Here is a 57,500-nt window from a genome sequence, read left to right as displayed (position 1 = left end):
AACGAGGACGATGTCCAAGGCAAAGAAAAGATCATGTGGGAACAAGTCTCTTGGGCTTGGGTTGGAGCAGTCAACGAAAACACGACTATTGCGCAAATAAGTACTCTAGAACATGGCGGATCACCACATCTGACCCACCTCGAGTTTTACCTGCCTCAGGTACCTGGTAAGAGCCCCGCACTTTGTGTGTGTATTTCCCTAGTTGTCTCTTACGGGAAGGGGAGCTATGCTCGTGATGTCACGTCTTTGTATCTCACAGTGTCTAGTTTGCTCTTAAATTCGTGTATGGTTTTTGCACACACTATTGTTTCGTCCAGTTTGTGTGTGTGTGTGTGTGTGTGTGTGTGTGTGTGTGTGTGTGTGTGTGTGTGTGTGTGTGTGTGTGTTTGTGCATGTGTGTGTGTGTGTGTGTGTGTGTGTGTGTGTACAGTATACGTTTCATATAATTGATTTGTAAATGGTTTTGGAGAATTTTGCAAGATGAAGAAAGTCACGTTTCATTTAGATGCGTTCTTTGTTCTCTCTAATTGTTTAATTCCCGAACTCAAAGTATACAAATCCTGTCCGCATTTTTTAAATGTCCTCAGAATCTACATGACGGCACGTAGCCCTCAAAATATGTCATCTATATGGACCACAGGTAATTACAGTGTTCGTGTGAAGTGGACATCGTTGGTTGGCTGCTTTAAGCCAATAGAATAGCTTGGAGCGAGGTTACCTCTGAATGTTTAAACCTCTCCCAGCAAAAACCATTGGCTTTCTCACCATCAGTCGTCTAACAGACGGCAAAACTTGCCGGGTAGTTTCGAAATGTCGACAACAATCAGAAAGTTATTAGCCAAATTCAACGAACAACATAAGAAAATAATGCACGATATAGAGAATACTCGTGATGAAATAAGCAAGATTTAATTTCACTTTGCATTCAGCTTCGTTTGTCTTGCAACCAGTCCCTGAATACTCGCATCATCTCTTCTATTATTTTCTTCACTTCATCATACCACCACTCACTACCCTCCCTTCTATTCTCTCCTATCCTTCTTATTCCACATACTATCTTTGTACACCTTGTTAATCCCTCCTTGAAATACCTCCATACCTCTTCCACTTCTACCTCTACTCTGTCCTTTACCACCTTGTACTCCTGCTCTCTATAATAAAAAACTGAGAAGGGAGTGCTTCAACCTCAATCCCAGGGGCTGAGGGAACAATGTTTTAATTTATCTATTCATTCATCTCTGTTAATTTATTTATCTATTCATTTATTTTTTATTCATTAATTTGTCTAATTATATATTTAGGATGAAGTGAAGGCAGCAGTTAAGATGATGAAAGCAGGTAAGGCACCTGGTCTGGATGGATTCCATGCAGAATGTCTTAAAAAAGGAGGTATAGTGATGGTGGACTGGTTGGTGAGGTTATTTAATGTTTGCTGGAGAGAAGGTAGAGTGCCAGAGGACTGGAGGAGTGCGTGTATAGTTCCACTTTACAAGGGAAAGGGGGACAAGTGTGAATGTAGTAGTTTCAGAGGGATTAGCTTGTTAAGTGTAGTTGGGAAGGCTTATGGGAGGATCTTGATTGAGAGGATTAGGAGAGGAACAGAGGGAGTAATTGGTGAGGAACAGTGTGGGTTTAGGACAGGTAGAGGTTGTGTAGATCAGATTTTTGTGGTAAGACAGATATGTGAGAAAGCTATAGGTAAGGGGAAGGATGTTTTCTGGGCCTTTATGGATCTGGAAAAGGCTTACGACAGGGTAGACAGAAAGGCATTGTGGGAGGTTATGCGGATATACGGGATAGGAGGAAAGCTTCTGGGAGCTGTCAAGAGTTTTTATGAGAGTAGTAGAGCTTGTGTCAGGATTAGAAATGGAGAGAGTGAGTGGTTTGAGGTAAAGGTGGGACTTCGTCAGGGATGCGTTATGTCACCCTGGCTGTTCAACTTATACATGGATGGGGTGGTGCGAGAGGTGAATGCAAGGGTAGTGGGTCAGGGATTGGAGATGGTTAAGGAAAATGGAGAAAAGTGGGAGGTGAGCCAGCTGTTGTTTGCGGACGACACTGCGCTTGTGGCAGGATCGGAGGAGGGATTGAGGAAGCTGGTGACAGAGTTTGGGAGAGTGTGTGATAGAAGAAAGCTGAAGATAAATGTGGGTAAAAGTAAGGTGATGAGATGTACAAGGGGTGAAAGTGGCAGTAATCTGGAAGGGAGCATTAAGGGAGAGCAACTGGAGGAAGTGGATAGTTTTAGATATTTGGTTGCAAATGTGGCAGGAAAGGGTGGAGTGAAGGTGGAGGTAGAATGTAGATTGAGAGAAGCGAGTAAATGCCTTGGTGGTTTAAAAAGTGTAATGAGGAATAGGAATCTGGGAATGGATGCTAAGAGGAGACTGTATGAAGGAGTGATTGTGCCAACAGCACTGTATGGAGCAGAAACATGGAACATGAGAGAGGAAGAGAGAAGGAACTTGAATGTGTTTGAGATGAAGTGTCTGAGAAGTATGATGGGAGTTACTAGGCTAGATAGAGTGAGAAATGAGGAAGTGAGGAGGAGAACAGGGGTGGAAAGGGAGCTGGGAGATAGGGTGGATGAAAGAGTATTAGGATGGTTTGGACACATGGAAAGAATGAGTGAAGAAAGACTAGTAAAGGAGATATGGAAGGCAGATGTGGAGGGAGTGAACATGAGGGGAAGTCCTAGGATGAGATGGATGGATGGGGTGAAGGGGGCTTTGAGGAAGAAGAGAATGTCTGTTGAGGGAGGACCGGGGAGGACAGAAGACAGGGGTGAATGGAGAATGGTTGTATATGGAAAATGTTGTGATGCATGAGGTGGATTGGACGGGGGAATGGGGGTGAGGTAGTGTGTGTGAGCAATTTCTTTTTGACGCAGCCCGAAGGGATTTCTCCCCGTCCTCTCCTTTAAATGGGGGGACGGAGAGGGGGGGTCGCCGATTTAATGAAGCGGCCTTGCTGTGGATGTGCTGTGTCCTGCGACACTGCTTCTGACCCAGGGCAGTGGACAGGGTGCAGGGATGACCCGTCATCTAGGAGGTGCTAAGATGGGAGGGAGGGTGGAGGGGTGTGGAGTGTTTTCGGGGATGAAATGGGTGGGAATGTTTTTGTGCCTTGTCCTTTTTGGCTACCCCCCTGGTAAGGGAAAAAAAAAGCCTTGGTATATGTATGTATGTATGTATGTATTTATATTTAGTTATCTTTTTATTTACTTATCTATTTATTTATTTACTTATTTTTGCTGAAAACTTGTTCAAATAGCTTCTCGAAGTTGCTTTTTCTCTAATAGCCAAGACGACATGACGTCACTTGTAAGCTCCGCCCCCTTGCGAGTGGAGCGGATTTGGTGAACTTGATTTCGCTTCATTTGTGTTTATTTTTAACCCTTATAAAGATGAGGTCTGGTGTCTCGGCTCCACCAGACTGGCAACGGATACAGAAGTTCAATGGAAGGCGAGAACTGAATTGTGTACAACCTCTGATGGCTACGGAAGTTTGTGTGACTGCGAAAACCCAACCCAAGTGTCGTTCACACCACCGGCAAGTGATGACCACTTTTCCCTTCTATTTCTCCTCCTTTTTTTAGATTCGGTAGACAGAGTACCTGCACACGGGCCTTAATCCATTCACAGGCCCGTAAGTGCTCTTATTCAGTAAGCAGACTTCTTACAAGTATCCTTCAGTAGGTAGACTTATCGGTGTGGGAAAACCTTTTTATGCCCTCGGTAATGTTGGACACTGAGTGGACTCCTGTCTTCTTCTTCTTCTTCTTCATCTTCTTCTTCTTCTTCTTCTTCCTCTGTTATATTTTCATTCGCATGGCTACTCTTCTGCAGTGCAGCAAGACACAGCGCTTCCAAACTTGCCGGGCCCTGCTGTGGAAGTGCTGTGCCTTGCTGCATTGTCTTTCACCCGAGCAGAGTGGCGGAAACGAGGATGGCCCTTGTTCCACGAAGTGCTAAAATGGAAGTGACGTTTTCTTTAAAGCCCTGTTCACACTAGCGGTTTCGACCGCTGTTGTTCGGTTACAAAAGAAAGTCAATGGAGGTGTTCACACACAACCGCGCAGTTTTCCCTTGACTATGCTTCACCGCGATTCTAACCGCTAGTTTGGAATAGATCTAGAAAGGGTTTATGTTTTGATTCAGCAACCCCTCCTCCTTATGAGGGAAAAGGCTTTTTGTCATACTTATCTGTTCTGAGGTCCTTAACTCGTTTCTGGTATAATTGATAACATTTTTCGTGAATCCCTTGAAACCGTGACGTCATATCGTCGTTTATTCTTCTCCAGGTGTTTATATGCATTTTGATTATGTGTCATAATTCTTGCGAAAATAATAGAAGAAGAATTCTATTCCATTGCCGCATACTCAATCTAGTGGTTTTCTAAACAGAAATGTCTGTTGCAAGCAATAACAAAATCTATTATACGAGTTACACTTCAGAAAGGGTCGAGACGACATTTTGTCGTCTTATTCTCCAGGTTTTAAATTAGAGTGCACACATACATATCCAAAAGTTATTTTCATAATCTATTTTCGCGTTATAATTTTCACGAAATTGAAAACAGTATGTCCATATCTTTGTTGTTGGAAAATGGGATCTTATGATAAAAATATATATGTATTCTTCGGTGTTGTGTGTAAATTAAGGTGCACGTATTTGTTTAAAACATAATTCGATTTTGTACCAAAACACTTGTGAAATAAAAATTCATATCAATATCATTCTATGTATATATACTAAATAGCTAAATAAACAATTCAAATAAAGTGTAACAAAAAACGGTTGAACGAATTTCCATGAAAGTTTACATACATTTTAAAAATATCGAAAGTAGAAACTGGGATCAACCCGGCATAAAAAATAATAAATAATTTAAATCTAATTTCTAAATAGTGCACGTTCAACAACGGCAATAGAAAGTAACTTACCGCACAATACCAGACGAATGATTACACTTGATTGATCACGGCCATGAAATTCCCATCGGCGGGTTTGCTAGTTACTATTATTTTGGCAGAAGAGTAGTAAATAGCGTTGTTCTGGAAAGAAAAATGAGAGAAAGATTACCATAAGCCTTGGAAAAATCCGAAATATCATTTCACTTCGAAATAAACAAATGAATGAATAGATAAATAAATAAATAAATGAATTTAAAAATAAATGCATAAACAGATGAGTAAATAAACACAAAAATAGATAAATGAATAAACAGATAGATTAGTTAAATAAACTAGTAAGTGAATAAACAAATAAATATGTACACAATTAAGCAAAACAATAAAAAGATAAATAAAATAAAATTAAAATAACTAAATGACATGCGAGTTACGCCACCGAGCCAAAACAAACATCAAAATTGATCGCTACCCTTTTGACGCCTTGTTTTGAAAAAACAACACGACTTATGCTCCGTCGTATGTATGCCATCATATCGTTCGTTCGTTTCCTTTCCAAAGTAAAAAGTAAATACATTGAATTGATAAACAAATAGGTAAAAAGACAACCAAACAAATACGTAAATAATAGAATATATAGATCGGAGGTTCTCAACCTTTTTCCCGTTACGTGCCCCTGTAACATACATGTTCAAAACTTCACAATATCTACCGCCTTTTGCCAGAAAGTCAAGAGGGATTCAAATAAAATAAAAATATGGCGCCACACTGGTCTTCATTTATGACGACAAGACATTCCAAAGATGATAAATAATTATCCTCTTTCCCCAGATCCAAATCAATGCACAAACATAATCATATTAAAAAAATATAGCAGACTATTATAATGATAATGGTAACATTAATCAAATCTAGCTAATTCAAGACAAGTAAATATAGAAATGGCGGGAAGCAGACGACAGGCCATCTAGCATGGCGACTTAAGGGCGATAGTCGTATTTTTAACAAAACGTGTATGTTACTTGGGCAAGGTGACGTAGGGAAAGAGTGATGCGCAGTTTCGCTGTATACTTTATTCTAGTGCAGATACGTGTGTCAGAGGCAGACGTGGCGTGATCCCCGTGTCGGGGACCGACCCGCGAGGGCCTATTGACGCGTAAGAAGTCTAATACAGTGAAGAACTGACTGATTGATCGGCCTGCCCACTCGGTGCAGGCAGTAAGGATTACAAAGGTGGAGCATGCCGACAGGAGACCTTTTGGTCCATATCTAGGTCGGATGCGAAAAAAAATCATAATAATAATAAATCAATAAATAAAAACTATAATAATGTAAATAACAAATAAAATACATAAAAAAATGCATAGGTATAGTTAAATAATAAACAAACAGGTAAATAGTAAATAATAATAAATTGACATAACTAATAATAAATGAAAATCAAACAGACAAATGATAACAGGACAAAAACAAATAATATAAATGATTCTTAAAGCTTCGAACTGAACTACATTACACTACCTGTGCAGGAAGTTTATTCCATTCATTAACTACACGGTTGGCAAAGTTATTTCTACCTACTTCCAAATTGAATCTATTTCCGGACAGTTTGGGACCATTGTTTCTTGTCTGATTCTCATTGAATGTGAACAATTTGTCACTTTTGATGTTGTCAATTCCCTTTAAAATCTTAAAGACCTGTATCAAGTCACCTCTGAGTCTACGCTTTTTTAGGGAAAACAGATTCATATGTTTTAGTCGATTTTCGTATGATTTATTTTTGATATTTGGAATCAGTTTTGTGGCTCGCCGTTGTACTTTTTCCAGTCTGTCAATGTCTTTAATGAGATTCGGTGACCATACGGAAACAGCATATTCCAAATGTGGACAAACTAACGATTTATATAGCTTGTTGAGTGATGGACTTTTGAAATCAAAAGATCGCGCAATGAGTCCTAGAATGTTATTTGCTTTCTCAGAGGCTAAAAAACACTGCTTGGATGATTTGAGATCGTTACTGATAATTAGGCCGAGATCTTTTTCATTATCCACTTTTGTTAACGAATTTCTAAATAACTTGTAATCGTACTTACTGTTCCTTTTACCTATGTGCATTACCTTGCATTTACTTGTGTTAAATTTCATTAGCCACTTTTCAGACCATTGCTGTAATTTATCTAAATCTTCTTGAATATCTAATCGGTTTAAGTGATCATTTGCCATTCCGCACAGTTTTGTATCATCAGCAAATTTGGAAACAGTAGATTTTAGTCCATGGTCTATATCATTTATATATACTATGAATAGAAGTGGCCCAAGAACGGAACCCTGAGGAACTCCACTTGTAACATTTTTCCATCTAGAAGTTTTTCCATTTAAAACAACTCTCTGTTTTCGATCATTCAACCAAATTACTAGTCCAACTTACTAGGCTACCTCTTATTCCGTGCGAAGCTAATTTAGTAAGTAGTCTTTCGTGTGGGACGGTATCAAAAGCTTTTGCAAAGTCTAGATATATTAAATCTATATTGTCTCTTTTGTCATAATTCGAGATAACTGTGTTGTAGAATTCGAGTTAGTCACGCAAGAACGTTTTCGTCTGAAACCATGCTGGCTATCATTTATCAAACGGTTACTTTCTAAATGATGTTCGATAGCATCTCTGATGATAGTTTCCATTATTTTTCCTACGATTGAAGTCAAACTTATAGGCCTATAGTTTTTTGGTTTCTTTTTGTCACCTTTTTTTAATATGGGAGTAACGTTAGCTAGCTTCCATTCTCTTGGGACATCTTCGGATATGATGGATTTCTTGAAAATAATTTCCAATGGAACAACAATCTCATGTTTCATTTCCTTTAAGATTCTTGGATGCCAACCGTCAGGCTCTGGTGTTTTATTAACTTTGAGTTTATCTATACACCTTTTGATTTTTTCTTTTGTTATATCTACCGTGGTGAGTAAGTTTAACCTAGACTTTTCACAGGTTTCAGTTTGGAGTTCACTTTGAGGTGATTCGTTTACGAATACCGAACTAAAATAATTATTTAAAATATCACACATTCCTTCATTTGAATATTCAAGTTGACCGTCAGCAGATAATAGTGGACCAATGTGATTCCTAACAACCTTTTTATCTCTAATGTAACTATAGAATTCTTTGGGATTCTCTTTGGATTTATCAGCGATGTTCATTTCGTATTGTCGTTGTCTTTTTCTTATTGTCTTTTTTAAATCTCACTGTATTGATATATAAGTTTCATAGTCATTAGATGCACCCGAGCACTTATATTTCTTATAAGCCTGTCTCTTTTTAGCAATACTTTTTCAGTTTCTTTGTATATATATATATATATGTATATATATATATATATATATATATATATATATATACACACACATATATATATATATACATATATATACATATATATATATATATATATATATATATATATATATTCAAATGTTTAAATCATCTTTCACTAGTTATCTAAGTACCCATGTACTGTACATCTCCCTGCAAACCCTAGGTTTAGAACCCCTGATATAGATAGATAAATACACGAATAAATAGATAAATAGATAAATGAATTAATAAATAGATAAGGAAACCAACAACCAAACAAATAAGTAAATAAACAAAACAATAATAAAGTAAATGAATAAATCATATATGTGAGAAACATTCCCGGTACTTACGGAAATCTGGTCTCCAGGTTCTTGGCATAACTAAAAGAAGCCCGCTTTTGGTCACCGTCATCATTTCCCATCGCCCAACAAGTCTTCACAGGTCAGTCAAAGAATTTAACTCTTTCGATGCACGAGGGATTTTAGTTTGCTGAATAAAATCACCTGACAGCCAGAACCAAGTATGAACGGCTATTGCAATGAAAATATTAAAAGAGTTCCCCTTGGCTAAAAAAAAAAAAAAATGGAAGTCGTCAATGGCAATGAGTGTTAATTTTTATAGCCCATATAGCTGGAAAAGTCGTTTTCAAATCCTGTGAACTTAGTGTGTCCTTCATTTCAGACTGCTGCAAACGCTGTTGTACCAGCCTGGCGCTAATGTCTCCAATACTCTCATTGTCACTGACTTTGTCACCGAGGAAATGCAACTCGTAAGTAGAAGAGCAGATGCAAAGTTCAAATTAAGATAAAAAAAGAACAGTTAATTTCAATTCGGAAAGAAAACAAACGACACGACGTCATGAAAAGGTGCAACTGTCGGATTTGTATTTTGTTTACATAACCACTTTGTTTCAGTGCCGTTAATCAAAACAGCTTGGATGATCTTATTTTCCTTCTCCTAGTGTTGCCATGTCAATTTCTTTCTGACGGAAAACGACCTGTGGTTACTCACACTTTTGTCCAGTGCTCTTCAAGAGAAAAATACTGAGACGCTGAGATGAAACAGGTGGTTGAATGAGCCTTCTCTATTTATGATGTGGGTGAATGTGTAATGTTCTAGTACGAGTATAAAGGACAACCAGGAAGGAAATCAAAGCAGTATCTTATTCTCTTTATTCGCCGAATCTGGTGAGCCTGAGATCTGGAGCTGGAAGTCCTCGATCCGGTGTTAGGAGAGAAAGAAGGTCTTGGAACTTGTACTGTAGATCCTCGATCCGATGCTAGTCGAAATGTTGCTGTTGCTCGTGAAGAGGCTGTTCTGCCCTCCGTTGGCAAGAGGCCGTTTTTTTTTTTTTAATCCTGGTAGCGGTTCAGTCAGGTCCCGGTTTCTGACTAGTCTTGTGATCGGCCTCCTTCCCTTTGTCTATGGACCAATTGCGAGCCGTGGTGGGTGCGCGCGCTTCAGCTCGCGTTGATGACGTCATCAGTCCCGGCTCGGTCTGCATGGGAGACTGTTGTCTCGGACGCGGTCGGTGTTGGCGGATGGAGTACCGCTACTACAAATGGTTTGACTCTGTCCCCTCCTTAGAACAAGGAAATGACTTTGATTAGATAGCTATGTATTATATGAGGACATTCAAGTTGCATAGAACTGTGGCGATTATCTTCTATGGGGAAAACTTTCGTTTCTAACTGAAGACATCTTTAAATAGAGTTGTTTTAGTGGTTTCTTATTATACCCAATATTTTTTTGTACTTTCGGTGAGTTTCCTTTATATCCTTGACCATAGGGGACCAAGCTGTAGATGCGGAGCTTTGAGTAGTTCTTATAAGCTGTTGATATAATGCGACGAGTCTTAGCTGTTTGAACCTTATGCATGCTACATTTCTAGGTACATTCATTTTCTTGATTGCTTTTCAAATGAGATTTCTTGCATTGGTATTGAAGGTCGTGTGCGTATGAATATGTGTATGAATATTGTGAGTTATTTGTTTGAAAGAAGGGGCTGGCCCTTCAGTGAGACTTCTGGGTGTTTTTTCAAATCGTGACTGGCAGGGATGAGCAATATTTGCATGGTTTTTACGAGGGTGCTGAGACCCTGTTTATTTGTTTATTTATCTATTTTAGCTCTTTGGGGGTATTTTTAGGTATCCATACCGATTATTTTAGTTTATAGTGTTTTGCAATTACCATTGAGTCACCTGTAAATGTTGGAGTTTTACTTATTTATTTATTTATATATTATTTTTTCCGGATTTGGTGAAGAGAGGTCATTTGTGAAGAGGCTGAACAATACCAACATCAAGTGGAAGCAAAAGCTGGGAGGCGATGCCTTTCATTCACACACTGGCACCAATCCCCATAATTTCTTTAAGAAAAAAAAAAAAAAAAAAAAAAAAAAAAAAAAAAATGCAGCCACCTTTCCCATGCCAAACAGCTCCAGACAGAAACAACCAACTTGGCCTGTTTATGAGTTCAGTGGGCATCCCTTTCAACTTCTCCATTATCGGTTGTCTCTTATTGAGATAACCTCATGAGTGGGAACAACATCAGCGAACGGTGTCACGTGCCCATATAGCCGGAATTGAAATTTATGAATTATGGCCGTGTCTCCTGTAGCGACCATTGGTTTTATACAGTCATTCTGGCAATATCCCCATGATCTTCTGAAAGCATTTTGTAGTAAAGACTTTGAGATGCCGCTTCAGTGCTCATATTTCACAACCGCACAGCAAAACAGGGACCACAAGCAATGTGAAATTTTGGATCTTAGACCTCTGCATGAATATTGACAATGCTATATACTCTGGTTGAGCAAGTTCATAACACCATGGGCAATGCCAATCCTTCGAACATCTTCCTGGTAAGACCCACCATTGTTATGCACTATATGACCAAGGTATGTAAAGCTTTTCAAGACTTCAATGTCCTCACCATATTCGTACATGAACAAACTGAACGGAGTCATCCAGCAAACACTCAAATGCTGGGACCTTGGTCTTGGTCCAAGAAACCTGGATCCATGTGGTCTCGCTTCCCTGTGTAGTGACTCAACAACTGCAACCAGGAACTCTAATGAATCTGCAAGAAGGACAGCATCATCAGCAAAGACAATGTCTGTGACCTTAGTGTTGTCAATATATGTTCCGTAACAACAATGATCAATAACTCTGTCCAATACCCAGGCCAAGTAGATGTTGAAAAGTGTTGGGGTGAGGATGCACCCTTGCCTCACTCTTGATTTAACAGGAAAAAAAAGCTGAACACACTTCCTCCATACTTTACAGTAATCTTTGTCCTAGGCAGCAAGTCAATAATCCTCAGAGGAATCCCACAAATCGGCAGAAGATCCAAGAGCACTCCACAATGCATGGACTCAAAAGCTTTCTTAAGATTGATATGGACTGTAAGAAAACCTTGTTGAAACTCATCGGGGTTACACAAGAACAGAACATCCTAGGGTCCGATTAGCTGTTGACTTGCCAAACATGAACCCAGACTGCTCAGGCATCCGAAACTGCAGCAGATGGGAACAAGTACCCTAGCCGGCACACAGTAATGTGATGCTGTACTACAGTAATTTATGCATTTTTATTCATACCCTTCCCTTTTCCAGAGGGGGCTGACCAGCTGAACAATGTTGATGATATTGCTCCTTGAGGGACACTTTCATACAAACTTTTGGACTTCGATTGTATTTGGTTCCAAAATACTTTACACTGTCACTGAAAACATTTGTCACTTGTTCTTGTTGTGCGTGTCTATGATCTTTCTTGATAGTATGTGCTTTGGAGCTGCGTAAAAAATTTGTTTGTCAACGTGGATTATTACTGTTCTGTCCAGTTGCACGTTTATCAAAACTATTTTATATTTTTTGTATGACATGTGTGAGCAGTATGGTAGTGGAATGGGTGAGAAGGCGCATATCTGGATATGGTAGACCTGTAATGAGGAGAAAGAAGGTCCATTCCAAGCATCATCAACCTGATGGGATACCTTCCAACACCTTGATGTGTAAAACGCACCAAACCCTTCCATCCACCTAGAGGTGTGGACGCAAGAGGCCAATATCTTGCCCATGTAATAAAAATGTAAGATCTTAGTACACTCACAGTGTCTTATATATTGACAGCTGTGTAAGCTCTACGGGGTTCAGCTGGTGCCCAGTGAGAGGTCCTCAGACTGTCTCGGACTTCATATCTCCTATCAGTACCGAGCAGCTATGAATGCTGGTTACATGCTCTACCCGAAGGCCGAGTTTTTCGTTTTTCTCGAAGATGATATGGAAATGTACAACCATTTCTACAGGTAGGAATTAATTAGGTTATGATGTTTTAGGTGATATACTGCTGGTAGAGGTACAGATTAGACAAAATCTACATTGGTCTGTGGAGTCTATCACCTGGCAAAAGGGAACACCTTCACAGGGGTTATATATATATATATATATTTATATATATATTTATATATATACATATATATATATATATATATATATATATATATATATATATATATATATATATATATATATATGCATGCGTTGTTAAAGTCAACAGCTGAGATAGCATTATTCTGTTTATAGAATATCTTTTCTATGTTACGCACTAATGTGCGGTCGTCTGGATGCAGATTTCCGAGTAGGATACTGAAGTCCATTGTGTTTTCCTCAATGGACTTCAGTATCCTACTCGGAAATCTGCATCCAGACGACCGCACATTAGTGCGTAACATAGAAAAGATATTCTATAAACAGAATAATGCTATCTCAGCTGTTGACTTTAACAACGCATGCATTATTAACGGCCTACTTCCAAAATATATATATATATATATATATATAATATATACATACATATATATATATATATATACATATATACTATATATACATGTGTGTGTGTATATATACATTTATGTATATATATATATATTTATATATATAATGTGTGTGTGTATTTACCTATTTATATTTACCTAGTTGTATTTTACGGGAAGGGGAGCTATGCTCGTGGTGTCCCATCTTCATATCTCATTTTATCTAAACTGTTTTTAAATTCATGTATTGTTTTGCACACACTACTTTCTCATCTAACTTGTTCCAAATGTCTATTACTCTGTGGGGAAAGCTGTTCTTTTTTAGATTTTTTCTATAACTGTCTTTCTTGATTTTCTTTCCGTGTCCTCTTGTATTTCTATCATACCATTTTATTATATCCTCTCTATCAATATTTTCTATGCCTTTCATGATTCTATAAATAATTATCAAATCTCCTCTCTCTCTTCTTTACTCTAATGTCTGTAGCTCAAGTTTTGCTAGTCTCTCTTCATATGATAGTTTTGAGAGTGTTGGTGCCAATTTTGTAATTGCTCTTTGTATTCTTTCAAGTTTTGTTATACATTTTTTGTACTTGGTGACCACATTGTTGCTGCATATTCCAATCTTGGTCTTATCAAAGTGATTAATATTTTCTTCACCATTTCTTCATCCAGGTATGTAAATGCCTTTTTGATTCTTATTAAATTATAAGTTTCTCCAAAAATCTTGTTTATATGTTTCTCAGGTGACATATTATTCATAATAATGACTCCCAGGTCCTTCTCACTTTCTACTTTTTTTATTCCTTCTTCTCCCAATTTATATGATCTTACTAATATTTTTTTTTCTTCCAAATTCCATTGTGCTACACTTCTTAATATTGAACTCCATCTCCCACTTCCTGGTCCATTCCCATACTTTATTGAGATCACTCTGTAGTGACTCACAATCTTCTTCAGTGTTCACTTTTTTCAACAGTTTTGCATCATCTGCAAAGAAGATCATATAACTTTCAATTCCTTCATCCATATCATTAATATATATAGCAAACATTATTGGGGCCAGAACTGTTCCTTGTGGAACACCATTTATCACTTCATCCCAATTAGAGTGTTTGTCTCTTATCACCACTCTCATTTTTCTTTCTTGCAAAAAGTCTTCCATCCATTTCAGCAGTTTGCCCTGTATTCCTCCTGTAGTTTCTAATTTCTTAAGCAACTTCTTGTGTGGCACCTTGTCAAAAGCTTTTTTCAGGTCTAGAAATGCACAATCAGCCCATCCATCTCTTTCTTGTATTATATCTATTAGCCTTGAATAGAAACATATTAAGTTTGTGACGCATGATCGTCCTTGTCTGAATCCAAATTGCCTTGGATTTAGTACGTTTTTTTTCTAAATGCCTTACCTATCTACTTTTGATAATTCTTTCACAAATTTTTGCTACTGTGTTTGTTAGAGACACTGGTCTATAGTTTGTAGGGTCTTCTTTGTTTCCCCCTTTATATATAGATACTATATTTACTCTTTTCCAATCTCCTGGAACTTTTCCTTCTTTCAACGAACTGTTTATTAGGCTATGTATTTTGTCTGCCAGTTCATTCCTGCATTCTCTCAAAATCCAGTTTGCTATTTCATCTGGTCCATGCGATTTTCTGACATCAAGATTACTCAAGCGTTTCATTATTTCATTCTTTACTTTTTTTTCTTTCATAGGGGGGACTTTCTCCCATTCGATATCACTAGGCTGTATGTTCTCCCTTGTAAACACTGATTTAAAATGCTTGTTCATAATTTCTGCCATTTTTATTTCCTCTGTGTATTCAACTCCTTGTCGTAGTTTCTCTAAATCTTGTTTGTTTTTCACTTTGTTATTTACAAATCTGTAAAATAGTTTTGGTTGGTCTTTACATTTTTCTATGACATCTTTTTCGTATTTTCTTTTTTCTTCTCTGCACACTTGTACATATTCATTTCTATAACTAGTATATATTTTCCATTTTTCAGGTCTTTTGTCTTTTTTTCATTTTGTCCAAGCTTTATCTCTTTTGTCTTTTAACTCCCTACAACTTTTGTTGTACCAGCACTTTACATATTCTTTTTCTTGCTTTTGTCTTGGGACATACTTTTCCACTCCTTTATAAATTCTTGTCAAAATATTCCATTTCTCTTCCACTGTTGTTTCCTCTTTGTATATTCTTTCCCAGTCTTCTTTTTGAAAGAATTATCTTATTTGATAAAAATTTGCTTTTTTCATACATCAATCTTCCTTTTCTATATTGTTCATTTTTTTATGTATTTTTCCTCATTTAGTTCCATTTCAACCAATATGTGGTCACTTTTACTTATTGGTGTCTTATATTCAATCTTTTCCACTATTTCAGGTTCTGATGTGATTATTAGGTCCAGTCTCGATGGTTCTTCTTCATTTCTATACCTAGTGTTCTCTTGAATCCATTGCGTCATTGTATGGTCAATAATCATATCAAGTAGTACATTTCCCCATGAGTTGTCTCCACCCTTTACTGTCATCTCTTCCCAGCAGACTTCTTTACAATTAAAGTCACCCATTATAACTATTCTTCCTCCATCTTCCATTATCTTATTTAATGTTATCCTTGTGTCTTCTAACATACTTTTATGTTCTCTCTCTTCCCACGAGGCTGTTTTAGGAGGCACATAATTTATTACAATCTTTCTGCTCTTCCTATCTTTGTCTTCCATTTCCATCATAATCATTTCTACTCTATTCTTTCCATATGTGATATTCCTCACGTTTATATCCTTCTTAGTCAGGAACATAACTCCACCCCTTTGTTTTGCCTCTCTGTTTCTAATCCAATAATCATATGCACCATGTCCTACACTGTTGGGTGGTAGTGGATCTTTCAATTTTGTCTCTACAATTCCCATTATGTCCGGTTCTTTTTCCTTCAGATAACAATTAATTTCATTCAATCCTGTTATTAAGCCATCTATATTTGTGTAAGACACTTTTAATTTTCTGCTACTTCCATTGTATTTTCTGTTTCCCTTTTGTTTTTCTCTGTTATGTGCCATTTCCTCACTTTCATATTCACTACTCTCTAATAGAATTCCTCTTTTTCTGACTGTTATCATCTCGTTTTTTCCCTTTAGCTTCTTGTCTTTTTGTTTTCTCATCCTCTCTATTCATTTCTCTTTTTATCCATACCTATTTATATTGTTCACTGTCTGCTAGTTTCCCTGTTTTTGCTAAGATATTCTCTGCAGTCGTTTGTGACCTGAATTTAATCTTAATTGGTCTCATCTTATCTGTACTATATTTCCCAACCCTAACATTTCTTCAATTTGTTTCCGTATTTCAGGTTCATCTTCCTGAACTAATTCTAAAATATTAATTACATTTTCTTTTTCCTCCTTAATTCTTGTAGTCCTATTTAGATTATACGTCTCTTCCACCCAATATAATTATACATTTCTTTTTATCTGCTAAGTCTCTTACTATATTCTCCTTTTGTCTCATCACCTTAATAACTGTGTCTTCAGTTTGTTCTTCCATCTGCTGTTTCACTATATCAGTAAATGTTATTTTGTTTTTCTATTGAATTTTTTCCCAACCCTGTGCTTCTTTTGCTATGGACTCTTTATTATTCCTCTTTCTCATCTTTTAACTGTCTTTTTAATACTTTTATTTCTTTAGTTAGCTTTTAGTTCACCTTCTCTAGTTCAAATTTTTCTCTCTGCATGATCTGTGTAAGTTGACTGAACCTATCCTCCCAAAGTTTGACAATTTTCTCATTTTTTTTTCTTTTAGGCTTGCTAATCAGGGGGGGGGGTGTTGGCTTCCCCCCCTCATTAAATCCATGGAAATTATTATCTTCACCTTCCATTGTGCTGCTCTTACCCATATTTATAATCTTTACATTTTTGTTAATACCTTCTTCATCTCCAAAATCCTCCAGGCTGCATTTGTCGACATGGCATCTGCCTGCCTGGACCAAGTCCTCCCCTTCTCCTTTTTCATCACCTTCCCACTACACCACGAGCTTTCCCCTCCCCTATAAATACAAAAAGGTACTTCCTCGACATTGAGATCCACGAAAATTTCCCTTCTTTTTTGGAGCTCCAATCTTTGCTGTGAATCCGTCTATGAGTGTGTGTGTATATATATATATATATATAAACAGTGGAACCTTGGATAATGAATTCATTCTGAGACTGTTCTCCAAAACATTTGCTAACCGAAATAATTACGGTAAACATGCCAAAATACTACTGAGCCAGTGGGTTTGTATTTACCTAGTTGTATCTTATGGGAAGGGGAGCTATGCTCATGGTAACCTGTCTTTGTATCTTGCAGTGTCTAGTTTGCTCTTATATTCGTGTATGGTTTTTGCACACACTATTGTTTTGTCCAGGTTGTTCCAGATGTCTACTACTCCGTGTAGAAAACTATTTTTTTTTTCAGGTCACTTCTATAACTATCCTTTTTGATTTTGTTGTGTCCTCTTAAGTTTCTCTTGTCCCAATTTAGTACCCTCCATTAACAGAGACAAAAACTGTTCACAAAACTCATTTGTTAACCAAATCGCTCATTATATATAAGGCTTTCGTTATCTGAAGTTCATTACCTCTACTTCATTAGCAGTACTATGGTTTTATTTATTAAGTGAATATTTTTGTATATAATTGTGTTGGTGGTAACATCCAGCTATAGCACGGCCTCTATAAAGAAGGCTATGGCCATATCCATTGCTTCCCATTCAAACACTCCATAGTTTTTAGTGGTGGGGGGTAAGAAGCAAGGAAAATGGACATAATCTAGTGAACTAGATCTTTTAATTCACTTCATGGAGTCTAAATGATATTAAAAGTGAAAAATAAGTTTCTATGGTTTCTAACCTTTTTTCACAGCCACCCTAATAATAAACTAAGCGATATGGTCTTCTGTTGGGGGTGATACCATTCATGTTACTAAATTTCATTCACACAAAAATAGGCTCATATTGTTCTGACGGGGGAATAAAAAGGCCCCCAATTTCAAGACTGTCACTATAGTGACCACAAAAAGCTATAGATACTTCCTCTTTCTCACTACAGACGGTTGCTTAATGCATGGGAGAAAACAAAAAATCCAAGAACGACTTGCATCAATACCGCCCACAAGGAATCAACATGGACCCCACCCCGCACTGGCTGGGGCACTATACGCCAAAATCTGAAAGAAATAATTTACAGATGGCCCAATGCAGTAGGTTCTGTTTTTATTGTTTCACTTCTTAAATGTGGGATATCCATCCAGTATGGGCAAGTCTGGCTACATGCACAATGAATGCATGCAGTAGGTTCTGTCTTCCTGTTTGATATTCATTTGTCTGGACATTGGCATGACATCCAAATTTCTAACACTACTTTGTATCAGTGATAACAGGGTATCTAAATAGGGAAAACGGTGCATCCAAATGTAATATAACACAATTCAAATAGTAATATGCCTAGTTTTGAAATTTTCAAGTTGCTGAAGATTGGGAATGGATGCTAAGAGGAGATTGTATGGAATGATTATGCTGACAGCACTGTATGGGGCAGAAACAAACATGGAACATAAGAGAGGAAGAGAGGAAGGGTTTGAATGTGTTTGAGATGAGGTGCCTGAGAAGTAGGATAGGAGTTACAAGGCTAGATAAAGTGAGAAATGAGGTGAGGAGGAGAACAGGGTGGAAATGGACTTGGGTAAGGTTGATGAAAGAGTATTGGGATGGTCTGGACACATGGAAAGAATGAATGAAGAAAGATTAGTAAGAGGTGTAGAAGGCAGAGGTGAAAGGAGTGAACATGAGGGGCCAACCAAGGATGAGATGGATGTATGGGGTAAAAGGGGCATTGGGAAAGAGGGGAATGTCTGTTGAGGAAGGATGGGAGAGGACAGAAGATAGGGGTGAATGGAGAATGGTTGTGTATGGATAATACTGTGATGCATGAAAGGGAGTGGGTGGGGGATGAGGGAGTGTGTGTGAAAAATAATTTGATGTAGCCTGAAGGTTTTTTTTTTCATCTCTTTTTCTGCATGAGGGGATGGAGAAGAGGGGGGTCGCTGATTAAATGAAGCGGCCTTGCTGTGTCTTGTGACACTGCTTCTGACCCAGGGCAGTGACCAAGATGCAGGGATGACCTATCATCCAGGAGCCAAGATAATAGGGAAGGAGGGGGTTGAATGGGAGTGGAGTTTGTGGGAATGGATTATATGCCTTTGTTTTTTTATCTTCCTTGTAAAGTGGAAAAGTCTTTGGTATATGTATATATATATATGTACTGAGCATTGACCGAGTCTCTATGGTCATTTGACCCACAACCTTATACTAATTTTCACAAGACCAGTGGAAATTTAAGATACCTGTACTTGGTACCAGTAATCTCTGATGGTGTTTAAAGATTCCACCTTCTCTCAGATCCCTTTCTCCTTTTGTCTTACAGAGCCCTCCATTAGATTAAATTTTTATCCTAAACATCTATCAAACATAGAGTACTGTAGCCTACACAGAGCCAATATCAGTTCAGTTCACTGATACAGTGAAATTCATTTTTATTTGGTTTCAGGAAATTAAAAATGGTTTATTTTCTTTCAGGCAACAGAATTTGACTGGGAAGAAATGATGGAGACCATTTGGGGTGGCGAATGCTTTAATACAATATTAGGGGTGCATTCCGCAGCCAACTTCCATGGACATAAATTTGGTCTTGCCCCTGTCCAGCATACTTCTGAGTACTAAATGAATAAGACTACAAAGTCAATGAGGCTGAGGAGTAAAGTAAAATAATAACCTGTAGAAGCACGTTATGAAATGGAAGATAAAAATATTTTTCAACTGTGAAATAAAGATGTGTTCCTGTTTCTTGTAGGTATGTACATATGTACTGAAGACCTTTTGCCTTTGCAAGAGGAGTAGGGGAGCCAAAACCAGCACTTAGAAAAATTATATTTAAGTAAACAAATACTTAAATAAGTTAATAACAAAAGTAGCCTCCCATCTCAGTAAAATATATTGTACCATTAATTCTTAGATAATTTTATTCAATTGTGATTGTATTCTACCCAAAACAATCAACCAATTTGTTGCCTAGCTGCCAGGAAACTGCCCACAGCCATCAGTTCAACAGAGATTTTGTGAATATGGAGTAAGTGTATGGCAATGTAGTATTATGTATTTTGTGTCTTCTGAGTTGCTACAGTGTCTAACTGTTAAGCAGATAACCCAAGCATCAAGACGGCAAGAAGGATGGTAAATACTGAAGGACTGCTGCAGATGTCAAATGGACACAAAAGTCCCCACCTCCACAACAATGTGAAGCACCAAGGGTCAGGCACCTAATTTCTGAAGTGGGCCAGTCAGTCTTTACACTCTCTTGCACAACTCCCAACTGTCTTCCTTTCCTATAATCTTTTTTTATGTGTTTTTGTATATATATATATAAACACAAAAAAAGGTCAGTACATCAGCTCCTGCCCTCCCATTTTTCCTATTAGTCAGCAACATAGAATCCAACCCAGACCCAAATGCATTCAATAATACACGCACATCCATCAAAAGCAACACAACCCACTATTGGTTCCACTTAACATGTACAACACTTACAAATACAAACCAATACACAAAAAACTGTAACTGTAACAAACACATGACAACACTCACACCCGCAAACACATCATCACATAAACACATCCTAAACATACTAGACATAAACTGACTCACTAACAAACATTCAGAGCTGCTACACATCTTACACAAACACAACATACATATAGCACTTATACAAGAAACAAAATGACACCACAAATAACATTACCCTCATTCACTGATTACACAATAGACACAGTATCTCTGTATCTTTATTAAAAACTCTTAATGACACTAACCAGAAAACTGTGAATCCACAAGTATTATAACATCTAAACAAAAGCCCTGGACTGCAAGGAAAATCCAAGGAGTACAAAACAGTGAATAACAACAGACATGTCTGTGTAACATGATTATGACATCTAAAGCTTACTTGTTCCTACTTTCTCTTTATTCCAAATATAACCTACCCTTTTTATCATTCCATCCTCTTGCATTTTGTAGCTACACATGGGCTGGAGTTAAGGCCACTAGAATACCACACATGTAATCCCCATGTCACAAAAGGCAACTTAAAAGGACAAAGAGCATGAAGCTAGTAACCTTACTCTGCTAAAGGGAATTTCCTAAAGAAAAAGCATGGATAATAAAAAACAAAGGCAAAAAAACGGAGTTTAATTTAAAATTTACAATACAAAATAGTCACATTAAGTTTGCCCTTTACCAATATTAGTATAACCAACACCTACACAAGTTAGAAGCAATTTGCCTGCTCCGGTTCTGGATTGTTCTTCCTCATCTAAAACTCCTTTCTCCACATACTCATCAATCTTGAAGGTAACATTGAAGAAATCGCGAATATGTTGCAAGAAATGCATTCTGCAAAAGAGATAGAATATTGGCTTTGTATTAGAACAGACTTTAACTTTAAATTGTTATTCTAAAATCATGTATACATTTTGGAAAGGAACAGAAACCAATCATTCAATCGGTTGTCCCAATTCTCTCTTGCAGAAGATAGGGGTGAATGGAGAATGGTTGTGTATGGAGGGGTGAATGGAGAATGGTTGTATATGGATGATGCTGTGATGCATGAGGGGGAGTGGGTGGGGGATGGGGGGTGAGGAAATATGAGAAATAAATTGACACAGCGCGAAGGGATTTCTTCCCGTCTTCTCCTTTTCTGCATGAGGGGATGGAGTGGGTGGGTGGTCGCCGATTTAATGAAACAGACTTGCTGTGTCTTACGACACTGATTCTGAACCAGGGCAGTGGACAAGATGCAGGGATGACCCATCATCCAGGAGGTGCCAAGATAAGAGGGGGGGGGGGTATGTAGAGGATGGAATGGGTAGGACTGGTTTCTATGCCTTTATTTTTTGGCTACCTCCCGTGTATGGGTGAAACAGCCTTTGGTATATGTATGTATTTATGTAGCTGAGTGACCCCCATATTCTGTGAACTGGCCTGATCATATTTCCTGTGGTTATCAATATTCAGAGTGAAAGAGAACAAGTAATACAGCTGTAACTTTATATTCAGTAATGTGAGTATTGTGATGCATCATTGTAAATCAGGCAGCTGATGCAGCCTGAGAGAACTTGACTTGTATTGAAGAGGTTTAAGCTACCTATAACAGTCACTCCTGGATGACGGGTCATCCCTGCACCATATCCACTGCCCTGGGTCTGAGGCAGTGTCGCAAGGCACAGCACATCCACAGCAAGGCCGCTTCATTAAGAGGGAGGGTGGAGGGGAGTGGAGTGTATTTAGGGATGGAATGGGTGGGAATGATTTTATGCCTTTCTCTTTTTGGCTACCTCCCTTGTAAGGCAGAAAAAGCCTTGGTGTATGTATGTATGTATATATGTAACAGTCACTTGATGTGTACCTTATGATTGAGTCAACTGTTACAGCTATGTATACTTTAGTAGTGTTAACTGTATCACATACGTGTATGGAGTTAGCGGGCCAAAGACAACTTTGGAAACATCTTTGGGGGCTAAGACCATGAAGAGAAGAACCAGGCACTGTGAAAGAGCATCAACACATCCTCCTCGATAAATCTCTTCTAGCAGGTGCCAAGCTGCTTCACGACCAACATCTTCAGGAAGTTTTGGGGTCTTCTCCTCTTCTTCCTTACACTCGAGACTCTCTCCAGTATAATGACTGCCTTTATTGGTTTCAGCTGTCATACAAATACCGAAACCTGGGAAATAAAGATAATCTACATCAGTAAATTGTGCAGCCCTAAACCTATACATACATACATATACCAAAGGCTTTTTCCCCCTTACACAGGGCGTAGCCAAAATAAAAATGCACAACTATACTATATATACAATGTACACACATATATACAAAGGGTATTTCCCCTTTACAGGAGGGTTGCCTTGTCAAAGCATACACAGATCCCACACCCATTCATTGCCCCTTTCATAACACCCATTCCCCTGCCACATTGCTTAGATCAAATGCAAATTGCAAGATACAATGCCTCCACAGCAGGGCCCGACAGCCAAAGCTGGTTTACTTCCATCACTTAAATATTATAATTACTGACACCCCCTCCCCATCTCATCCACTACAGAATTTTCACAGAACAGACAAAAATATTCCTTTGAGTTGATTCATTCCTTAATCCATCCACATTCTTTCCATTCACTCGTATCTTTTGCATGAACTTTTTCTTACTCAACAATTAATCTACTACCCTGGCCCCCTCTTGCAGAGGACCCACAACCCCTAGGTAAATGGTAATAGCTACCAGATTAGTCCATGGGTCACTTAAGGAAGAAATATGATGTCTGGATATGGATAGGATGGGGCAGGGTAAGATACATACCTAGATATACCAAAGGCTTTCTTCCCCCTTAACCCCTTCAATACGGGCCAAAATCTCGCGGGCAGCATGAGCTGCCAGATGTGCGATGTTGCATCATAATACTCGAAATATAAAAAATAAAGTTACCGCTGTATTGCTCGTTCTCTTTCACCCGTGAATTTTGATAACCATAGAAAATATGATGAAGCCAGTTTAAAGAGTATGGGGGTCACGCAGGTACAACTACAATATATATATAATCAAGACGCCGACACTGGCATCCTCGCATACCCCTTGCTCCTCATGACGCCTACGTAGGCGTCATTGTATCGAAGGGGTTAAAAGGGAAGTAGCCAAAAGACAAAGACATAGAAACCATTCCCATCCATTCCATTCCCTCTACCCTCCCTCTTATCTTAGCACCTCCTGGATGATGGGTCATCTTGTCCACTGTTCTGGGTCAGAAGCAGTGTTGCATGACACACCACATCCACAGCAAGGCTGCTTCATTAATTCGGCGACCCCCCTCTCTGTCCCCTCAAGATAAGGTAGGCATTCCAAGTCTTCTGTGTGAAAGTTGCATCTGGTGCAATTTATTTCTGTGGCCAGGCCTGAATGTGTTGGTAATACTTTACTATTAGATGGTGACCTGTAGTCAAACAAGTATGGTTCCTGGTTCTTTTGGGATTTTTTTTTTTTCTGTGAGGCTAATATCTGAAGAAGTTTAATTGACTAGGGAATTTGGTGGTCTATCTTCAGGTGTTTGTTTAGTGATGAGTGTGTGAATGTGCATTTGTAGAGATATTTTGTATGATACAAATGGTAGGTTGTTGTAGATGTTTGAGTGCATGTTGCTGGTATGTTTTTATTGCATTCAGTTGGTTGCACTTGTATAATGTAATGGGATTGGTGATTTAAATGTGAGGATTTTTGTATATAACTGTGTACTATGTTTTTCATGTCAGAAGCAATACTGCAAGACACTACATCCATAGCAAGGCCTTTTCACTTACACAGTGACCCCTACTCCTCATCTCCTCATATGGAAAATAGAGAAGATGGGGAGAAATCCCTTCTGGCTTCATTGTATTAAAAAAAAAAAAAAAAAAAAAAAAAAAAATATATATATATATATACTGTATATATATATATATAAATAAATAAATAAAATGGATGGAACATGAGGAATTGGGATCCCCTCTTTTTACATTTCTCTCCTTCACAGAGCCTGGGCAGAAACTACAATTTACTTTAGTCACTCCCTCCTTATTCATAAGGGTGATTAATACCTATGATACGTATGACACACCTGAATAATATTCATCCTCACTGAACACAGTTTACATATTAATGAACAGATACTTGCTCTGGGGGACTGATTGCATAGTTAAATGCAGTCAATACGACTTTGATGGCAAATCCTACAGATCAGTTACACAGCATTTTCATGTTCAGCAACAAATCTTCACTTTTAGAGAAATACTAAGCCACTCCTTAATTTTCAATTTTCCTCATTTCTCCTGTCCTTAAATCTCTTATTTACTATGCCTAGGGCTCCATTTTTTTCATACTCCAGTAGTGGGTATAAGTATTCTGTCACTAGCTACTAGGAGCTTTCAAGAGTTTTATGAGAGTAGTGGAGCATGTGTCAGGATTAGAAATGGAGAGAGTGAGTGGTTTGAGGTAAAGGTGGGACTTTGTCAGGGATGTGTTATGTCACCCTGGCTGTTCAACTTATACATGAATGGGATGGTGTGAGAGGTAAATGCAAGGGTGGTGGGTCAGGGATTGGAGACGTTTAAAAAAAATGGAGAAAAGTGGGAGGTGAACCAGCTGTTGTTTGCGGACGACACTGTGCTTGTAGCAGGATCAGAGGAGGGATTGAGGAAGTTGGTGACAGAGTTTGGGAGAGTGTGTGAAAGAAGAAAGTTGAAGATAAATGTGGGCAAAAGTAAGGTGATGAGATGTACAAGGGATGAAAGTGGCAGCAGACTGGAAGTGAGTATTAAGTGAGAGCGACTGGAGGAAGTGGATAGTTTTAGATACTTGGGTGCAAATGGGGCAGGAAAGAGTGGAGTGGAGGTGGAGGTAGAATGTAAATTGAGAGAAGCGAGTAAATGCCTTGGTGGATAAAAAAGTGTAACGAGGAATAGACATTTGGGAATGGATACTAAGAGGAGATTGTATGAAGGAGTGATTATGCCAACAGCACTGTATGGGGCAAAAACATGGAATATAAGAGAAGAAGAGAGAAGGAGTTTGAATGTGTTTGAGATGAGGTGTCTGAGAAGCATGATGGGGGTTACTAGGCTAGATAGAGTGAGAAATGAGGAGGTGAGGAGGAGAACAGGGGTGGTAAGGGAGTTGGGAGATAGGGTGGATGAAAGAGTATTGGGAGATAGGGTGGATAAAAGAGTATTGGGATGGTTTGGACACATGGATAGAATGAGTGAAGAAAGACTAGTAAAAGAGGCATGGAAGACAGATGTGGAGAAGGTGAACATGAGGGGGTGACCTAGGATGAAATGGATGGATGGGGTGAAAGGGGCTCCTTTTCTGCATGAGGGGATGGAGAGGGGGGGGGGGTCGCTGATTTAATGAAGCGGTCTTTCTATGGGTGTGCTGTTTCTTGCGACACTGCCTCTGACCCAGAGCAGTGGAGAAGATGCAGGGATGTCCTGTCATCCAGGAGATGCCAAGATAAGAGGGAGGGTGGAGGGGAGTGGAGTGTATTAGGGATGGAATGGGTGGGAATGGTTTTTATGCCTTTTTCTTTTTGGCTACCTCCCTTGTAAGGGGGAAAGAGCCTTTGGTATATGTATGTATGTATTTTCTTGCACATGTAAAATGACCAAATGGAGAGGAGCTAGGGGAACGAAGACCCCAATTTCTATATTCTTCTCCTGCAAGTAGTCAAAGCATGATCTGGTTTACCCCCTTCCACCCAGCCCCACCATACAAGGAAGAAATGGTCATAAGTGTATACAAACATTTATATTATTAGTTGCTTACCTGGTGATGATCCTTTGCCATTGTCACAAGTAATGTACACATCTGTGAGGAATTTCAAAAATTCTCCTTTAGCGGCATCTAACATGCGATTTGCCACCGTAGGCGCTATCCGACTTGTAAATGCTGTTCCACGAATTCTCTTTATTTTGCCACACTCTAACCACTGCCAACAGAAGGGTGAACCATTCAATGGATATAAAAACCTGACAATATCATACTCAGAATCAAAAGTTCTTGTAAACCAGCTGGGTCACTGGGGAACACAAAATCTTTTACAAATGCCCATTAATGTCTCAATTCAAGTCAACACCTCAAAATATGCATTAATGGAACAAATAAAATATTTTTTTCATATATTCATTCATTATTAGTAATAAGCACAAACACTTAATCACAAGTACAACCATCCTTAACAAATGTCTAAGAAATAATCTGCCAAAAATATAAATTGTAACAATCCATAATAACGAATTGTGAAATATCCATGACACAGACCAAGACTGCTGAAATTTTAAAGCAGTGGACCCCTGCCTCTTTTCACAATCCCCGAACAGGATCGAGATTTTTACAGGTTTTATAGACTAAAGTGGGAAAACATTAAATATACATATCTCCTGTTGTTGAGACATTGTGACAGGTTTGAGGAAGGTGGAAGAGAAAGACATGGGTCTAGGGCTGAGTTTATTCCTGACCGGTTTCGCTTGTTGCTTCTTCAGAGGAATGATGCTCCTGGATAACGCTGATGGTATACATAGTAGCCCTACACCACAATCCTACCAACCAGGCAAGGGACGCATCTCTGCCCACCCACCCACGTCTCTTGCCCAGTTGGTGGGGTTGTTGTGTAGGGCTACTATGTATACCATCAGCGTTATCCAGGAGCATCATTCCTCTGAAGAAGCTGTAAGTGAAACCGGTCGGGAATAAACTCGGCCCTAGACCCGTGTCTTTCTCTTCCACAAATACATATCTAAAAAACCTATATAAAACCATTTATGAAAAATATCAGGCATGTGCTTTCTTACAATAGTTACATATAGGCAAACTTCTGCATATGGCATTTTATAAATGTATGTGGAGTTGATCTATCCGAGACAAAGTTCATGATAACCTTGTGGTATCTATGGGTTCTGTCAGTGGGACCTCAGGATATTTGAGAAACACTGGATTGGATATAGTAATTCCTATCCAGACCAATTACCAATTTTTGTAACCCCACCATCTTCCTTTAAACACTTATTTTCAAACCATTAATCACTCACCTGGAATGCTTTAAGAGATCTCCTCACTGGACATGAAAACTTGATTATCCCACCTCCATTAGGTGGTAATCCCCTTTTCACCATAGTCAGACTCAGGCCTTCATCCACCACAAGGAACTTCTTAAGGACTGGCAACAGAGAGTATTTGATCATATCGAAAGTTGGGTCTACCTGAAAATAATCCATTAATTATAGATACATGCATACATCACAATGTCCTTTTCCCCCTCATAAGGGAGGTGGCCATCCATGGCATACATCAACCCTTTACCCATTTGTTTACCTTTTTATCTTAGCTCCTTGTGAAGGAAGGGTCATTCCTATTCCCTGCCAACTGCCTGGGTCAGAAGCAATGCAACAAGACACAACACCTTCACAGCAGAGCCTGATGCCCAAATATACTTTCCCTTTCATTACATGGTGACCCTCCCCATTTTGTCCATTCAGCAAAATACAGAGCGGACAAGAAGAAATCCCTTTAGTCTTTATCAATTTATCATTTATTCACAACCACTTCCCACTTGCACCTAATTCTTGGCCTCTCCCTACTTTGCTCAACATTCCCCTTGTAAACAAAGCCCTCATTTCATTCCATTCTCAGTCTTCCCCTTAAATTCACGCTATGCACATCTGCCTTCCACACTTTTTTGTGATGTTAAACCATAAATAAACATGATGACATTTGGTAACCCAAAACAAATGTTACAACAAGTTTCACTTGCAGTAGCTGGCAACAATCCTTAAGTCCTGCAAGAGATGTTTCAGGGGAAAACTTTGGACTATTGTTTAAGGTATATTAGTGTGGAGCAATTTATGTCACAGGCTTCCAGAAGTGGAGAAAGAGAGGCAGTCACTGGTTGTCAACTCCTCTGTGAACAAGAGGAGGAAATAATTGAAAGTTGGAGGTGCCAAGATAAGAGGGAGGGTAGAGGGTGGAGGGGAGTGGAGTGTATTAGGTATGGAATGGGTGGGAATGGTTTTTATACCTTTGTTTTTTTGGGCTACCTCCCTTGTAAGGGGTGAAAAGCCTTTGGTATATGTATGTATATGTATGAAAGAAATCTTGAGCCTTGAACATATAGATGTGAAAAGCACTTACTTTATTATTTGTCACTCCTTTCAATGTAATGTCCAAGGATTTTTTACAAAATGGTGCCAACATGAACAGTGGTTCTAGAAAGTACCTGAAACAAGACAAAAATCATAAAAGTTCCCTCAGGTAGAATTTAATCACCGTGTTAACAATCAAAACATACAAATTGCAATCACAATAAAAAAAAAAAATGTATTCAAAATGGGTCTTAACCTTCAATTGGGGTTTCTCTTACCCCATTTCAAGATAACATATTCATGAATAAGTAATTTCACCACAAGCCATTCAAAATCTTTCATTTGTAGACAAAAATTTCCTACAAAAAACATTATTCTGCTCTCTAGTAAATTATCAGGTGGACTCCTTATATAATTCAGTTCACCCCTTCAACACAGTAGCATACATTATTATTTTTTTTTCTTGATATCTTGCAATTTCATTCAATAAAAGAAAACAGAGCTGAAGGCTGGTCCCCTTCCATAATGAGTCAGGATTTCAAATACATTAAATACACAGCTCTCCCTATTAGGAATCTCTAAAGCTCTGAAATAAAAAAAATAATGAAAAGACCTTTTGGAAATTTATCAGAATATCTATGGGAGCTTTTGGTACCTGGATTTTTCTAATTTCAGGTCTTTTATTCAAAATAATGGAGATTTCTCAATTTTGGGAATTCTGAACAGATAGAGCATCTGTAATCTGACATCAGAGAACAGAGAACAACATGAAGTCTGGAGGAAAAAAGAAGAAAGAGGCATCTGAAGGATATCAAGAAACTGCTTTCTATATGGATGCATTACCTTATGGAGGTTTAATTTGAAGAAATTGTCTTATTGAATACATTGAATCAAAGACAAGTTTAATAGACAAGGAAATTAGACCCTTTGATATTTTTCTAGTGTACAATAGACGAAATACACACAAAATAGGTCACTGCAATGATGGGGTACCGGTATAAGTCAGGTTTGAATAAAAACCTATCTTAACAAACATATACACCCTAAAACAATAATAAATAAATAAATGAATAAACAAAATAATTAATCTATTTCACAAGCTCTATGACTTAGGTGATATAGCCTAAGCTTAATCAATAAATTTCAAATCTAAATATGATAACTGGAAATCAAAGAAATATATCAAGTCGGAACTGTACATGAATTTGAGTCTATGTATGTTGGAAAATTAAAAGAATCGGAGATGAGACCCAACAAGCATTGCTCCTCCCCTGTATGCTACAATTAGGTAAATACATACAGAAGCCATGGATACTCACCCAATACCCCTCTGCGCTGGACATGAGTGTTCCACCCTTCCACCCATCAAAACACCTGGCCTGTACATGAGTACAGTGCCAGTATCATTGATCTCTATCCTGCTTCCATTGCTGATCTGATCCAGTAGTCGAATAAAACTAGCTTCATGCTCTGCAAAATATATAAACATGGATGAGTAAGCATTCATTAATACAAACATGGTATAACAGATAAAGTGTGACTGAGTATCAAGCAATTTATATATCAGGTTATTGGTATTATCTTAGTTGTGCACATCTACAAGATATAGCATTAGAAAATTAAATATTAATTTTATAAATTTTAATACATGAATGTAATATGCAATTTTCTTGGCGGACATAACAAAAAACCTTGCTACAAGCGAATCTACTAAAGAACAAAGCCGCTAGGATACAGTCCAAACACCATGTTGTCATCTGTCCAGTCCAGTCACTGTCAGTTAGACAATGGCTTTCACGTTGTGTACTGGGTGTTCTACAACTCCAGGTGATGTTAATAACTGCTGTTACAAAGATAATAGGGTTTCCTTGGACTTTTTGAGAGAACACGGGATTCTGCCATCGTCTGTTAATAATCTGAGGTACAATAATAGTCAGGCCATCAGCATCCGTGATGATGATGACAACCCAGATGATCTTTAGAATTTGAGGTACTGAATTACTAAATATAGGTTATGTAGGTTAGGTTAGAATAGACAAATTTATCCTTTGATTTCTTCGACCTCGGCATCTATCAAAACAAACATGTTGTATCATTCAACCGTCGAGACTTTGTTCGTTAATAAATCAGTTTTAGCAACTTTTTTGTTATTAATTTCCACCAAGTAAATCTTCACCACCACATAGCCGAAACTGTGAGAAGAGAGAGAGGGATGGCAGGCTGGGTACTCAGAACCTTATACCAGAGAACCCAAAATAATGTTGATCCTTAGGAACACCATGATTCAGCCACTCTTAGACTACAGTAGCCAGCTGTGGTCCCCTCACAAAAGAGGGGAAATTCAGCAATTAGAGGCTGTCCAATGCTCTTACACCAGGCAAATCAGAGGAATGAGGGAATTAACCCGCTAAGACCGACAGGCCTTAAATAGGGCTGCATCGCAAACGTCCGACAGGCCTTAAATGGGGCAGCTACTTTCAGCGCTAATAAAAACCGCGCTAAAATTGGTAGCACTGCTATATTTGGCCATGACGTAGTCCTATGGTAGTACTGTAGGCTAGCAGGAAGTAAACTGCTCTCGCCAGCCAGTGTGCCGCAAACTTTTGTGAGAAGCGTGCGCATCGTGTCACGGCGAGAATTTTTACGTATTTACGTATTTACTTATTTACGAAACTATTATTTACAACTATGGACCATAAACGTGCCAAAAACGGCATCAACAACCCCTGTTGTTAGTGCACGAGGTCGGGCAAAGCGGGATTCTGTGAAGCCAAGCGTGTCCACCCAGCACTGCGTGCCACCGCCAGAGAGGCGGAGAGTTGCCGCTACCACAATCTTCTCCAACTCTCGGTAATTATTCCGAGACAACTATGGTGAGTAGAGCAATAAAAACTTGTAGGATGATGCATTGTCATGTCTACTAACAGCAGATTTTTTTCCAGAGTAATTCATAAGAGTTGATTTTTTTATGATAATTGCGGTACTGGGAGATTGCTAAATTTTCGGCCGTCGGTCTTAGCGGGTTAAGCTACTGGGGATGTCTCAAAAAGTGGGTCTCACTAATTGCCGAACAAACCGAATAGAACCGAGAAAAGCCGAACAAAACAACAAAACCCAAACAAGGACGGGTTTTGCTCAAATGCACACTTCTATATATGTATGGTTGCATTATTTGAACTATTTTGTTTAAGATGTGTGATTTCCATGTAATATGATCAGAGAGAACTTACGTTCTTATCCTCTGCAATTTTACCGACCCCAGCTACGACTCGTCCAGCCCGCCGTCTATGATCACTGGTGGTATGGATCAAACTACTCTTTTAAGTTTCTTACTGTTGTGTTATTAGTGTAATAGACTGCATATAGTTGAATTAGTCTATTACACTAATAACACAACAGTAAGAAACTTAAAAGAGTGTAGTTTGATCCATACCACCAGTGATCATAGACGGCGGGCTGGACGAGTCGTAGCTGGGGTCGGTAAAATTGCAGAGGATAAGAATGTAAGTTCTCTTTGATCATATTACATGGAAATCACACATTTTAAAGAAAATAGTTCAAATAATGCAACCATATATATATAGAAGTGTGCATTTGAGCAAAACCCGTCCTTGTTTGGGTTTTGTTGTTTTGTTCGGCTTTTCTCGGTTCTATTCGGTTTGTTCGGCAATTAGTGAGACCGCAAAAAGTTGGGGCTATACTCTCAACAACGAAGAAGAGAAAGGTATCGTGCAATCTATGTATGGATAATAATTGAAGGAAAGGTACCTAACCCTGCACCCCATTCACTGCAGCCTTATAGCACTGAACATACAGGGAGGAAAATAACAAGAAAAACAATACCGACCAAAGCTCCGGAAAGGATCAAGGCCCTGCTAATGAATAGCCTGAGCCACAAGGGTTCAAAGATCTTTAATGCCCTCCCGAGAGATATAAGAGATATCACCAGCTGTACAGTGGATAGACTGAAGGCTGGACTACATAATTTCCTGTCATCAGTACCAGACGAACCACCTGTACCAGGCTACACTGCTGGATGCCGGTCGACAAACACCATACCAGACCAGGTGACCTTAAAGAAATTGGACACCAGGAATGGTAACAGTGGCGGATCACCGTGGCTGTGAAGAGGTCTTCTAGACACATCCAAGTAAATCCAAGTATACTTACTTTATTTACGTTAATGTATTATAATTTACAAACTAATTAATTTTCTATTGCTTAAGTAAGTAAATGCGATATACTTAGTTTACTAAGTAAACTAAGTATATAGTGTTGCCGTAGGGGTGTACTTCTAAAAATCTACCGAAGTTTCGTGTCAAATATCCGTGTTTCTGGAATTTTACCACCATTTGTTAGTGATTTTTCATTTTATATTCAACACGGGTCCTACACCTAGTACTGACTTCGAAATAAAAGTGAACCTTGTAATATAAATATCGTGGAAAACTAGATTAACAATAAAAATTCCCTCTACATGACTGAAAGAATATATTATATATGATTATGAGAGAGAGAAGATAGTAGGACCAATTGGAACGTGCGGAAGCAGACTTCAGCCGTGTCATTAACAGACAAAATTACCGAAAGTAAAGTATTGCTCTTACCTCTCAGACCGGGATCAACATCTTTTTCACGTATATTTATGATTCGGACTGGTCGTCCAGTCAGTGATGAAAGCACCAATCTTTGACGGAGAAAATTGCATCCTTCATATGTGGAAATTTGCTGTTTTTCTTCCATTATAATAATATTTGAACTGGCAAAGTTGGATAAAGTTTTTCATTAACTGTCCAGTTTACATGGTATATTCATAAAACAAGCTCTACCGGAGATCTATCGCACGTGAGTTTGTTTACACACAATTCTTGGAGACACGGATTGAAACTGAGTTTCGATGGGTCAAACAGTTGTGAGTTGAATAACTTCAACCCTTTGCATTTAATTGGCATGGTTACAAAATTGCCCCTGAAATGAAAAGTTCGTTACGTTTTATGACATGTGTAATTATTCTTGTCACCTAAGAAAGCTAGGTGAGCAGGAAATAGTGTTTAGAAGTTATATATATAGAGAGAAATGTTTTATATTTTAGTATCATTGGACATTAAAAATTTCTCAGAACATAACGAGACCTAAAACTGGATACCTAAAGAATGTAGAGGACAATTGGCAGACAAGATTCACAGTCTTACTGTATGTTTACTAAAAGAAGGAATAGTGCCGTATGAATGGAAAAGAGCTAATGAGATACGAGGTCAAATGTAGAAAAAATATGTCACTATAATGTAGGCCGGTACCATTGATGAGCATAATAATTAGTTTGTAAAATAATTGTGAAAAAATTATATCTCTCGAATAATTTGAGAGACAATCAGTTTGTCTATAGGTATGGAATATCATGTATCATGTGATCAATGTGATACATGAGAGGGAAGGCTGGGTGGAGTAAAGTACCTCACAGTCGACTTATGTAAAAGCTGGGCATACTTATGTAGCAAGTAGAATTAAACTATGATATAGGGTAACATCATAAACAAATTAAAGGCAAAATTTGATAAGTGGAGGTAAGGAGACGGGACACGATGTCTAGTTCCAACCCCGTATGATACAACTCGGTAAATACATGCATAAATGTATATGAAATTATATTAATGTTCCTAAATGTGTACAAAAATAAATTACGTATACATTTATTAAATTTGAATTAAGAATGAGTCACTGAAGAATCAATAGATCACAATAATACTTTACTAGTTGGTACTATATCTACGAGAGGGTAAGTTTAAGATGAACAACAAATAAACATACTGAGTCTGAGACTAAGAGGCAGCAGGTAAAAAGAAGGTCCTGGAAGCCAGTCATTGGGTAATTTAGTTATTTTTTCAGCCCTGGGACTCTCTCCTTGAACCAAAAACACACCAAATACCAAGAAACATAATTCAAAGGTTTAAGGAACAAGAATGGAGAACATTCCCAAAGATCTAAGGAATCTCAGAGCATGTCTTGTTTGCTCCCAAATTAAGGTAATTGTCAGATGGTTTTATGTTGAATTTTCATGCATGCAGAGAATAGAAAATTAGATTTATAGTAATTTCCTGTAAATTTTATATATTTGTATTGTGAAGCCTAGATTTACTCTATCAAAGTTCAAGCAGAATTATCATTATGGGTAAATCTTTAGAAGTGCACACCTATGTTAGCTAGGTCAACATGAAAATGGAATTCATGATATTTGAGCTGAAGTAGTTCTCATGGGATGCAAAAAGTCGCTATGAGTATAATGCAATTTGAATTATCCATCTAGCTGTCCTTGTTCTCGAGATATTGCATTTTGAATGGAATTAAATCGGGCCTATTTTCTCCCCGGAAATCGGGCCGAAACGTGCGGTCTGACGAATCGCCGATCGAACGTAAACAATGACGGTTTTTGCTGACAGGCACAATTTTATATAAAAATTTAGCATATGGTTGCATTATTTGACATATTTTCTTTAAGATGTGTGATTTCCATGTAACTTGATCATAGAATTACGTTTTTATCCTCTGCAAAATTACCCACCACAGCTACGAATACCTTCAAATTACATGAAAATCACACATTTTAAAGAAAATAGTTTGAATAATTCAACTATATGCAAGCTATTACACTAATAACACAATAGTAACAAACTTAATAGTGTAGTTTGATCCATACCACCAGTGATCATAGATAGCGGGCAGGACGAATCGTAGCTGTGGTCCGTAATATTACGGAGGATAAAAACGTAACTTCTCTTTGATCAAATTACATGAAAATCACACATTTTAAAGAAAATAGTTCAAATAATTCAACTATAAGTCTATTACGCTAATAATATAATAGTAAGAAACTTAATAGAGTGAAGTTTGATAAGATGGCGGGATGGATGTTGATGTTGTTATCCGATAATCCGACCCGATAGAAAAAAAAACTAATTAATACCTGCGATTTCTCAGCTCTACCGTAACACGCTGCCTTTATTTTGGTATTAGAATAATCCGCGATACTAGTAGTTTTTCTTTATTATGGTCAGTTGCCACAACCGTAAATATGTTAGCTCATCTTTTACGTTGAAACATATGCCAATTTTCGATTTACTGCTGAATGCAGGCCGCCATGTTTATCTTATGTTTTTATTGACCGACATGTAACTGATGATGTGAATGTTTGAAATTTACTACGATCGTAGTAAATACACTCACACAACATTTTTATTAATTAACTTTCCCGCGGTATATAAATTTGGCCGTTTGAATGGCGTGCGCATAAAATGACGCGCTATTGTGCTCGTCATCGACGATGGCGCCTCTGGTGGTGTTTGACCTACCTACCTATGTGATGCATCATATAGCAATAGAAAATTAAAGACAATTTGTAGTTTCACCCAACCAACGATTTTCTTTTGTGGCTTACGTGTTTCTGGGCTATATGGTGTGTATTGATTGATGGTGTACATCATTTCCATCGCAGATGCATAGTTTTCAAGTAATGAATATTTAAACTTATGCCTACATCTCCCCAATAATCTTGTGGGACCTGTGGGAAATCGGGATTTTTGGGTGGGGAACATTAAATTGGGTGTTAAATCTTTAGTTTCGACCGTGGGAGGAATATAGCAATAGAAAATTAAATATTAATTTTGTAAATTAAAATGTATCAACATAATATGCAATTTTGTGTGCGGAAATGAAAAACAAAAAAGGTGCTAAAACAGATTTTTTTAGTAACGAAGTTGTGTACGACGAATGGTACGCCATGTTTGTTATGGTAGATGCCGATGCCGAAGAAATGAAAGGATGATAAATTCATCTAAGGTGAACTAAACTAACCTAACCTAACCCAACCTAACTTAACCTAACCTGTGTTTAATAAATCATTACCTGCAAATTAGATGTCATCCAGCTTGTCCTTGTTGTCGTTGGCATGAGAGACATTGGCGGGCTTTTCAACCACTCTCTCAGCTTGCGGAGTATACAAATTAATATTTAATTTTCTATTGCTATATTCCTCCCATGGTCGAAACTAAAGATTTACAGGTTAGGTTAGGTTAGTTTACCTTAGATGAATTTATCATCCTTTCATTTCTTCGATGTCGGCATCTACCATAACAAACATGGTGTCCCGATCTTATGCTACCAACTTCGTTCAATAGCATATTTAGTTTGTAGCAAGGTATTTTTATTTTTCATTTCCGCACACAAAATTGCATATTGCGTTGATACATTTTAATTTACAAAATTAATATTTAATTTTCTATTGCTATATTCCTCACATGGTCAAAACTAAAGATTTACCAATTGGGTAATGCGCATTGCAAAATAGGTCTAAAATAAACAAAAACACATAAAAAATATATGAAAATACAGAAATTACCCCTTTGATGGCGGCAGTGACGGCGGCTGACGTGAGCGTAGCCATGTTATTGTTGAGCAGCGTTACCAACGATTCGCAAAATTTCTTGCTCTATCCACTACATTTAGCGAAGCCCATCACAACCCACAACCTCTTCCTCATTAGGTAATGCTAATGCTATTATTGTGGTTTTTAATTTACGGCTAATATGGTTACCATTTAGTTTATTAGCTATTAGTTATAATAGATAAACACACATTTATACTAATAGTTATACTTTAAAGAGAGCTCAAGTTACGTTACTAAGAGTGCCTTGGTGGGGATTGGAGGGGTTTGGGGGCAGAGCCCCCAGCTAGGTTTGGTTTGGTTTGGTTTGATTAGGTTAGGTTTGGTTTGGTTAGGGTAGGTTAGGTTTGGTTAGGTTGAGGTTAGGTTTGGTTATGTTAGGTTAAGTTGAGGTTAGGTTAGGTTGAGGTTAGGTTAGTTGTACACAAAATCGCAACTCTCGGTCCTCTCGAAGCTTCATGAATTTATTTCCTAATTTAGGGTTAGCACTCTTGTGCGGGTGGAGTGGGCTTCACTAAATGTAGCGGATAAAGTGAGAAATTTTGTGAATCGTTGGTAACACTGCTCAACAATAACATGGCTACACTCGCGCCAGCCACTGTTAGGTTGTGGGTTTTTAGTCAACAAAGCTTAGGTAACAGTTATTTTCCATCATCCTGTAATTATGTAATTCTCTTCTCTGTAACTTGCAGACCTTTGAAATGTTTGAGATGGATGGATGTGAAAACTGTGACAAGTTCCTTCACATGAAGCACAATCGTGATAATGTGTATGATTGTACTTCAGCAAATTTTGATGGGTAAGTCTTAATTTTTTTTATTCATTATCTATAGATATTATTATGTTAATATATATGCACTGCACAGCAGTGTGGCCCATCTTGGTGGAGTAGCTTTAGGCATAACTAGCTGACAAAGCATAACTAGCTCTTCACGGGATTAATGATGGATAAGTGCTTGTGGTGGTACTACAAGACGGACAGTAGAACTACCCATTTTCAAAACCTGTCAGTTCTTTCACCTTCATCAGAAGGTGCAGCCTTGATGGGCTGGTATGCAGTCCCTGGATTGGTACCAAGATTTCTTTCTGTCAATTTACCTTTACTGGTAAAAGGCTACCAATCTGTATAGAAACATTTTGAATGCCTTGATTTACTTGAATAATGAATTATCAAATACATGTAATTAATCTGTGCATATTTCACCAATCACGCCCATTGCATTTATGTCTGTTATGTCTGGTGTGTAAAAACCTCAAGGTAAACTTTGCAGCCTATTTTCTTGATTTTTTTTCCTAAAATAATGTTATTAAAAGTACTACTACTTTGACAATTTTTGGTCTATTTACATGTTGTTTTTTTTTTGAGAGCGGATACTGTTCTACATTCTGATGTGTTGAATATTGGAATTTCTAGAAGGATTTATGTTATAAAGTTGAAAAAAAGCTTAAGTCCAAATAGTTTGGGACTAGTAGTGGTTTGAATATTGATTATTTTTGCACAATGAAATAAGGACAGTATCTATGGACAGGCTTCAATGAAATATAGCCAAAATATAGAATCTTCTTTTATTCAAAGTTTATTTTCTCTGACTGTGGGTTCCTTGTGTTATTTACAAAAGTGCTACTACATTTCTGTTTAGACCTATTTACATATGTATAAAGGTAAATTTTATATTGTTGAAATATGAATGATTTTTAACATATAATTGCTTATTCTAATTATGTAATTTTTTGTACAGAATGATTGCCATGATGAGCCCCCTTGACAGTTGGGTTGCAAAATGGCAGAGAATTGGTAAGTTGACCAAGGAATGGTGGTTTTGTTGCAAAGTATGAATATTTCTAATAATGGCTTTAGTTGCTATACATTCTTCAGTGGAACAATGCTCAAAATATATTATCTTTATTTTTCATTGATGGCTTTGGCTACAGCAATATGCCATTAGGCACCTTACTCATTATTATGGTTGTATACTGGGTTTTGAAGAGTGATAGTAGTATATATCTTTTAATGATTTTTTGTGTTATGTATTTTTGCTTTCGTTATAATGTTTAAGACGAGGGGTAGTTAAATAGGTTGTTTTGTGTGGTTTCCCTCAGCTGGCCATTTTAGGGGGGAGGACCCAGAGGTCTATACATATCTATATACATACCAAGTTTTGATTGAGCAGTTTTATTCAGTTGAGAGGAGGAACAGGAGACTCAACTTCATCATTACTTATTCTGCTCCACATCTGAATAGAATCATGTTGCATTATAAAAAAAGAAAATACTTGGGAAGTATGTGACAATATTGGAAGGATTCAGTGATGCATGAAATTGCTATTGATTTTTCATAAATACTGGAAATTATGTTGTTATGGATTTTTTCAGTTGTAAGTTTTATGTATAAAAGACATTAGTTATCTGTTGTCATTTGAACTTCATTTTTGGACAAAATGTTTCTTCAGTTACTTATCAGTTTCAGATTGTTCAGTCAATCAGTCCATTGTCCCAGGTACCAGTGGCTGGAGGTGGAAGTCATTGAGCTGTTCGGAATAATGGGCTAGAGGATGATATTCTCTCTCTCTCTCTCTCTCTCTCTCTCTCCAATCTCTCCGATCTCTCTCTCCGATCTCTCTCTCCGATCTCTCTCTCCGATCTCTCTCTCCGATCTCTCTCTCCGATCTCTCTCTCCTCTCTCTTTCTCCCCTCTCTCCGATCTCTCTCTCTCTCTCTCTCTCTCTCTCTCTCTCTCTCTCTCTCTCTCTCTCTCTCTCCGATCTCTCTCTCTCTCTCCGATCTCTCTCTCTCTCTCTCCGATCTCTCTCTCTCTCTCCGATCTCTCTCTCCGATCTCTCTCTCCGATCTCTCATGCTCTCTCTCGATTTCTTGCTCTCTCTCTCTCTTGTGCCTTTAATCTATTGTCCACATGAAGGCACTCTCACAAACAAAACATGCAACACAGACATGCACAGTAATACCAAAAGATGGCTTGCCAATTATTTGGTATGTAGAAGTGACTATGTGGCTTATAATAGGCAATCATTGTACACCAAAAACTTTAAGAACAGAGTACCACAGGGCTCAGTTCAATGCCCACACTTTAATCTATACATGCACTATATGTCCACATATGACACCTCAGAAATACAAATCTTTTCTTACACAGACAACATAACAGTTACATGTACACAGCATAATGCAGACAATGCTGCAAAAATACTACAACCATACCTGGACACACTTGACACCTGGTTCACTACAAATAGACTCAAAATAGCCCCAACCAAATCTACAGCCACACTTCTCACCAATTGGACAGTGGAACATTGTTTAAAGGATTTGAAGAATACAGTTTTCCATATAGATGCATAAATATGTGGAATAGCATAGAAGGTGATATAGCCCAAGCTAGCTCAAACAATACATGAGTTCATATTTGAAAATGATAATTGGAAATCAAGGATATAAATTAAGTGGAAACTATACTTGAGTTTCATCTGAAACTCAAGTATAGTTTCCAGATGAGAGGGAGGGTGGGAGGGGTGTGGAGTGTATTTAGGGATGAAATGGGTGGGAGTGTTTTTATGCCTTTTCCTTTTTGGCTACCTCCCTTGAAAGGGGGAAAAAGCCTTGGTATATGTATGTATGTATACTTGAGTTTAAGGCTAGGTATGATAAAAAATTAAAGAATAGGAGATGGCACCCAGTGAGTATTGCTCCTTTCCTGTATACTGCAGTTAAGTAAATATACCACGCCCCTATATCAGCAGCACTCATACCACACACTCATATATCCAAGATTCTTTATATGACATACGATACATCCATGTCTTTCAAACAACATGTCACAAACATAAAGATTAGATGCACACTTAGACTTAATGTGCTCTGATTAACTGCAGGAACAACATTTAGATATAACAAAGAAACTATTACTACAGTATATAAACAGTGCATATGCTCAGTGATGAATTATGTGAGTCCTGCATTGGCCCCTAAACTCAGTAACACACACCACAACACCCTACATACCATACAAAACAAAGCCCTAAAGACAATTACAGGCTGTACAAATACAACATTTACAGACCATTCACACCATGAAAAGAAAGTCCACAAAGTCAAGGATGACCTTGACATGAGAAGCACAGAAGTACATCCCACAGCCTCCACTACACTACATAGGACACCCACACACATCAAGAAACATCAAAGCAACACCTAAGTACCTTTATCACACACACATATTCTCTTCTCTTTCTCCACAACCACCAGACACCAACCTCTAGAAGCATGTTCATGATTATATTGCTTACTGCACCATCACCAAGCTGAAAGATAATACATTGCTGCATGCCAGACCCCCTGATATCCATCCCTCTGAATCCTCTCTCCCATGAAAGGACAGCGTTCACCTAGCGAGACTGCAGTGTAGCCACCATCTAGACCTTCTAAGCTACCAGAAGAGGCTGGATGATTGCATTGCAAATAACTGTCCACGATGCAACACTTCACCTCATACTATACAGCACATTATGGAAGACTGCATTGTACACAATCATGCACACCAAGAACACAATATATACTCTAGAAGGGACTTGTGGGAAAACCCTGTTGCAGCTGTGGCATTTCTCAGTAAGGCAGGCCTGCTCAACCAGATAGTTACAAGAAGAAGAAGAACAACAACTACTTTTGGAGTTGTATCTCCAAGGGTCAGGCACCCAGTGTCTGGACCAGTCTCAAAATTAACTTATTTCTTCTTTTTCTATAAGAAAAAAGACCTAACAACAGGGAACTGCTGCACCTGTCTTCCCTCTACAAGCTGTTGATATAGAAACTAACCAACTTTTGATAGAACACAAACAACAGTCCAATGTATTTTCCTGGAGAGAAGGAAAACTAGAATTATAGGTTTCTACTTAGTGTAACTGTCTGTAATAATTATTGTTTAATGTGATATGATGTGTTCCAGGGCACTGTGTACGTGGAATGTATGCATTCTCAGTGTCTGGCCGTCTGACACCTGCTGTTATTAGGGAGATGAAGGCTCAAAATGTGAAATACAGGTCTCGAGATCTGTCTACCAAGTAAGTTGATGAAATTGATTAATGCCATATGTGCACTTTTTCATTTGTCAGATGTACATTTGTAATGCTGCTGCTCTTATTATTTCAATATGTATAAGATGTGAGTGTCGTGTATGTGGTTTTGAGTGAATGGATAAGTCTGGTCTTTTATACTTCTCCCAGAAGTGTGATCAGTAAGTGCGAGTGGGTATACGAGGGTGCCGGTGTCAATGTCTTGATTATATTTATTTTACAGCTGCTAAGTGACCTCCGAATTCTGTGAACTGATTTGATAATGTTTTCTGTGGGAAGAGGGTGGAGGGGAGTGGAGTGTATTAGAGATGGAATGGGTGGGAGTGGTTTTTATGCCTTTGTTTTTTGGCTACCTCCCTTATAAGGGGGGAAAAAGGCTTTGGTATATGTATGTATTATTACTCGGAGTGAAAGAGAACAAGTAATAAAGCAGTGACTTTATATTTTATAATGCGAGTAGGCAACCAATGCTGCGCCTGAGAATTTGACTCATATTGAAGAGGTTCACTTATGAAATTATATTTTTAGTTGGGAAATAAATGCTGTTTACCCTGCTTGGTTAATCCACTTGTGCTGCAAATAGGAGTGTCATTTTAGTTCCTGATTATTTGCACTTGGGATGCAATTAAAGAAATATGTATTTCATTCAGAACAAACTGGCATTTTGGTAAACATAAAAGTAACATTGATACGCATATACAGATTGAAGAAATTGATTGAAACTATTCATTGCCTGAAACGTATTCTTGAACACGATGTCATTGGATGTCTTGTGTGGGGCTGGTGGAAAATTGTTGTAGATATTTGAGTAATATACTGCAGGAAAAGGTGGAGTGAAGGTGGAGGTAGAATGTAGATTGAGAGAAGCGAGTAAATGCCTTGGTGGTTTAAAGAGTGTAATGAGAAATAGACATTTGGGAATGGATGCGAAGAGGAGACTGTATGAAGGAGTGATTGTGCCAACAGCATTGTATGGGGCAGAAACGTGGAACATAAGAGAAGAAGAGAGAAGGAGTTTGAATGTGTTTGAGATGAGGTGTCTGAGAAGTATGGTGGGGGTTACTAGGCTAGATAGAGTGAGAAATGAGGAGGTGAGGAGGAGAACAGGGGTGAAAAAGGATTTGGGAGATAGGGTTGATGAAAGAATATTAGGATGGTTTGGACACATGGAAAGAATGAGTGAAGAAAGACTAGTAAAAGAGGTGTGGAAGGCAGATGTGAAGGGAGTGAACATGAGGGGACGTCCTAGGATGAGGTGGATGGATGGGGTGAAGGGGGCTTTGGGGAAGAGGGGAATGTCTGTTGAGGAAGGAAGGGAGAGGACGGAAGACAGAGGTGAGTGGAGAATGGTTGTATATGGATGATGTTGTGACTGCATGAGGAGGAATGGGCGGGGGGGGGGGGGGGTGGGGTAGTATGTGTGAGTAAATTTTGACGCAGCCCGAAGGGATTTCTCCCCGTCCTCTCCTTATATGCAAAGGGGGACGGAGAGGGGGGGTCGCCGATTAAATGAAGCGGCCTTGCTGTGGATGTACTGTGTCTTGCGACACTGCTTCTGACCCAGGGCGGTGGGCAGGGTGCAGGGATGACCCGTCATCCAGGAGGTGCTCAGATGAGAGGAAGGGTGGGAGGGGTGTGGAGTGTATTTAGGGATGAAATGGGTGGGAGTGTTTTTATGCCTTTCCCTTTTTGGCTACCTCCCTTGGAAGGGGGAAAAAGCCTTGGTATATGTATGTATGTATGTATGTAGTTTTTTGTTGCTTTTAGTTGGTTGGGCTTGTATGATGTAAAAAATAGGTGAGTAGGGTTGAGGGCTCTAGCATAGAACTGTGATTTGTTTGTGTACGATGCAAGACTTTCTGGTGGCTTGTTTTGGTTATTTAAGCTCTTTTTTTTCCAGATATGAATTTGTTTCTTTTTTTTTTTTTTTAATTATTGGAATATTGTAGTGCAGCAATGAGTGGTTGAAAGTGTTAAGGCTTTTATTACTTGTGGACCAAGTGATTGGTTTCGTTAACCAGAACAAAAATCTAAATAAAATAGCACTACAGAAGTGGTTGTGTATGTTAATTGTTTAAGAATTTCAATTCTTTTATAATACAAGTAAGATGTTTAGATAAACTTGTGCTTTAAAGTTGCCATTTCAGTAAAACAACAAAAATCTTCTTTTTCAGCGTACGGCATGTCCCCAGTTGAAGATTTAGAGAACTGGCTGGCTCATATGATATTAGGGGATGTAGAACTGTCATTAAAAGGAGAGCTATCACATTTTCATGTTTTTTTTTTTATAATTCCTATTGAACTGAAGTTGTGGCAACATAGTGAATCAATGTCGATTTTTTCATTATATAGTGAGTTTGGATATTCTAACATTTTCACAGGCTGAGGTATTTTTGTGAATTATAATTTAATATATAATCAGCTGTTACATATTTTGGCATGGACACTGCAAGGATATAAGTAGAAAATATATTTGTGCATCTATGGCTTAATTGGGTAGTACTTCAATTTCATAAAATGTAGGCAGGTAGTTTTTACTTGAAAATGGTTGTTCTTAAACAGGTAGTGTTCATTGTCATAGGTTTCTGGCAATAGATAATTTCTGATGTACTGGATTGGAAATGGATGGTTGATTTTATTTAGAATATCTGTTATTGATTTCAGTGCTCTCATTTGGACATACTTTAGAATTTTTTAATTTATCTGATGAAATCTTGAAACTGAGAGCTTCTCACCATAGATGAAATTCTGAATTAAAATGTTAAAGTTGGACTGTTTAAATAAAGGTTGCCTTTGAATTATATTGACTTTGTTAATTGATGTTTACAATATTCAATCAAACAATCTGCTGTCTGTGGTCTCTCGCAGAAGACCCACGGCTCCCAGGAAACCGGCAACAGTGTCCAGTTGGGGCAAAGTCACTTAGAGAAGAGGTGTGTTGTTTGGGCATTGTTAGTATGGGGCAAAGTAGTATGAGGTGTTCTGTGTCGTCTATGTGGTGGTTGCATCTGTTGCAGTTTGAATGTTGCCAGGCCTTTTCTTTGTTGGTACTGTCTAGAGCGGTGGTTCTTAACCTTTTTTGGCAGCGACCCAAAATTTTGCACAAATCAAGCATCGCGACCCAAGCCTACATAGATATACATTGAAATTTTAAAACACTTCAAATAAATTTTCTGCTTTGGAGTTCTTATTTAATCATGGTCTGTTTAGAATCCTAAGACTAGGCATCATGTATTTTAATTATTACAGTATATAATTATAATATATTTGTAGTGGGAAAATAATTATTTTCTGCAAACCCTTAGCGACCCAATAAAATGGCTTGGCGACCCAGGGGTTAAGAACCACTGGTCTAGAGAGTGGTACCCTGAGATGCTTTTTGTGTTATCCTCGGCAATTTGCAATTATTATTCCGAACTATGTGTTCTTGTCATTATTTGCACTTCATGTACATAGATTCATTGCCAAATAAAAGTCTATCTATCTATCTCTAACAGATCCGTGAGTAAAAATCAATTGAAAAGTTTGATGAAGCCTTTGAAGGCAATTGTGAACATTATTTTTGTTTTTCGCTAAACACCCTTCCATGCTTTGTAACAACCGTTTAACTTTATTCTCATCAGTCCATTTACCTTTGTTATCTACACAATAATGAAATTGGACGATGCTGCCATTAGGAGGTAGGCTGTTTTTCTGACATTTGCTAGTTTTCTTTTGATGTTCTTTAAAGAGAACGTATTTTTTACGGGTGACTATTCTATTTTGACCCCCACGTTATTTGGTGCTCGAGGTAGGCGAAACTCAAGGATTACTTTTTCTAGGTAACCGCGTTAAAAGCAGTGGCAGCGTCCTGGGTTCGAATCCCGCCCAGACTGAAATAATTTCAATATCGTTGCGCTGTAGGTCGTTACTCCAACTCTCATAGGCGGGGAGTTGGGGTGTGTGTGTGCATGTAAGGCCACAGCATTAACCATAGATCGGTCATATCATATATGAGCTCTGAGTTCGCATTCGGGAGGGAAATGGCTGTAGATAACGAGTTCAACACGTGATCCAAGACCATGGTGAATCGCACACACACACATAGAAGTAATTTAAGGAAGATAACGTGCCTAAACGATGTGAAGAAATAGAGATTTCCGTACAGATGTAAAGATAGATGGAATGGCTTAGAGAGTGATATAGCCCAATCCCAAACAATATACGAGTTCAAATCTAAATATGATAATTGGAAATCAGGGGTATATGTTAAGTCGGAACTGTATATGAATTTGAGTCTAGGTATGTTAGATAATTAGAGAATAGGAGACTGGACCGAACGATCGTTGCTCCTTCCCTGTATACTACAATTAGGTAAACACACAATAAAGTGACCCTACAGTTTGTTGTTTACTATTTCTTCGTCGGCACTCGGGCATCTTACGTCGACATACGTTAAGAAAGTAGCCAAAGGACATCCAATCCTCTGTCAAATTCTTATTGACTTTAGTTATTCAACTATAATTGGCCCTTGATTACTACTTCTTCGCGGGTGATCAGGCAAGACATCTTGCTAAAGCTTCATGTAAACATTATCGCTTCAACCTATGACCAAATAGTTTTGAACCCCGTGACCGGTTTCAGCCAATCACAGGGCTTTTCTTTGTACCGGAAATTAAATCGGACGGCCGCCAACTTAGTTTTGATTTGATTTGTGCCGCGTTAAGGTGTTAAATCTAAAAAGGTGTAACTTTTTTTCTTGTGTGTGTGAAATGGAGATCGTACTGCTGTTAAAAGGATTATGGTGTCATTCCAGTTGTTGTTTTCTGCCAATCGTGTGACGACTGTGAGTAGTGTGTTAATTGTTTTCTCCAAGTATGGAAATGATGGTTGGAGGGAAGAAAGTGCACAGCCGATACTCAATTTTTTCTCTATATTCAGTCACTACATTAATGGAGACATAATTAATTATGCATTTTTGAGAGCACATATCGTAGGTGAAACCCTCAGGTGTATACTACCTGGTTCCCAGAAACCCATCTCTTCCATCACTTGTTTTATAAACGAATCCCCCAAGAACAAGATTCAATTACGCTCGCCAGACTTCACACAATTTCTAGGCTAACTTCTAAGATGTTTCTCAGGTTCTTTGCTGTAGACTAGCTAGGTAGCCCACAGTAAGGTTAGGTTAATTTGGGTCTAGACTGCAACAGATGGGCAAGGTCTGCGATTCCAGCTTTGGTTCGGCAGATAGCCCAGGTAGTGAGGACCAATGAGAGATCAGGCTAGGTCACGTAGTTTTATTTTAGCTGTGCACACCTACCTGGTATAGCATTAGACAATTAAATATCAAGTTTGTAAATTATAACACATGAACGTAATATGCAATTTTCTTGGCGGAAATAAATAACAAAAAACCTTGCTACAAGCAAATCTACTAACGAACGAAGCCGCTAGGATACGGTACGGACGCCATGTTGTCGTCTGTCCAGTCCAGTCACTGTCAGTTGGACGATGGCTTTCACGTTGTGGACAGGGTGTTCTCGAACTCCAGGTGATGTTAATAAGCGATGCTATAGAGCAGTGGTTCTTAACCTTTTTTGGCAGCGACCCAAAATTTTGCACAAATCAAGCATCGCGACCCAAGCCTACAAATAAATTTTCTGCTTTGGAGTTTTTATTTAATCATGGTCTGCTTAGAATTCTAAAACTAGGCATCATGTATTTTAATCATTACAGTATATAATTATAATATATTTGTAGTGGGAAAATAATTATTTTCTGCAAACCCTTAGCGACCCAATAAAATGGCTTGGCGACCCAAATTTGGGTCGCGACCCTGGGGTTAAGAACCACTGCTATAGAGACAATAGGGTTTCCCTAGACTTTATGAGAAAACAAGGGGTTCTGCCGTTGTCTATTGATTGCCCAAGATACAGTAATAATCAGGCCATCAATATCGGTGACGACGACCCGGATGATCTTTAGATTTTAAGGTACCGAATTATTAAATATAGATTAGGTTACGTAAGTTAGTTACGTTAGGTAGGTTAGGTTAGAATAGACGAATTTGTCCTTTCATTTCTTCGACCTCGGAATCTATCAAAACATATATGGCGCATCATTCAACCGCCGCGATTTGTTCGTTAGTAAATAGGTTTTAGCAACTTTTTTGTTATTGATTTCCGCCAAGAAAATCGCACATTACGTTGATGTATTATAATTTATAAATTTAATAATTAGTTTTCTATTGCTATATCGCGTAGATGTGTAGAGCATTCCGACAGGAGACTTATTGGTCCATAGCTTGTTTGGGTGCTAAGAATACATAGTTAAACGAAGAAATTAATAAGCGAACCAAACATTTGGCAGGTATTACACACCATATTGCTTTGGTGTTTATCTAAATGAATCTTAAAAATTCGAACCGCATTGCCTCTACAGGAAGTTTATTCCATTCTTTGACTACATGGTTGGCGAAGTTGTTTTAACCCACTCCTAAGTTAAATCGACATCCTGACAGCTTGACAGTTATTTCTCGTCTTATTCGTATTCAATGTGAAAATTCAACAACTTTTGACATTATCAATTCCTTTTATTTAGAATATCTGTATCAAGTCACCCGTGAGCCTACTTTTTTATTATTTTATCTTATTTTTTAGGGAAAATAGATTTATATGTTTTAGGCGGCTTTCGTACGATTTATTTCTGATATTTGGGATTCGCCGTTGTAATTTTACCCACGAGATTCGCACGGACACAGCGTATTCCAAATATGGACAGACTAATGATCTATATATTGTTTGATGACAGATGGACTTTTGAAATCAAAGGATCGTGTAGTCAGTATATATATATATATATATATATATATATATATATATATATATATATGTATGTATATTTACACACACACATGCACACACACACACACACACACACACACACACACACACACACACACACACACACACACACACACACACACACACACACAAATATTTTATATATATATATATATATATATGTATGTATGTATATGTATGAAATGTAAATCACACTATCGAAAAAATAAAGTACGAAAATATGTATATTACGATCACTGTAATTCTCATCAGCGTGGTTAAACATATGGGTTAGTGGGCTTGAAATCTAGGATGGAGAAACATTGTGGGGACATGGGGAGGTAAGCAAGCTAACACGTGGGACAGTTGATCCCAGGTCAAGTTTGCGCGTCAGGTGATAGCTTCGTGTTCAGGCGAACTACTTGACGAAAAAGTTCGTTAAAGGCCAAGCCGATGATGGCGTCAGTGGACCATTGCCATTTGGATGTGTTAAAATTAGGAAGATGTTTGATCAGGGAGGACTCGTAGAATTTTCATATCTATAGCTGCAATGTTGTTCATAGATTATGTCTGCCTTGTCCCCGTATGAATGGATTCCGATGAATTATCATGGATGTGCGTAATTACACAAATGCACTGGATTAGGTTAGGTCGGGTCAAGCAGGGTCGCACTGTTAAAGGAGCGTCAGGTCTAGTTATGTGGGCGACAGCGCACGTCCCATGCCCCGTGGTTGTCGCGGCTGCACAGTATCCTCTACTTCATCCATTCTCCTCATTCTTGGTCTTCATCTCAAAATCCCTCCACTCGTATCTTTCGAAATTCTCTTCATTTGCCCAAACCACCTCGTTCCACTTGACACTTGTTCTTTCACTGTGGATGTCGACAGGTGATTTTATCCAGCTTTGTGTAGCAAAGGGAAGAAGAGATTCTCGTTTGTTTTCTATCAGTTTATGGACTCAAGATCGATGAAGGGTCCTGGAAAGAGAGAAAAGTTGAACAAACATCACAGTGTTAGTAATGTCCATGCAAGAAAACGGAAACAAGAGCAGTTTAAATGATCTCCAAACGAAATTCCTTCTTAACAGATCACGAATTCCCTTTCCCTACAATGGCAGTAAAACATGAAAGAAAATGTACCGGAAAGTGAAACACAATGACTTCAAATCTCTTCCTTTGTTTTCACTTTTTCTTTTGTTATGCCTCTGTCAGAGACATCAAATAATCGATTCGTCTTCATGTTAGTGAAAGGCAGTGCTCAGTCACAGAATTCAGTTCTCTGTATTGGACCAATGCTCGTGATTTTATATGTAATGGACATGATTGTATGATCCATCACATAAAATCAATCATTATGCATGGATGATCATTTCTTCTTCTGATTGATCAAGCGTATTGATAGATAATCGTTTCCCCTACTGATTACATTGTTGATCTTTCAGCGGTTACTGTAATCGATTATTTATTTTCCTGTGCTCGATCATCTGTTCTTTGATCGATTACATGTCCTTCTGATCGATCGTGAAATCAACCGATCAACTATGGATTCTTGTATTTAGCTGTATGTATATATATATATATATATATATATATATATATATATATATATATATATATATATATATGTATGTATATATATATGAATGGTAAGAATGGAAAGACACGATTGAGAACAAGAGACTTTATTCCTGACCGGTTTCGCCTTTGAGGCTTCTTCAGAGGTAACCGGTCAGGAATAAAGTATCTTGTTCTCAATCGTGTCTTTCCATTCTTACCATTCATAAACCTGTCATGATGTCACAATATATATATATATATATATATATACATATATATATATATATGTATATATATATATATATATATATATATATATATATGTATGTATATATGTATATATATGTACAACACTGAATGGGTCCCAGTGATTAGAGGTACATTTTAACAAGCACAATGCACTTCTAAGCCATCAGCATCGGGAGATCCAATGGAGGTCGACATGCAGAAATTGAAATGCGGTACTGCCAAGGACTCGAACCCGGCTAACGCATGACAAGTGCTGTAGTAACTTACCAACTACGCTATCAAGATTGTCTTGATAGTGTAGTTGGTAAGTTAATATATATATATATATATATATATATATATATATATATATATATATATATATTATCGTTTATTACATCCACAGATCAATGTGTTCTTGTGATCGATCATTTCTGACAAGTACGTTCTTGTGGTCATTCTTTTACTCCACCGTTTAATTCTCTGATCCATTACAACCTCCTGTGAACGACTGTGTGTTTCTCTGATTGACCATTTGTTCGTCTATTTCTTGTTCCTTTGATGGAGATCTCATCCCCGTTTTCTATTTTTGGTGTCGAGCCGTTCATCCTGTCGACATTGTTGACACACAATCTTTCGCTGTCGCCCTATTTCCACACATCTGCGTCTATCTTACACGTCCTCCCCCTTTCTCTCTCTCTCTCTCTCTCTCTCTCTCTCTCTCTCTCTCTCTCTCTCTCTCTCTCTCTCTCTCTCTCTCTCTCTCTCTCTCTCTCTCTCTCCCCTCTCCTCTCCTCTCTCCTCTCCTCTCTCTCCTCTCTCCTCTCACCTCCTCTCTCTCCTCTCTCTCTTCTCTCTCCTCTCTCTCCTCTCCTCTCTATCCTCTCTCCCTCTCTCCCTCTCTCTCTCCCTCCCTCTCTTCCTCCCTCTCTTCCTCCCTCTCTGTCCTTCTCTCTCTCTCTCTCTCTCTCTCTCTCTCTCTCTCTCTCTCTCTCTCTCTCTCTCTCTCTCTCTCTCTCTCTCTCTCTCTCTCTCTCTCTTCCTCCTTCCTCTTCCACCTTCCCTCTCTCTCTCCCTCCCTTCCTCTCATTCCCCTTCCCTCCCTCCTTCCCTCCCTCTCACTCCCTCTCATTCCCTCCTCCCTTCCCCTCCCTCCCTTCCTCTCCCTTTCTCGTTCGTTAGGATCCCTACACGGTGTCACTGGACCCTTCGTGAAACTTGATCAGTTTGAGCCACTTCCGTACCGAACAGTAGCACACGAGTTAAGTTCCAGTCGGTGTGAATGTAATTATTCGAAATACGTGTGAATTCCCCTCGTGGGCCGCGTAGCTGAAGCCGAGGTAAAAAGAAAAAAAAATCTGGTACGAAACGGGTTGATGCAGATAAGAGCCATTAGCACGGTCAAACCCGGTTTGTCAAACAAGTGTTTGAAGTGATGTTTGACCGTGTGAATGGGGGTATTTGGCTGTCAAACACGTATGTCAAACATGTTTGACAACTGGGTTTGACAAACTGTTTGACAGTGTGAATAGAGTATTTGGTTGTCGAACACGTTTGTCAAACATGTTTGATAACCGGGTATGACAAACCTTATAGGCTACAAGCCTGTGCGATGGGGATGTCACGGAGTCGAAAAGAATATTCTGGCAAAGGTGAAATAAAATGGAAAATGCCACTCGGTGTAAGCTGCTTTGTAAAGAAACAATCCTTTACTTTATTCATATAATTTTGCTCAATAGATTCATCTCAATTTGATTTGAATAAAGACTGTTTCTTCGAGTGTCACTGACTGGAAACGCGGAAGAAAATTTTGTCAGCTATCTGTTTTGTATTACTGTTGAACCGCTTTCATGTCACTGACTGAAGGTGGTAGGAGGAGTTCCCAGTTGTCAGCTGTCATGTGTCGAATTTGATAGAAATATATTTACAAATATCCTCCAAGTCGACATGACGTCATATCGCCTTCATCCAGTCTATGATTTCGAATTATTTACATTTCGTTACTGATAACCAGCGTTGCTATATTTGGGGACATAACTACGCCTAAGATGTGGTAAAAAAGTGGTTTAAGGAAGTGTAGCACAAGTATATTGTATTTTGTCACCAATAACCAACAGCGGTAAAAGTCAACAACATTCTTCTTTGAGCGAAAATTAGTCTTAAATCGTGAAAAGAATGCTGCGTCCGTAGTTTTTTTTTCCAAGTTCCCTAAAAGTATTGGGTGTGTAAAACTTATGCAATCGATATCCCATATTGGTATGGGTAGCAGAAAAGAAGGACAGTAGACGTTAAAAATGATTAACATTTTTCTCTGAGTGGAAGTTACGATTTCAGAAAACTCAGACGACATGACGTCGTTAAGTCCCGCCTCCCTGCAGATGAACTGACGTTGTATGTCCATGCTTTCAGTTTGAGTATGACAGAATGAATTACCGAAGTGGAAATCGGTAGGAAAAAAAAAATCTAAAAATTAATTTCAGAGAAAAATGTCGAATCTTCTGTAACACGCTAGAGGCGTTTTATGATCATTTGTCATTTGACTAAATCAGATTTTATGATCGCTTTTCATTTGATTAATTTCGTCATGGACCAAGTAGTTCACTGTATTTGATCTAATTCTAATTTATTTGGTGTTCGTCTTTTGTTTATTTATATATTCATTAATTTATTTTTCATTTCTCGTTTTGGTTTGTTCCATGTATGAAGTATGATTTCTATTACAGAGACAAATCGTTTCACTGATCATGATATTATATACAAAGTACGGTCATGCACCACAAAAATAATGTTCAAAAAGCAAGAGAAAAATATATAACAAAAAATATAACACAATTGAAAAAATAAAGTTATTTATTTATAAAGAATCAACAATAGACAATAAAGAGAGAAAAAATAGGGTATTAGTGTAGTTCTTTGAATGATGCAATGGAAGAGGGACTGGATTGGGAGAACACTGATGAAAATGTGGAAAGGAAGAGGACATGAAACGGACGGAAGGACGCAGGAAATGGCGGGAAAGTGGCACGACTAATCAATCGGCATGTGGCACCAGGAAAAGAGAGAGAGAGAGAAGAGAGAGAAAATAAAGAAAAAAGAGAAACAAAAATGTTGGATGTAAAGTAGGAAGATGCGAAAAAAGAGGAAGAACAGGAAGAGGGGAAGAAAATAAGAAGAAGGAAGAGGAGGGGGAGGAGGGGTTAAAATGTGCGAGAGGAAAAGGAAGAGAAAGAAGGAGGAGGAATTCAAGGGGGGAAATTAAGAGAAAGAAGAGGAGGATAGGAGAATGATACGTTAAAGAGGAGAAGAGGAGACAAATCCGAACGAGAGGAAGACAAAGGAGGATGTATAAGGAAAGAGAGGAGGAGGATGAAGATGAGGAAGAACAAAAGGAGTAGGAGGAGAAGAGAAGGAGGAGGACAATATGAGGTCTCAGAGAGAGAGAGTGAGAGTGAGTGAGAAAGAGAGAGAGAGGGTGAGCGAGCGAGAGTGAGAGTGAGAAAGAGAGAGGGATAGAGATAGAGAGGGAGTGAGAGTGAGTGAGTGAGAAAGAGAGGGAGAGAGTGAGAGTGAGTGAGAAAGAGAGAGGGAGTGAGTGAGAAAGAGAGAGGGAGTGAGTGAGAAAGAGAGAGGGAGTGAGTGAGAAAGAGAGAGGGAGAGAGAAAGAGAGTGAGTGAGAGAGTGAGGAAGAGAGAAAGAGAGAGGGAGAGAGATAGATAGAGAGAGTGAACGAGTGAGAAAGAGAGAGAGAGAAAGAGAGAGAAGATCATTCTGGTATTATATGGAGGAAAAAAGGGGAAAAGGGGAAAGAGGGGAGATGGAAAAGAATTGAACAATATAGAGCGTGAAGAGTCAATTGGACGCGTATACTCCCTCAATTATTCAACAGAGTCGCATACATCAAACGACTTAATTCGGTTGAGTGTCGGGGCTCTAAGCGAATCGAAACCCCTTTCAAGCGAATCGAAACCCCTTTAGAGACGGGAATCGCATCTCAACTGAACAAATTCGCCAACGTTTACTCAATACGTACGTATCCTACTACCTGGCATCATATTTTGGTAAGCGCGTTGGTAGCTTTAGTTAAGACGATAAAATTCAGATTCTGCAGATCGAGGCAAAATAGCCCCATCAAGAAAAAAAAAAAGAAAAAAAGAAAGAAAAGAAAAGAAAAATAGATAAAATAGATAAGAATGAAATTAAATAAATAAGTAAATGAATAAATAAATAAATACATAAATAAATAAATAAATAAATAAATAAATAAATAAATAAATAAATAAATAAATAAAATCTAATAAATTAGTGACTAATTCACGGGCCAGCACTGACACGGTATAAGCAAAGATCAGGTCAGAAACGGACACTAAGGCACATTTCACACGTGTCGATTTTTCGCCGTGCGCCGTCCACGACACGACGTCGTGCTCTCAAATAACCATGGGTGTCTATTGACACTTTCACACGACCACGACCACCACAGATACTCATGGCTATTTGAGAGTACGACGTCGTCTCATGGACGGCGCACGGCGAAAAGTCGATACGTGTGAAACGGGTCTATCTGTCCTAGGCTGATGTCTCACACTACAGTACTAACACAAGGGTAGTTGCCGGATATCATTTGGTCATGGGTCTCATAAGAATAAGAATAAAAACATAAGAATGAAGGATAATGCGAGAGACCATAAGGCCTACACTAGGCAGTTCCATGTCCATGACCACCTGTCATCCCCTTCCATAAAGTTGTCTAACCATTTCTTAAAACAACCGAGAGTTCCAGCGCTCACTACTACATGGTTACTAAATCTGTTCCATTCGTTGACCACCCTATTAGTAAACCTATTCTTCTTACAAGCGATTGACTGGTTGGTTGCAAGTGATTTCAACGCAAATTCAGAGAAAAATATGAATCTTGGTCTTCGGGAAAATGATGTGAAAACAGAAGATGAATAAGAAGAAAAAGAATGAAAATTTGGACGAAGGAAAGCATGGCAAATGGAAACACAAAGAAAGTAAAAAAAGGTTAAGGGATGAAATATTAGATAAAGAAAAAATCAGTGAAATGTAGAATCGATATGATGATAATAATAAAAATGATAATAATAATAATAATAATAATAATAATTATAATAATAATAATTATAATAATAATAATAATAATAATGATTGATGATGATGATGATGATGATAATAATGATAATGATGATAATGATAATGATAATAATGATAATGATAATAATAATAATAATAATAATAATAATAATAATAATGATAATAATAATGATAATAATAATGATAATTATAATAATAATAATTAATAATAATAAAGTTTATTTGGCAATAAATCATATACATGAAATACTGATAATGAAAAGAACACACAGTTCGAAATTACAATTACAATTGCTGAGGATAACACAAAATGATTAAAAAGGAGATAAGAGATATGAAAGAAAAAGAAAGATGAAAGAAAGTGCCAATGATAAGGGGAAGGCAATGAATAACAGCAGAGGGAAAGAATTGTTAAAAAAAAAAGGTGAAAAAAATGTCGCTGAGGTTAGCACAAAAAATGGAAGAAAGGCAGCGGAAAAGAAAAAAAGAAACTGACAAAATGAGAGAGAGAGAGAGAGAGGGAGCGAGAGAGAGAGGTGGGGAGGGAGAGAGAAAGAGAGAGGGGTTTGGAGGGAGAAAGAAAGAGAGAGAGAGAGAGGGGGGTCAGGGTAAAAGTGTTAAAAGGAGATGATATTACACGAAAAGGGAAGAGAACTGAGAAGGAAATGGCCGCAGGGGGAGGGGGAAGGGGAGGGAAGGGGGTTGGAGCCGAGTCGGAATGGGGCGGAATGAGCACAAATAACGAGCAGAAGAGGAAGAGAGGAAGGAAAAAGAGGTTAGACTAGGGTGCAAGAGAGACAGAAGAGGGATGAAAGAGAGGAGGGGAAAAGAGGGTAAAGCAGGGGTAAGAGGGAAAGAGAGAGGAGGGAAGAGGACAAAAGGTAAGGTTAGAGGAGAAGGAAGGAGATTGGAAGAGAAGGTAGAAACGGACAGGAGAGGGATGTAGAATAGGTGAGGAGAAAGGAGAGGAGAGGAGGAGAGAAGAGAGGAGAGGGGGTAAAAGAGTAAATTAGAGGGGAGAAGAAAAGGAAGAAAAGAAAAGAAGGAAATAAAATAAAAGAATAAAAGAAGAGAGGGAAAGAGAAGAGAAAGGAAGAACAGAGAAGAGAAGAGAGGAGACAGGAAAGGAAGAGAAGAGAATAAAAAGGAAGAGAAGAGGAGAAAAGAGAGGGAAGGGAAGAGAGAAGAGGAGAAAAGAGGAGAGAAGAGCAGAGAAGAGAAGAAGAAAGGAAAGGAGAGGAGAGAGGGGAAGGGAAGAAAGAAGAGGAGAAAAGAGAAGGGAAGAGAAGAGCAGAGGAGAGGAGAGGAGAGGAGAGAGGGAAAGGGAAGAGGAGGCGAAGGAGAGCAGAAGGCGAGGGTGCGACAAGAGGAAATTGGAAAATGAGTCTCCGTGCCGCGGGATTCTATTCTTCTTCCGGCGGCGCCACCGGCGG

At 38.3% G+C, this 57,500-nt stretch overlaps 2 protein-coding genes across 3 annotated transcripts; one reads left to right on the top strand and one right to left on the bottom strand.

The window, feature by feature from the left end:
• Window positions 1-21,341: 21,341 nt before the first annotated feature.
• Window positions 21,342-34,043, bottom strand: Rtc1 (RNA terminal phosphate cyclase 1). Its single transcript, XM_076176673.1, has 8 exons — window positions 33,974-34,043; window positions 33,435-33,795; window positions 30,147-30,297; window positions 28,877-28,961; window positions 27,778-27,948; window positions 26,516-26,678; window positions 22,633-22,888; window positions 21,342-21,558 (listed from the first exon to the last, which is right to left on the bottom strand). The coding sequence occupies exons 2-8, from the start codon at window positions 33,568-33,570 to the stop codon at window positions 21,387-21,389; spliced, it is 1,134 nt and encodes a 377-aa protein (XP_076032788.1). The 5' UTR covers window positions 33,571-33,795; window positions 33,974-34,043; the 3' UTR covers window positions 21,342-21,386.
• A 556-nt stretch (window positions 34,044-34,599) lies between these two features.
• On the top strand, window positions 34,600-44,614 carry spt4 (Transcription elongation factor subunit spt4). Of its 2 annotated transcripts, XM_076176675.1 has the most exons (6): window positions 34,600-34,850; window positions 37,237-37,363; window positions 37,957-38,063; window positions 39,004-39,059; window positions 42,222-42,336; window positions 44,523-44,614. In XM_076176675.1, the coding sequence occupies exons 3-6, from the start codon at window positions 37,966-37,968 to the stop codon at window positions 44,542-44,544; spliced, it is 291 nt and encodes a 96-aa protein (XP_076032790.1). In that variant the 5' UTR covers window positions 34,600-34,850; window positions 37,237-37,363; window positions 37,957-37,965; the 3' UTR covers window positions 44,545-44,614. The 2 variants fall into 2 exon arrangements, with proteins under 2 accessions (XP_076032790.1, XP_076032789.1); XM_076176674.1 differs by lacking the exon at window positions 37,237-37,363 and having other exon boundaries at window positions 34,608-34,850.
• Window positions 44,615-57,500: the final 12,886 nt, after the last annotated feature.

The sequence above is a fragment of the Oratosquilla oratoria genome, chromosome 39, assembly GCF_046742065.1.
Source record: "Oratosquilla oratoria isolate Oo_2021 chromosome 39, ASM4674206v1, whole genome shotgun sequence".
In the NCBI taxonomy this organism is placed as follows: domain Eukaryota; kingdom Metazoa; phylum Arthropoda; class Malacostraca; order Stomatopoda; family Squillidae; genus Oratosquilla; species Oratosquilla oratoria.
Note: the sequence above shows the minus strand (reverse complement) of the source record. Positions and strands in the feature narration are given on the sequence as shown.

Bases quoted from the DNA above. Each gene is read 5' to 3' on its own strand.
- Rtc1 (XM_076176673.1), bottom strand. From the start codon at position 33,570: ATGGAAGAAAAACAGCAAATTTCCACATATGAAGGATGCAATTTTCTC. The intron at 30,298-33,434 runs GTAAGAGCAATA...TATATTTTGCAG, and splicing joins TGTTGATCCCGGTCTGAGAG to AGCATGAAGCTAGTTTTATT. The intron at 26,679-27,777 runs GTGAGTGATTAA...TTCTGTTGGCAG, and splicing joins GATCTCTTAAAGCATTCCAG to TGGTTAGAGTGTGGCAAAAT.
- spt4 (XM_076176674.1), top strand. From the start codon at position 34,788: ATGGAGAACATTCCCAAAGATCTAAGGAATCTCAGAGCATGTCTTGTT. The intron at 38,064-39,003 runs GTAAGTCTTAAT...TTTTTTGTACAG, and splicing joins ACTTCAGCAAATTTTGATGG to AATGATTGCCATGATGAGCC. The intron at 42,337-44,522 runs GTAAGTTGATGA...CTTCTTTTTCAG, and splicing joins TCTCGAGATCTGTCTACCAA to CGTACGGCATGTCCCCAGTT.